This window comes from Coenobita brevimanus, chromosome 30, assembly GCF_032717465.1.
Source record: "Coenobita brevimanus isolate Jiangsu-jjx chromosome 30, ASM3271746v2, whole genome shotgun sequence".
Classification (NCBI taxonomy): domain Eukaryota; kingdom Metazoa; phylum Arthropoda; class Malacostraca; order Decapoda; family Coenobitidae; genus Coenobita; species Coenobita brevimanus.
The window spans coordinates 38,374,826-38,446,914 of record NC_136983.1 but is presented as its reverse complement, the minus strand read 5'-3'; the positions used below and the strand labels follow the sequence as shown (position 1 = coordinate 38,446,914).

The 72,089-nt window shown below is 40.5% G+C and overlaps 1 protein-coding gene across 1 annotated transcript; it reads left to right on the top strand.

Annotated features, from left to right (window-relative positions):
• Positions 1-46,881: 46,881 nt before the first annotated feature.
• LOC145395298 (uncharacterized) lies at positions 46,882-62,978 on the top strand. Its single transcript, XM_080268975.1, has 6 exons — positions 46,882-47,019; positions 47,248-47,457; positions 47,749-47,929; positions 51,911-51,993; positions 52,108-52,132; positions 62,902-62,978. Exons 1-6 carry the CDS (start codon positions 46,882-46,884, stop codon positions 62,976-62,978), a joined length of 714 nt encoding a protein of 237 aa, XP_080125101.1.
• Positions 62,979-72,089: the final 9,111 nt, after the last annotated feature.

Below are 72,089 nucleotides of genomic sequence, written 5' to 3'. Positions count from 1 at the left end.
GCCTGTTCTGTGAGTAAAAGACTCTGAGGTTGTTTGTCCCCTAGTGTCTGGGAAGCCCCACCCCAGTGGACCCGCCCCCCCATCGCCCCAGTGTCTCCACCCCCAGTGTTACCTCCCCATGTGGAATAGTGAACTCCCCACCAATAAGCTCACGTGCGGAGTGCATGGTGCTAGGCCACGGGCTGCCCCCAAGTGTGACTATCCCCCCCAGTGTTACATACGGACAGCTAGCATCAGTGCCACACCCCTTTCCCCCACCCTTTTCCTTTGGACATACGAAGTGAATAGAAAGTGATATATGAGGTGTATTCCCAACTCCCTGTCTCACAAGGAAGTCGATATCACCCCCCTCCCCCTCCCCCCCTTTGCCCCACGCGCGGATAAATCGTGAATGCTATATTCTCTCGTCCTATATAACGCACACGTAGCATAAGGCTAGCTAGGGTATCGTCTGTGTCACGTGGACGCTTATAACTAGCATAGGAGGCCGTGTATGTTACGCGAATATATATGTAAGGACTTGAGTATATCCTGTCGTCTATGTCACACGTTTGGGTATATTGAGATATATTGACTGTCTCTGTTATACATCTGAGACCAAGCGCACCTGGTGTATTGTGTGAACCATATGTACGACTCTGTGTGGAAATGATCATATGTAAGGAAAGGTAGAATACTGTGTAAAGGTCAAACTCGCTGAACTGAGATTATTTGGTTATTATATGTCCCATAGTTTTGATCACAGGTGTGTATGTAGTTGTCTATGGTTAATATAATTATAAGTGTACTTTTGACCAGTTGTGTTTGGACTTTCCTTCCTTGCCTGTGACTGACCCGGTCGAGAAAAAGGAACCCAAGGTTGCACCGTACCTGAGCCAGAGAAGTCGGGACTCAGAATAGTCTGCGTAACAGATAAAATGATTAACTCCTTTGCTTGTACGAATTATTTGTCAGCTGAATATAAATGTCACGTCTCAGTTTCGTTGCGAATCATCAATGTTGCGTAAAGATCTGTTTCATGGATTTAAATGCCACTGCTCAAAATAAACCGAAACGTCATTATTATTTAATGGTGCATCTCGAGACCATTCCGTCGAAGTTCTTCTGGAAAGAGCAACATTTTGAAGGTACTGCATGGTTCTAAATCCAGCCGTTTCTTTTGTGCTGCAGATAGTGCATACCGTTTAGCTCTTAGGCCCCTATTCTCCTCAGTTAAGGAAGTCCCTTAACACCTTTTCCTAAGCGACTTATTTTGCTTAATAGACCTTAGAGTCCTTCTCTGTTACCTAAATCATTCTAATGTCGCTATACTTTGCATATTTACCAGCCGTATCCAAAAATAACTCGCCAAGGAATAGTTGCTAGGGAGCCTACTTATCCGACGAGAATCCAGGCCTTGGTCATTCATGTGGCTGCTGGCAGAGGGAGGGAAGTTTGTGATTCTTTTGGTACATTCAGTATTATCAGTGTCCCTCCCTACATTCAGTATTATCAGTATTATCAGTGTCTCTCCCTACGTTCAGTATTATCAGTGTCTTTCCCTACACACAGTATTATCTGTGTCTCTCCCTACACACAGTATTATGAGTCTCATCCTACATTCAATATTATCAGTGTTTCTCCCTACACACAGTATTATCAGTGTCTCTCCCTACATTCAGTATTATCAGTGTCTCTCCCTACATTCAGTATTATCAGTGTCTCTCCCTACATTCAGTATTATCAGTGTCTCTCCCTACATTCAGTATTATCAGTGTCTTTCCCTACACACAGTATTATCAGTGTCTTTCCCTACATTCAGTATTATCAGTGTCTCTCCCTACATTCAGTATTATCAATGTCTCTCCCCATATTCAGTGTTATCCGTGTCTCTCCTTACAATCAACATCATCAGTATTATCAGCGTCTCTCCCTACACACAGTATTATCTGTGTCTCTCCCTACACACAGTATTATCAATTTCTCTCCCTGAATTCAATAGTATCGGTGTCTCTTCCTACATTCAGTATTATTAGTGTCTCTTCCTACACACAGTATTATCAGTGTCTCTTCCTACATTCAGTATTATCAGTGTCTCTCTCTACACACAGTATTATCAGTGTCTCTTCCTACACACAGTATTATCAGTGTCTCTTCCTACATTCAGTATTATCAGTGTCTCTCTCTACACACAGTATTATCAGTGTCTCTCCCTAAATTCAATAGGATCAGTGTCTCTTCCTACACACACTATTATCAGTGTCTCTTCCTACACACAGTATTATCAGTGTTTCTCCCTACATTCAGTATTATCAGTGTCTCTCCCTACACACAGTATTATCAGTGTCTCTCCCTACACACAGTATTATAAGTGTTTCTTCCTACATTCAAAATTATCAATTTCATCAGCGTTATCAGTATTTTCAGTGTCTCTCCCCACAATCAGTATCGTCAGTGTCTTATCAGTGAGGATGAACTGTTGCTTGAAATAATCATAAGGAGCTTTGTGATATGACTGTTATGAAGTATTGTGCTCATACTGTGCTGATCTTATTAAGGAGAAAATATGGAAAACAATACAATATAACCTAGCAGGTCAGATAGATAATAGAGCTTATGTTTTTTTGTTTTTTTTTCTAGTGCTCTGGGCATAGACTTCACAGCCTTTTCTCAAGGCCCAATAGTCCATCCTTCTACTATGCACCTTCCACATTTTACCACTTCGGCGCTAACATCCACCGTCCATACTGAATAAATTCTAGGGCTGTCTCATACAAGACTGGTGTATTGGTATTAGCGGGGATATTTTTACATGTCGGCGGGTCGTCTGGTAGATCAGTAAAGTCTGCTTCAGTAAAATCCAAATCCTCAAACGGTTCACTCCCCGAGCCGGGATTCGAGCTTGGGTCCATTAGGATTACAGGCCACCTCTCACGCTTTCATATTTTTTTTTCACACTACCTTTATCCCTCAGTTGTGTAGTAAGTAATAACAATATACAGACTGACTGAAATAAAACCAAGGATAGCAACACATACCTCAATTTCAAAGAGGATAATTTACTTAGAAGTTATATAAGTAGGTGGGCTATTGAAGATTTTATTACCCGTCCCCGCCCCGGAGGGGCTCGGGACGGGTTTTGTTTTCATTTGGTTTCACTGTTTGTTTGTTTGCCTGTCTGTTTGTCTGTCTGCTAACAACTTTACCCGAAAACTGCTGATGAGAGTTTGTCAAAAATTAAAGGGATGATGGGCAATGACCTTCTGATCACCTGATTAAATTTTGGGCCAAATTGGGCCAAGACCTAGGCTGTAGGTCCAAGAAATCTATCTGTCTATCTGTTGCCAGACGCCTTAATCACGTAAGGAGTGGCCACAAATAAATTGCCTCCATGTCGCCCTGTCCCTCGCCATTTCATTGTCCTGCTCCCAGCTCACCCCCCCCTCTCTCACAGCCTCCATCTCATCCTTGGTCTCCCCCTCCCTCTCCCCTCCTCCACTTCACTCACATACACTATCCTCGTTAGTCTCACTCTCCATCCTCTCCACATGGCCAAACCACCTCAATGTGTTTCTCAAAACGCATACACTCACATCCACATCCACACCACAACGCTCCTTCACTTCCTCATTTGTCGATCTGTCTGTCCTGACTCCACATGCTCCTTTCAAGTAACTCATTTCCACAGCTCTCACTCTTGACTTCTGTCCCTCCAGCAAGTTCCAAGCTTCACTTCCATACATTAGAGTTGGTATCAAAATACTGTCATGTAGTAAATTTTTCACTTCCATGCTCACTTCGCTGTTTCTTATCACTGCTTTCAAGGAAACAGCAACCTTTCTTCGTTGTTGTACTCTTTCAAGCACTTCACCCTCTAAACCTCCATCCTTACTCATCACACTACCCAAGTACTTAAACGCACTAAAATTTTCCATTTCCTCCTCATCCAACCTCACTGTACATTCACTGACTTCACTTCTCTCGAAGACCATAACTTTACTTTTCCCTACATTCACCTTTAGAGTCCGTTTCTTACACACTCTCTCAAGCTCATCCACCAAGCCTTGCAGCTCTCCTTTGTCTTCACTTAACAGCGCAGTATCATCTGCAAACAACAGTACAGGGAGTTTCCAAACACTGCCCTCCCTCACTCGGGCCGCACCAAAAAAAATGTAAAAAAAAATTTAAAAGATTTCTCACCATAAATTGTCATATCGACGTGAAACAAAATCCTAAATGTGCATCTTTCAATTTTGCATCCTATAACATGCCTCATTACATCAGTGGGGGGTCATTCCCCAGTTACCAGCAGGGGGGTCAGTGTCAGGTGGGTTGGGCCTAATCTTTCAAATGGGCATAAAATCGTCAATTTTCTCCCTATTTAATCGAAATTTGATATGTGACATCTTTGACTAGATATTCTGTTGTGTTTGTACGTCAGCACTAAAATGACTGCCGGGGACGGGTTTGCTGTGCCTTGGCACAGCTTCTTGTTTCAGTATTAAAATTAACATTCAGTTAAAGAAAAGGACAATTATTTAAATAACACTTACCACCCGCAATTACTCAAGGCGGTATATTCGTGCGGTTAGGAATTTACCAACACCTCTTCTTAACCGGTTAATTTCTGATTCTCCTCCGTTACTATAAACCTGTATGTTATTCGTGCAGTCTGTGTCAATATTAAAAGGATATAAGAAACAAAAGGATAACATTAATGGGTACTTTGGAAAATGGATCGTCACGGAAGAGATGCTAGGGAGCCCCCTTAACCGACGAGAAGACCAGCCTCAGAGACGTGGTGGACAGTGTCAAATGACCTTAGGAAGATGAGATGTTTGTAGGCGGATGATTTACTATTTTATGTTTTATGGTATCGTGAGGAGTTTAACTGATGTAGCCATTTTTACCATGAGGAATGTGAAAAAAGAAAAAAAAAAGCTTATATCTTAAAGAATAATAGAAACTCTCGTCTTAAGGACCCAATTAAGGTACCTTGAAAACTTATACAACACGTTGATTTAATGATCGAGTAGGAATCAGTTCGTATCAGTAACTACTTCATTATCATACCAAACTAATTCATACCCAGAAGACAGGACGATTAGAGCTCCAGAAACAGACAAACACAGAATTGGAGAGGTATCAGATTGCATGCACAATGAAATGAGCAATAAAATCATTCACACATTACTTAAGACATCGAAATTCTGGTTATATGTTATTAGGCACCCATCTGCCCATATGCACTGTGGTATACATACACGAATTATATGTCGAATGCAAAGTAACCTGATATGTGGCTGTACACTTACTTTGAGGAAATATTGATCCGTCGGCAGCAGAGAGGATTGTAAACTCCAACACAAGCAGCAAGAAGAACCGACACACCATTTCTGCCTTCATGCAGGACACTGAATTACTCTTGGGTTCAGCTGATGGTCGCTGTATGAGGGACATTGTATAAAGAGCCAATACCCTTTTTCACCCTAACTTGGCCTCCATTTTCGAATTTTTGCAGCTTATTTCACATACCTCAGTGACAAAAGAAACGAATACCACAGATCTTCATCCTTTCCTTATCACTTCTTCATGACTAGCACCATGAGCTTATCAACTGTCACAACTCAACACTGAATATAAAGAGATGGCAGTTTTAGGCCAAGTTAAAGTAAAAGGGGTATATATATATATATATATATATATATATATATATATATATATATATATATATATATATATACTGTATTGTTACATAGCCTATGATTTCATTATCCTTTGTGTAATTCTAACGTACAGTATGCTGCATGTTCGATCACGAGCGTGTTCTACCTCACTCCCCCCTTCTACCCTTATAGTAAAGTAAGTCGTTCTTTCTGTTGTTCAGAGCAGGATTGTCAACTCTTTGTCCCCATGGCTTCATTTGCGCATCCTTCTTACAAGTTGTATCAAGCTCTGCCGGCCCCTATATAATGAGCTCAGTCTCTGCATTATTGCCACTTAAATCTACTCCTCATGTTGCTCACATCTCTGTCCTCCCCTGTACAGTTGTTATTATTGTGAGTGCTCAGGAAGTCTCCAACCATCTAGCAGCTGTGTAATTTGAGTATGAGTGTTATTACATTTTGTTCTTGTGCTGTATAGCATAAGGTGTTGATTTGTGGGCCTAGTGAGGTTTTTGTGATTCATATTGTCAGCCAGTGGTAATAATATTTTGTATCTGTAATAATGTATCTTGCATTCACTGAGTATTATCTGGTTTTCTCATTTTATCAGGGCTGACATAAATAAATTTACTCTTGCTAATTTCGTGTTAATAGAAGCTATTGCAGTTAACCATATATTTAACCTGTTTTTGCCATTACATTATCCTTATGAGTCCTGAATGTTTTGTTGTTAGTTTGAGCATTAAATTTTAACTTGTAATTTTACCTAACTCTTTTGTTTTGAACCTGGAACTTTACGGGACAGTAGTGATTTTTAGTATTCTCACTTAAAGTGTACATTATCTTTCTTTGTTCCGTAACAATATATATATATATATATATATATATATATATATATATATATATATATATATATATATATATATATATATATATAAGCAGATGTCATGCTGTTTAATACGTGCATTATACCTACAGCTAATAGTAACCCTTTCTAATGATGATTGGATGATAAAAGTACATTCTCCTGCCACCAAGACTTGATTGATAATCCACTTGTCAAATATTCAGTAAGGTAATATTCAGTAAGGTGTGTGGAGTGAAGAGAAGACGAAAGAGGGTGCAGGAACAGCTTGGTGGAATAAAGAGGTCAGAGAGGCTGTGCCACAAAAGAAGAAAATATGTAGGGAGTGGACGAGAAACAGGGGCGTGGAAGAAGTTGAGAGAAGGAAGAGAGAGTTATATGTAGAGAGAAAGAGAAAGGTGAACAGATTGGTAAGAGACAGTAAGAAGGGAGTGGATGAGGAATTTAGATTTTTTTTTTTTTTAAATAACAGAACGGAGGAAGGAAAAACAAATGAATAAACAAAAATAATCCATACACCAGATTACTGGTGTCCTCAGTTCATAAAATATCTGTAACAGTTAGACTTGAACAGCTGTGGGTTGAAATGTGGAGGGAAACAACTCTGGGGAAGCGAGTTCCAGAAAGATGCAGTTCGGAGAATTAAAAGAAGTCTGACAGGCAGAAGTTCTGCAATATTGCTGAGTGACATTCCAATCAGGAGCGCTGCCAGATGCCCGAGTAGCACGAGGGAAGGGATGGAGAGGTGGCACCATGGACGCAACTTCATCTGAACATTTGCCAAAAAAATATCTGTAAAATAATCCAAGGGAGGCAACATTCCTTCATACTTGCAGGGGAGGTAGTTTATTTGTGATGGCAGGGTTGTTAATAATTCTAACAGCTTTGTTCTGAATTTTATCTAGTTGTTTTAATGCAATCTCTCCACATCCATTCCACAAGGGTGAGCAATATTCAAGCTGAGAGCGCACATGACTCTTATAAATTATAGCCAACTGCTCATCAGCGAAGAAGTTGTGGATTCTGTACAATAATCCAAGTTTCTTTGAGGCGGTTTTAGCAAGTAATCTAACATGAGAGGTCTAACTCAGGGCATTGTTAAGTGAGATGCCAAGAATCTGAATACTTTTGGAGACGGGAATACTAGTGGCACTGAAGGAAATGTACGAATCTGGGAATATCAGTCTATTAGTAAATTGTATATATATATATTACTAGCATTAAAAGAGACAAGGTTGTTTTGTCCGCATTCACTGATCGTAGACAGGTCTTGATTTATGGAGATGGGTGTACTGAGATGAGAGGTAGAGATATTAGACTTTGTAAATGGGTGTCTGAGTGTGAATGATCTATGTAGTGTTGTGTCATCTGCGTATGAATGGATGGGATTGTGGGTGACAGATAAGAGATCATTAATATGAACCAGGAATACGGTTGGCACCAGAACTGACCCCTGCGGCACGCCGGCGTTAACTGAGTGAAAATTGGAAAGGTATATCAACTACTTTTACTCTTATTTTCCTGTCACTAAGATATGAAGAAATCAAAGGAACAAAAGACGTTAGTCCATAGCAAGGGAGTTTGGACAGCAGGGAATGGTGCCATACTCTGTCGAAAGCTTTAGAAATATCAAGAGCTACTGCATGAGTTTCTCCATGTAGATCAATTGATTGATGGATGGTATGAGTTAAGAGATTGAGTATGTCAATGGTGGATCTTTCGTGGCGAAAACCATATTGTCTATCACGAATTAAGTTGTTGGATTCAGGATGTTTAACAATGTGCTTATTAAAGTTTCAAATACCTTACCATGAGAAGATGTGACAGCTATTGGTCTGTAATCAGAGGGGTCAGAGGAACTTCCTTTCTTCGGAATTGGGTGGATATTGGCTTCTTTCCATGAATTTCGGAATAATGAAGTACGTATGCATAGTCTGAATAATTTAGCTAGAATAGAGGCAAGTTCAGGGGAACACTTTTTCAAAACAATTGGGGGAATTCCATCTGGGCCTGGAGCTTTGTTGGTAGGTAAATTGTCTAGGATGGATTTTACGTATCTTGTCTGTTTTTTATGTGGGGCAATTTCGGGAGAGTCAAGTTCTAGTACTGGGACATTCTGACTGGTATCGTCTATGGTAGAGTTTCTAGCAAATGTACTAGCAAAAATATCTGCATTCCCACGTGGGTCATTTGTAATGTTGCCATCTGAAGATTTTAGTGGGGCAATGGAAGATGAATTGTTAAAGTTATTATTGAAAGAATTAGGAGTTGATCAGAATATTCTATTGTCATTATGGTTGTTAAGTAGTTTTGATGCTTGCTTTTGAAGAAAGTTTGATTTAGCTAGATTTAATACAGCTTTTGGATTATTTTTAGCAATTTTGAATTGAGAGTGATTCAGATGTTTTTTATTTTAAGTAAGAGTTATATGCTAATGACCTATGGGCTGTTCTTCTGGCACAGTTGCCATCAAACCATTTTGGAGAGTTCGATCTTTTAGTGAACTGTTGACCTGGTATGAATAAATCCATACCAGGTAATATTAAGTCGCAAATGTGGGACTGGATGGAAATGGGATCACTAGAGAAGAAAGACTGCCATGGAATGTCAGCAAGATAATATCTAAATACATCCCAGTTTGCCCTATCAAAGTGCCATCGGGTCACCCTGACAAGTTCAGAATGGGGAGATGTGGGGGGGGTTAACTAACGAGGCTTTAATGAGATTGTGGTCAGAGGATCCAAGTGGTGACAGTACTTCTATCCTGTATTGATGTGGATTATTTGTCAAAAATATATACAAGAAATGGGCATTATGGTCAGGATTATCAGGTATTCTGGTTGGTTGTTTTACCAGCTGGGTGAGATTAAACGATTCTGCAAACAGCTCGCACTCTAGACCAGCGCCGTCAGTCCTTGCAGAATGCAATAACCATTCAACATTATGTATGTTAAAATCACCCAAAATGGTTATTTCAGTGCTAAGGGCCAGGTTAAGGTTACTCAACTGTGTGGATATGGAATCAGATACACTGGGTTCCGAAGAAGCATTTGGGGAGCAATAAACTACACAAATATATTTGGTAATATTTTGACAATTTAGTTTATATAATGAGTAATCAAAACTGGATGAAGTGAAGTTTGAAACAGTGTCAACTGCATATTGGGATTTGATATAACAACAGGTGCCGCCCTTGTTATGGAAGTTTGTGAGGAGATGGTAACCGAGAAAACAAAATGGAGATATATCGGTAAAGGATGAGATTTGTGGCTCTGTGAGGAAAAGGGCCAAAGGGGATATGGACTGAAGGAAAAAATGATCTGAGTTTAAATTTGTGGTAAGGTCGCGGATGTTGGTGAAGAATAAGGCCGCACTTTCATCTCTTCACTGACGAGTATTAGCGGAAATAGCAACAGTCGCTGCCGGCACAGTCGCTTGATGGTGACCAGGAGGACCCTGTGTCACCAGCCCTACCCTGCCGGTGGAATTTGGAAGATATTTGAGTGTAAAGTGGAGGGAATGTAAGAATATGTTCTGGAAAGAGGTAAAGAGAATTAGACAGGGTGCCAAAGAAGTTAGTTGCGGAGTGAAAGATAAAAACGGTAGATTACTAGTGGAGAAGGGAGAAAAAGTGAGTAGATGGAGAGAACACTTTAACGAACTGTTGAACATAGAGAATGAAAGTAATGCGAGTATAAGTGGCTGGGAAATGGCTGGGAGACGGAGGGATGTGATAAAAGAGGAAGAAATCAGTAGGATGGAAGTTGTGAAAGCGAAGAAGAAAGTTAAATTGGGGAAAGCCCCAGGAATTGATGGAGTGTGTGGTGAAATACTGTAGCATGGGGGAGAGATAGTAGTAGAATGGATATGGAAGATGTGCAGATTGGCCTGGTAGGAAGATGGAGTCCGGGATGTTAGGAAGTCAGGTATAATTATTCCCTTGTACAAAGGGAAAGTGGAAAAAGAAGTGTGTGGTAATCATAGGGGCATTTGTCTTCTTAGTTAATAGGAAAGGTATACGGTAGGATATTTATTGACAGAGTTTGGGAAATAACAGAGAAATTAGTTGGACAAGAACCGGGAGGTTTTAGAAAGGGAAGAGGTTGTGTTGATCAGATATCCATTTTTAGATCTTAAATGTAAAAGTTTTTAGAGAAGGGAAAGAAGTTGTATGCGGATTTGGAGAAGGCATATGACACGGTGGATAGGCAAGGATTGTGGAAAGTAGTAAGAGTATATGGAGTAGATGAGAAGTTGTTGAATGCCGTGAAGAGCATGTATGAGGGTGCTAAGGCTACAGTGCATCTGGATAGTGAACTGAGTGAATTTTTCTATTTGAAGGTTGGATTAAAACAAGGTTGTGTCATGTCTCCATGGCTGTCCAGTCTGTATATGGATGGGGTTATAAACATGATACAAGGTAGGGCAGTGGATGTTGGAGCGGCCGACTAATGAGAGAGGCCAGTGTTTGGAAACTCCCTGTACTGTTGTTTGCAGATGATACTGGGTTGTTAAGTGAAGACGAAGGGGAGCTGCAAGGCTTGGTGGATGAGAGTGGGAGAGTATGTATGAAACGGAATCTAAAGGTGAATTTTGGGAGGAGTAAAGTTATTGTCTTCGAGAGAGGTGAAGTCAGTGAATGTACAATGAGGTTGGATGAGAAGGAAATGGAAAATGTGAGTGCGTTTAAGTACTTGGGTGGTGTGATGAGTAAGGATGGAGGATTGGAGGGTGAAGTGCTTGAAAGGGTACAACAAGGAAGAAAGGTTGCTTGTTCCTTGAAAGTAGTGATAAGAAGCAGGGAAGTGAGCATGGAAGTGAAAAAGTTAGTACATAACAGTATTGTGATACGAACTCTAACGTATGGAAGTGAAGCTTGGACCTTGTTAGAGGGACAGGAGTCAAGAGTGAGAGCTGTGGAAATGAGTTATTTGAGAGGAGCATGTGGAGTCACATGGAGAGACAGATTGACAAATGAGGAAATGAAGGATCGTTGTGGTGTGGATACGGATGTGATAAGAAGGGTTAGGAAAAACACACTGAGGTGGTTTGGCCATGTGGAGAGGATGGAGAATGAGAGACTGACGAGGAGTGTATGTGAGTGAGGTGGAGGGGGGAGAGGGAGGGGGAGACCAAGGATGAGATGGAGGGATGGAGTGGAGAGGTATATGAGAGAGGGGGGTGTGAGCAGGGAGCAGGGAAGTGAAGTGGCGAGGGACAGGGCGAGATGGAGGCGATCTGTTTGTGGACACCCCTTACGGGATTATGACGTCTGGCAATAGATAAATAGATAGATAGTAACATTAATATCAGTTCTCTGTACCGTATCATTATCATCATCATCATTATCATCATCCCGTCTCTTTTTCCTCTCCAGATGTGAGGGGAGGTAGGGTCCACAGAGCAGGACACAGGAAAACCAAGACAGAAGGAGAACTAACCAACAGTATGCCCAGTGAAATGGACCATACACTCAGGGCGGTATTCGCCTATGGTTAGGAAACTTACTAACACCTCTTCCTTACCCGTTTATTTCTGATTTTGCTCCGTTTCTGTATTCTTGTGTAATATTCCTACAATCTATGTCGACATTAATAATATATAAAAAGCAAGAAAAATGATAATAATGAGTAGGTTGGAAAATAAATCGTTAAGGAACATGTGTTAGGGAGCCACTTTACCCGAGTAGAATACGGGACTCATTCACTTACCAGTTAAGCCTTCGAATCCTGACTCCAAAAAAAGAGTACGTGTGTGTGGGGGGGGTGGGCCTTGCTGTGCAGTCGTCTGTACAATATTCAGTCAACCAGCTTATACCCTTGTCAGTTCCTTTGCCTCCTCATCCACCATACATCGCTTTCTCTCACCTTCTTCGTGATCTGCGTTGCCTCCTACCTCCAAACGTATATATTCTAATATTTTTAAGGGATTGTATTATGGCCGGAATTATGGCTAACCCACCACAATTTACCACTCCGCAGTTCCTACTAAACACTCTCGTTCATTGGCCAGCAAAGACAAAATAAGTTTTCTGTATATTTGGGAATGGTTGCAGGAATCACATGACAATGAGGCCGGACAGACGTTTCGTGCGACACGTGGGAGGCTTCGACCAAAGATCTTAGCTCTTTCAACCCTGTCTCAAAATGTAACCGAGAGACTGGTGGGCTCCCTCCGCCTTTGTTGGGAGTTATCAGTTACTATGTTAATCATATTTGCATTAATAATTGAAAGTACGATTTACTACTTCATGAAATCAACAACATGAAGGTAACTTCAAGACTCTGAATTAGTTTTACAGAAAAAAAAAAATGGCAGTTTCTATTTTCATAAGTGAAAAATCCATAAACTCCATACTGTCTTTATCGGAACATTTCATACTAGCTGTTACTAATGCGTAAATTTCAATCCGTAAAACACTAATTTCCGTTCATTACATTTAACCAATAATAATTCCACTTTATATGAAATTATGTCCAAATAAATTCCAGTACAACTGTGTATGACGACATACGCAGTAGCATTGTACTTGACGGTCTATATGAGGGACCAACAACCAACAAAAGCAGAGTTAGTTCCTTGGATCAGTACCATCAACTTATCATTTTGTGGTTATTTCCTATGCCCCTAACAACGACAATTATAATACGTCCGGGGCACGTATTAATCGCTTGCACAAAGAACACCTCTTAATGGGGGAGAACGTTTACACACACACACACACACACACACACACACTTCACCATTCTTTCATACCAATGTTTGCTGTGGAAGATACTGAAATTTGACAGAAGAAAAAAAAAAACATTGTTTTCATTTACTTGACAGCAGTCGTTTAGTATACTACAATACAGATATAAACTTTGAATACAAAAGCAACATATTTATATTGCACTTTATTTAACAGTACCAACAACGGAGACTAATGATGTACTTTTTACAGACAGGCAGGAAAGTAAAACAACGATATGGGACGCCTGTGTACTGGCGTTTTGTCCCACGACTTCAGATTAAAACAGTGCTGAATTCTGAAGCAGTTGTGACGTAAACTTAATACATACCAGTCCCATATCAATGTTTCATTTTGGTAATTAGGGATGTTAATTGGATTAGTTTTGCTGGCGTCACACATCCTTATTATAGTCATTTTAGGATTGCGTCCTTCTGTTCCTTTCCTTGTTTATTTCACGTAGAATAATAACAGAAAAAGACAATACTAACGCTATACATCCGTTTAACAGCACTCCTTCATAACTGCCATCATATTCTATTGTTGATCTGTTGTCAGAACTCAATATTCAAGATGCTGAGACTGCAGTTTTAAGCCAAGTTAGAGTAAAAGGCGTATCATGTCTCTGATGCCTTTGACAGTACTGAAGCTGTCTAGAAAACTGGGAAGGAGAAAACTGGGAAGGAGGGTGCATGATATAAATAGCATGTAGCAGTGAAGTTTACTGAATTGACGAACAGTTTATTGGAATATTTAATTAGGAGGTAATAAAAATGTACTAAATAGCTCAATAAACTTCTTGTCTTTGGCTAATACCTACAGTAACATAATACTGACACCATAATTTTAAAAAATGATAATTATTTCACACAGTGTTGACACAGCGGCTTTGGACAAACGATTAAGTATCCTCCTTATCCTCCTGTTTCCTTGTACATCTTACATTCTTGTATCCTAGCACTACCATTTACTTAACCACTTCACTACGATGACGCATTTTGTACTTCATCTCCCCATGGTGGTATGTGGTGGCAATCATCAGTCACTCATCTGATATAGTGCTGCCTGTTTCTTCCTCCCTCTTTCTCATTCAGTTCATTTGTCTGCCCTCCTCTCTTTCCTGTTTCTCCCTTTCCCTCCTGTCACATTTTATTACTTCTCTTTCCACTTCAGGTGGTTCTACACTAATGGACAAACCTGATGGCTTCTTGTAACCTAGGAAACCATTAACAATGTTGGGTGGTAACCATATAGCGAAACTGCGGGGTGAACTTGAGCTTGCTATGGTGTCCCTGTTAACTGGGTAGAGAGACGCAAGTGCGGCGCCCATTCAGGAAACACATCTCCACATTATTCCCCGCACCTCGCTGTGGTGAAGTGCTGTCAGCCGCAAGGAAACATCGGTTCACTGAACGGGACAACGCTGCAGGGGCTGTTGCTTACCTGCGGTTGATCGATTATCTTGGCCAGACAGACAGGGGTTGCTCAACAGCAACAACTACTAGGCTACCAGATAATTTTATTTAACAGAGAAGAACGCCTGATGGTAAAGTGGTTAGTGAAAGCTTAATGTAGCCAGTCCACTTCAGGAGTATGCCTTAAGCTAAATTAACTCAGCTTGGGGATCTAAAGATTAACATGATCAATAAGACCACCACTTACAGGAGTTAACCCCTTGAGTCCGAGTACCGTCATTTTCTAATTTGATTTTGCTGATGCCAGATGATATTAAATGAAAGACCTCTCGTACGGAGGGGGTTTATTCAGGCTACATTCAAGCCCTTCAGTTCGAGAAGAAAAATTTCCTAAACTGTATAAAATCATCAGGAGATGGCATGAATATAGAGGAAAAAGCGTCATCCTGAGTCAATGACATAAACTGCCTGATCTTTGTGTGTGTGTGTGTGTGTGTGTGTGTGTGTGTGTGTGTGTGTGTGTGTGTGTGTGTGTGTGTGTGTGTGTGTGTGTGTGTGTGTGTGTGTGTGTGTGTGTGTGTGTTATTCCATCTCACCAGCACACCTCCTTACAGCTACACTACAACCTTGGAAAAATACCCCGGTTTTAACATTCATAAAGGTTTACCAAAACTCAAGTCCTGCGGTGGGATTCACAAAAGTACGAGTATTTATGATGGATTTCTTGTCGTATCTCATATTGACTCTTGCAGGATGGTAGGCAACATCAGATTCTTCCTCTGCCTTACGTTCTTTCATCAAAAACAATTCCTGGCCACGAGAGGAAACCTACCACAGCTGTTATCTGTCTTGGAAGGAAGGGCAAAGACAGAAAACAGTAGAAACTTTCCATGTCTCCAGTTCTTGCTGCAAAAACAGATCATGGTTGTGACAAGACGGGATCGTAAATATGGCTGAGAATCCCATCCCTGGATATGTTTCAGGTGTAGCCTTCCCGGTGGCGAGTGACAAGTGAAGAAAAGATATGAAGTTTTCCTAGCCAGGTTAACAGTGTCAGTATTTTTTATTCTCTCTCTCTCTCTCTCTCTCTCTGGAAAATTTAGAGGGATTAGACATACTTTTTACACAACTCCTTCTCTATAACGGGCGTCTCCAAAGGTAAAGAAATTAATCGGACATTAACGAGGGATAAATTAACTTGACATCATCAGGCCTAATGATTAACAGACAGCCTAGTGGACAAGATAGTTTATGTATTTGCCTGTGGGCATTGACTACACTGTTCGTTCCCGAGGCCCAATAGTCATTCTACTTTCACGAAATAGCATAGATCACCTTTACATGTCATCACTCTGGGTCTTACACCCACCGAGGAGTCTGGTTTGATGCTTGGGCTTTCTGATTAGTGCTGGTGTGTTGGTATTAGCGCTGGTGTTGTTTATATGTCGATGGATCATGTAATAAATAAACTAAGAATGATTGGACGATATTCAAGTTCCACAAACTGTTCCCAGCCTGGGATCGATCTTGCATTCTCTCGGTCAGCAGTCCACCACTCCACCACATGACGCAAACTGCAGGTGGCGGCGTAGCATATAATGATGTTTCCAAAAAGTACACATTTCGATAATGGATATCTTTACGAAAAAGGATCGAAATATATAATTGTCAATTTTTGTAAGTACTGTATTGATTTTCCTCTAACTTCACCCAGATTTTCGTCTTTCTGAAGCTTATGTTATATTCCTCAGTGGCAGAAAAAGACAATATCATTGATTTACATCCTTTATATAGCACTTCTCGTGACAAGCATCTTATTCTAGTATCAGTCTCCTCTTGCAACTCAATATTCACAATGGAGATATAGCAAATTTAGGCCAAGTCAGAGTTAACAGATTATAGTTTATTCCCTTCAGTACCTCATCAGTTCCAGGGTTCTAAGTTCTTTTCATTTCATTGGCGTCTTTTGAGATCTCTAGGCGAATTAGTCAGCCTAAGAGACATTTCGAACTGGGAAAATTCGATAAAAAACAAATGAATATAATATACCGCAGATGGCACTCAGTTGGACCATCCTGTACTCTTTTGACCCCAGAATTTTGTCCAGAATATTGTCCTTTTGAGGCGTATTTCGTGTATAGAAATATTCTTAGTTAATTTGTTTTTCCCTCCTTTGTTAATCTCCTGTAAAAGAAAAATTAAAAAAATAAAGTATGATGACAGAAAGAGACAATGTCACATCTCTACACTCGTTCCACAGCACTTCTTTGTGACTAAGGCCATATTCTAGTGTTAAACTTTTTATTACAACTCAGCATTTAACATGGAGAGATGGCAATTTTAGGGCAAGTTAGAATGAAAAGAGTACAGTCATCCTTTGAAATGGGTATAACCACAGTGGAGTAAGACAAGGATAGCTAAGGAGATACAATTGCAACCTGGTTTTTCTGTTAACCTGAATAAAATGGCATGAAGGAGGTAATAATTGCATTGAAATGGACAGTGTTTTTGCTCATCTTTTCAAAATACATATAGCTTTTGCAAACTGTGCTTTATAAACTCTGCATTGTTGTAACTGGCTTTGTCGATTCTAGGAGGAAAGTTACTCATGCTAGGAGACCGGTAATATCCCAGTTGATGAATCACATATTGTGCTTGTAGATCCAGTTCACTTCGTCTTGTTCGATCAATTCTACGCTCTGCTCTCCTGTTGCATAGGCTGCCTTCCTCCTGCCAACGCATCACCCACCTACGCACAGTTGTCGTGCTGGCTCCCGTCCACTGCCCTACTGCTTTGAATGACAGTCCATTCAACCACAACCACACGATCATCTCACGTTCCGCTAACACTGTCCTCATGAATGGTGGGCGGCGCTGTATGGTCAACATCTGTGCACACTTGTGTTAACCCTTTCGTCTCACGGAATTTCTTAAAGCTGGATAAGACTGTCCGTCACGAACTGAAATAAAATATGAAGTTCTGTATCCTCCGGCAAAACAAATTTAATGGTAGCTTTTGACATTACACCGTACTCTAGAGGACGTGACATGCTTATAAATTATACATCGTCTGACGGCCACCAAATAGAATCTTGTGTTCGCAATAATGAATAAAAAATTGTTAAAACAACTTCTTTTTCCTATCTCTACTTACAAGACCCTTCTAAACCCATCATAGATATTGTGGAGTATGCAAAATGTCAACTCCGGAACTGTTTCCCTGTGTCTGTATTTCCTACTGCCTATGATCTCCAGTCTTTCAAACGCAGAATGTCCAGGCATCTATAAACAAACTGATCTTGAATTAGGTTTATTGTTATCATTTTTTTTTTCTTTCAGGGCACAATCTTGCGGGCCTCTGGCCTTTGGTTCCTTCTTTCTTACATTAAAAAAAAGCATACCTCGCACTACTCGTATGATGTAGTTACAGATTTCAAGGTTATAGAGGGATATAACAAACAAATGGAAGCATCATAAGTGATGGGGATGACAGACCCATTTGTATTCTTCTGTCTTACTGGAAAACTGATGAAACTTGTGCTGGGGTGTGCCGCAGTAGCCTATACCGTTATTTGGACCTGAGTGAATTTCCTATATTTAAACTAATTCCTTACATCACTTCTGTGTTACCTTCCTGGTCAGCCATTGCTTGTACTTCAAGAGCTTTGGTTAATATAACATTTCTGCTTTCTTTACTTTTTCCTAGTTCACGATGAAATTGCTGACTAAGAGGACGCGAGGTCGATTCCAGAGGGAGGAATGAGTTGTTGTTGTTGTGTCTTTAAGTTATCACTGATCTTTCACATTATCCACGGACATCTCATTAAAACCCATCGGCAAATATCATCACACCAGCAATATGATGCGCATAAGACAGCTGGTCATTCGGGAACGGACTGAACAGACCCAAAATCAAGGACATATTGTTGATGTACAGTATAATGAAGATGCTGAATGTTGGAGAGCAAGTATTACAGGAACTGTGCGGTTTTTTTTTTTTTAATACTATTTGTCTACTCTACAGGATCACCTAATAAGATGATTGGAAATTAACTGTATATATATATATATATATATATATATATATATAATGTCTTAACACTAGCTGTTATGGATATATTCATGCCGAGTCAGCAGTTCACTAAAAGATTGAACTCTCCAAAATGGTTTGATAGCAATTATATCAGAGCAACGAAGCAAAAGTCATTATCATATAATTCTTAAGTAAAATAAAGAAAAAAAAACTGAATCAGTATCAATTTAAAATTGCTGGAAACCATGCGAGAGCAGTAATAAATGTTGCTAAATCAAACTTTCTTCAAAACCAAGCGTCAAAACTAGTAAACAGTCCTAATCTATCTATCTATCTATTGCCAGACGCCTCAATCCCGTTCGGGGTGGTCACAAACAAATCGCCTCCACTTCGCCCTGTCCCCCGACATTTCACTGCCTTGCTCCCAACTCACACCTCCCTCTCTCATATACCTCTCCACCCCATCACTCCATCTCATCCTCGGCCTCCCCCTCCCTCTTCCCCTCTCCACCTCACTCACATACACTCTCTTCGTCAGTCTTTCACTCTCCATCCTCTCCAGATGGCCAAACCACCTCAGTGTATTCCTCTTAACGCTTCCTATCACATCCACATCCACACCACAACGCTCCTTTATATTTTCATTTGTCAGCCTGTCTCTCCATGTGACTCCAAAACTCCTCTTAAATAACTCATTTCCACTGCTCTCACTCTTGACTTGTGTCCTTCCAGGAACGTCCAAGCTTCACTTCCATATGTTAGAGTTGGTATCACAATACTGTCATGTAGTAACTTTATCACTTCCATGCTCACTTCCATACTTCTTATCACTACTTTCAAGGAGCCAGCAACCTTTCTTCCCTACTGTATCCTTTCAAGCACTTTACCCTCCAAACCTCCATCCTTACTCATCACACTACCCAAGTGCTTAAACGTAGTCACATTTTCCAATTCCTCACCATCCAACCTCGCTGTACATTCACTCACTTCACCTTTCTCAAAGACCATCACTTTACTCTTCCCCACATTCACCTTTAGATTCTGTTTCTTACACACTCTCCCAAACTCATCCATCAAGCCTTGCAGCTCTCCTTCGTCTTCACTCAACAACACAGTATCATCTGCAAACAACAGTACAGTGAGTTTCCAAACACTACCCTCTCTCACCAGGGCCACTCCAACATCCACTGCCCTACCTTGTACCTCTTTTATTACCCGATCCATGTACAGATTGAACAACCATGGAGACATGACACATCCCTGTTTCAACCCAACCTTCAAAGAGAAAAATTCACTCAGTTCACCATCCACACGCATTGCAGCCTTAGCACTATCATACATACTCTTCACAGCATTCAACAACTTCCCATCTGCTCCATATTTTCTTAATACTTTCCACAATCCTTGTCTATCCACTCTGTCATATGCTTTCTCCAAATCTATGAAAGCAGCATACAACTTCTTTCCCTTCTCTAGAAACTTTTCCACTAAAGATCTAAGAATGAACATCTGATCTACACAACCTCCCTTCCTAAAGCCTCCCTGTTCTTCTCCAACTAATTCCTCTGTTCTTTCTCTAATTCTGTCAATAAGTATCCTACCATACACTTTTCCTATTATACTAAGAAGACAAATGCCCCTATGATTACCAAACACTTCTTCTTCACCTTTTCCTTTGTACAAGGGAATAATTATACCTGACTTCCAATCCTCCGGGACTCTACCTTCCTCCCAGGCCAATCTCCAGATCTTCCACATTCATTCTACTACTATCTCTTCCCCATGCTTCAGCATTTCACCACACACTCCATCAATTCCTGGGGCTTTCCCCAATTTAACTTTCTTTATTGCTTACACAAGGAAAATAAGAGTAAAAGTAGATGATGTATATTCGAATTTCCACTCAATTAACGCCGGCGTGCCGCAGGGATCAGTTCTGGCGCCAACCCTATTTCTGGTTCATATTAATGATCTCTTATCTGTCACTCACAATCCCGTTCACTCATATGCAGATGACTCAACACTACATAGTTCATTCACACTCAGACATCCATTTACAAAGTCTAATATCTCTGCCTCTCAACTCAGTACAGCCATCTCCTTTAATCAAGATCTAGCTACAATCAGTGAATGGGGACAAAACAACCTTGTCTCTTTTAATGCTAGTAAAACTAAATATATACAGTTTACTAATAGACAGATATTGCCAGATTCGTACATTACCTTCGGTGCTACTAATATTCCCATCACCAAAAGTATTGAAATTCTAGGTGTCTCACTTAACAGTACCCTCAGCTGGACCTCTCATGTCGGATCACTTGCTAAAACCGCCTCAAAGAAACTTGGATTATTGTATAGAGTCCGTAACTTCTTCGCCGATGAGCAGTTAGCTATAATTTATAAGAGTCTTGTGCGCTCTCAGCTTGAATATTGCTCACCCTTGTGGAATGATTGTGGAGAGGTTGCATTAAGACAACTAGACAAAATTCAGAATAAAGCTGTTAGAATCGTTAACAACCCTGCCATTACATATAACCTACCTCCCCTGCAAGTAAGAAGGAATGTTGCCTCCCTTGCATTATTTTACAGATATTTTTTTGGCAAATGCTCAGACGAAGTTGCGTCCATGGTGCCACCTCTCCAAGCCTTCCCTCGTGCTACACGGGCATCTGGTAGCGCTCATGACTGGAATGTCACTCAACCATATTGCAGAACTTCTGCCTATCAGAATTCTTTCATTCCCCGAACTGCATCTCTCTGGAACTCGCTTCCCCAGAGTTGTTTTCCTCCAAATTTCAACCCACAACTGTTCAAGTCTAACTGTTACAGATATTTTATGAATAGGGGACACCAGTAATCTGGTGTATGGATTTTTTTTTTTTCCCCATTTGTTTTTCCTTCCTCTGTTCTGTTATTAAAAAAAAAAAAAAAAACTTCTATCCTACTGATTTCTTCCTGTCTTCTCACCTCCCTTCTTCTCCCAGCCATTCCCCAGTCACTTATACTTGCATTACTTCCATCCTCTATGTTCAACAATTCCTTAAAGTGTTCTCTCTATCTGCTCACTTTTTCTCCCTTCTCCACTAGTAATCTACCATTTTTATCTTTCACTCCCCTGCTAACTTCACCTCCACCCTGTCTTACTCTTTTCACCCCTTTCCAGAACATTTTCTTAGTCCCTCCACTTTACACTCAAATTCCTTCCAAATTCCTAATCTGCTCTCTTCTTACTCTCTCTCACTAATCTTTTCACCTCTCTCTTCCTTTCTACATATAACTCTCTCTTTCACCTCTCAACTTCCACGCCCCTATTTCTCATCCATTCATTGTATGTTTTCTTCTTTTGTGCCACAGCCTGTCTCACCTCTTCATCCCACCACGGTGTTCCTTGCACCCCCCTCCGTCTTCTCTTCATCCCACACACCACATCACATGCTGCACATATTTCTTCTGTGAATATCCTGCACACACCTTCCACGTCCCCTATCTGCTCCAATTCATATATGCCCAAACGTTCCTGCACTTCTCTCTTATACTCAGCCTTTTTCTCATCCTTTTGTAACCTTTCCACTCTCCTTACAAATACTCCTTCTTCCCGTCCTTCCCTTCTACTATTTCTCCATCATATTTGGATCTTGATTCTGGCCACCACCAAGTAGTGATCAGAAAGTCCACTCCCCCAACCTCTGTAAGCTCTTGCACCCATTACACATCTTCGCACCCTTTCATCCACACACACATAATCAATCATTGCCTTCCTTTCATTCAGTTCACCACCTACTCTTCTCATCACTCGCCATGTATACCTGTGTATTATTTTATGCCTGAATAGGGTATTGGCTATCACCAACCCCCTCCCAGCACAAATGTCCTCCAACGCACTGCCATTCTCATCTATCTCAGCAGGCACACCCCACTCACCAACTATTCCATCCACCTTCACATCCCCTACTTTACCATTCATATCACCGATCAAAAACACTCTCTCATTCCTTCCAAACTTTTCCATGCACACTTCCACATTTGTCCAGAACTCTTCTCTCACTCTGCTTGCACGATCTTGCATTGGCGCATACACACACGCAATCGCCCACATTTGTATTCCAACTTTTAATCTTACCCAAACAATCCTTGACCCAACTGATCCATACTCCATTATGGTCTTCTTGCATCTTTTACTCACAACTATAAACACTCCTTCGTTTGCCCTCTCATTCTCACCTACTCCTGCACATATACCCCATCCATACTCCCATTGTCTCACACTCTCACCTCTCCATTTAGTTTCAGTTACTCCGCATACATCAACTTTCGCACCCTCAAGAACCTGGACAATCTCTCTCTCTTTCATCTCATCATTCGCTCCCCTTACATTCCACGTTCCGATTACCATATCCTTTGTCCGGTCCCTGGTCGTCATCTTTTGGTCAGTCCCTGTCCGAGGCTTATTGTTTGTCTTTTTAGTTAGTTGTTTTCCAGGGAGGGGCACTAAGCCTCCGTCAACCCTTTTAGTCACCTTTTACGACAAACGGGGATACTGGGGGAGTATTCTTGAAATACCCCCCTACTCCCAGGAGTAGGTCAACTCTCAATTCTTTCAGTAATAACTTTAACAAGTCATCACCCACTCCCCCACTAAAATCTTTAGACTGTAACATTACAAACGACCCGTGTGGGAATATGAATATCCTTGCCAGTACATTTGCCAGAACTTCTACCTTAGACCATGTCAGCCATAACGTCCCTGTACTACTGTAGAACTTGATTCTCTCGAAACTGTTCCACTTAAAATACGGAGTAGATACGTAAAATCCATCCCAGACAATTTACTAACAAATAAATCTCCAGGCCCAGATGGAATTCCAACAATTGTTTTGAAAAAATGTTCCCCAGAACTTGGTTCTGTTCTAGCTAGATTATTCAGACTATGCATACGTACTTCTTCATTCCCTAAATGATGGACAGAAGCCAATATCCACCCAATTCCAAAGAAAGGAAGTTCCCCTGACCCCTCTGATTACAGACCAATATCTATCATGTCTTCTCTTTGTAAAGTAATTGAAATTGTAATTAATAAGTACATAATTAAACACCTTGAATCCAATAACTTAATTCGTGATAGACAATATATTTTTCGCCACCAAAGATCCATCATTGATATATTCAATCTTCTGACTCATACCCTCCATCAATCAACTGACCAACTTAGAGAAACTCATGCAGAAGCCCTTGATATTTCTAAAGCTTTCAACTGAGTGTGGCACCGTTCCCTGCCATCCAAATTCCCTTGCTATGGACTAACTTTTTTTTTTTCTCTCTCTCTGCTTTCCTCATATCTCAGCGACAGAAAAATAAGAGGAAAAGCTCAACGCCGGCGTGTCACAAGGATCAGTTTTAGTGCCAACCGTATTCCAGTTCATATTAATGATCTCTTATCTGTCACCCACAGTCCCATCCATTCATATGCAGAGACTCAACACTTCACAGTTCATTCCTAGTCAAACACCCATTCAGAAAGTTTAATATCTCTAACTCTGAACTCAGTGCAGCCATCTCCATAAATCAAGACTTATCTAAGATCATTGAATGAGGACAAAATAATCTTGTCTCATTTAATGCTAGTGGTAGGTGGGGGCGCTTACCCTCCACTCACTCGATGTAATGCTGCTTTGGATGTCTGCCCTTTCCTCTCTTCTATCCTTCCTCTTCTGTCTTTCTTTTCTCCATTCTTTCCACTTTCTTCTGCCTACGGGTAGCTTTACATTCTCTCTACTGTCTTTCTTTCCTTCATTCTTTCCTATTTCTTCTGCCTACGGGTGACTTTACACCCCCTCTTTTGTCTTTCTTTCCATCATTCTTTCCTCTTCCTTCTTCCTATGGGTGACTCTACACTGTGTGACAAACCAACTGGTTTCCTATACACCAGGAAACCATTTACTACACTGGGCGGTAACCATATAACCAAACCATGGCGCCGGGTGGTTTAGTTGTGTAATTAAGGTGCTCTGATCGGACTGAGCCTGTGTAGCTTTACATCCAAGGGGTGGATGGGGTTTATTGCTCAAGTAATGCTACACAGAGATGAGTGAGGCTGGACATTCTCATCTTAAATGTCACGACCAACTTGCATAGCCCCGGGTTCCTACGCACCTCATGGGGCGACATAGAACTCGATGATGGATGGATGGAAAACCAAATATATACAATTTACTAATATATATTGCCAGATTCGTATATTAACTTCAGTGCTACTATTATTCCCATCTCCAAAAGTATTGAGATTCTCAGTGTCTCACTTAACAATGCCCTCAGCTGGACCTCTCATGTTAGATCACTTGCTAAAATCGCCTCAAAGAAACTTGGATTATTGTGCAGTGTCTGCAACTTCTTCACTGACAACAGTTAGCTATAATTTACAAGTCATTTGCGCTGCCTACCAGATTATTGCTAACCCTTGTGGAATGGATGTGGAGGGATTGCATTAACAACTAAATTCGGAACAAAGCTGTTGGAATGATTAATAACCATGCTATTGCAAATAAAATACCTCCCCTACAAGTAAGAAGGAATGTTGCCTCCCTTGCATTATTTTACAGATACTTTTATGACAAATGGTTAAACGAAGTTGCGTCCATTGTGCCACCTCTGCATGCCACCATCGTGCACACGGGCATCTGGTAGCGCTCATGACTGGAATGTTCGACAACCATATTGCAGAACTTCCGCCTAGCAGAATTCTTTTATTCCCCAAACTGCACCTCTCTGGAACTCGCTTACTCAGAGTTATTTCCCCCCAGACTTCAACTTACAGCTGTTCAAGCCCAGCTGTTATAGATTTCTTATGAATGGAGGAGGCCAGTAATCTGATGTATAGATTATTATTTTTTTCTTTTTATTTGTTTTTCCTTCCTCTGTTCTTCTATTTTTTTCTATTGCCAGACGCCTCAATCCCGTTTGGGGTGGCCGCAGACAAAACGCCTCCAAGTCACTCTGTCACCCACCATTTGACTCCCCTCCCCCCAACTCACCCCCCCCCTCCCTCATATACCTCTCAACTCCATCCCTCCACCTCATCCTCGGTCTACCCCTCCCTCTCCCCCTCCACCTCACCTACATACACCCTCTTAGTCAGTGTTTCATTCTCCATCCTCTCCACATGTCCAAACCACCTCAGTGTATTTCTCCTAATCTTTTCAACCACATCCACATCTACCCCACAACGTTCCTTCACTTCTTCATTCGTCAACCTGTCCCTCCACGTCACTCCACATGCTCCTCTCAAGTAACTCATTTCCACTGCTCTCACTCTTGACTTGTGTCCTTCCAACAACGTCCAAGCTTCACTTCCATACGTTAGAGTTGGTATCACAATACTGTCATGTAATAACTTTTTCACTTCCCTGCTCACTTCCCTGTTTCTTATCACTGCCTTCAAAGAACCAGCAACCTTTCTTCCCTGCTGTTCAAGCCCAGCTGTTATAGATTTCTTATGAATGGAGGAGGCCAGTACTTAAACGTACTCACATTTTCCAATTCCTCACCATCCAACCTCGCTGTACATTCACTAACTTCACCTCTCTCAAAGACCATAAATATACATACAGTACATATATATATATATATATATATATATATATATATATATATATATATATATATATATATATATATATATACACTGTATATATACACACACACACACTAACACCGTCAGTCACACCAGCACCACACTAACACCGACAGCCACACTCCCACCACACTAACACCGACAGCCACACTCCCACCACACTAACACCGACAGCCACACCAGCACCACACGAACACCGTCAGCCACACCAGCACCACACTAACACCCTCAGCCACACCAGCACCACACTAACACCCTCAGCCACACCAGCACGGCGCCACACTCTCAAGACTCACCAGTGAAGAGGCGATGGTCAGGCAGCACCGGGTGAGGCAGTCGGCCACTCAGGGTCAGGCTGCCAGTGACGCGGACACACCGACACGCCCCTATTTATTGCACCGCACACTCCCCCTCCACCCTCACACCCCAACACCCTCATCCACCCCAAAACCCTCACCCTCACTATACGCTGACAGCCTGACACTCCCCTCACGGATCACACCGCCCTTCCAACCTAGGACACTGTATTCTTGGATTATGATTATCATTATAGTAGTAGTAGTAGTAGTAGTAGTATTTGGGATGGTTTCTACCATCCACTAGTTGAACACACACACACACACACACACACACACACACACACACACACACACACACACACACACACACACACACATATCACATTGTCTAGAATCATTCTTTCGTTCCCACAGATTGTAGCATATGTTCCCGAGCGATTTAATCATCACATAATTCCTTAATTATTTCTTGTTTACTATTATCACTGCCTTTCCGAGGAGAGGGATTGGTTCTGTAGTTGACCTAATATAGACTAATCCAGGTACATGTGCCCGTATTCTCCTCGGTTAAGGAAGCTCCCTAGCACCTTTTCCTAATCGACTTTTTTTCTTTAACTACACCTTACTCTCTTCTTCCACATTACATAAACCCATCTAATATCACCATACTCTGCAGAAATAGTGTACAAGTGGATATCAACCATCCATATTCAGAAATAAATAGCTAAGGAAGAATTGTTATTGAGCTTCCTTTACCGAACAGAGTACGAGTCACTTTCGTCATATTTACATCAGTAATACACAAGACGATACAGGAATAACGCTGGTTTGCATTACCTCGTTACTTCAGTGCACAGCGCCGTCCTGCCACCGGTTCAGGAATCTTGTTTTTAGTGTTGTCAAGAGTTCTACGTGTTAAAATTAATTACTCGTTTGTACGTAATTTTTATACCGACCTAGACTGATTATATAACATACTTTATATGAATATATTAATTTTTATAATAGGAAAATTGAGGTTGTGGCACAGATATGTTAACGGTGTCACTGTTAACATCTAATTATCAGAACCATTTTTTTACACCCACCTGCGCATTCGCGGGAGTGAGCCATTTTTTTTTTTTACTCGGTGTGAGTGTGTGTGTGTGTGTGTGTGTGTGTGTGTGTGTGTGTGTGTGTGTGTGTGTGTGTGTGTGTGTGTGTGTCCCATTCTATCTACATTTTTGTAAAGTGTAGGTCTCAGGTCAGGGTAACATGGCAAGGTTAACTTACATACTCTTTTGATCCGATTTAAGCCAAACTAAGTGGAGTGGCTGCGAGGGCAAGGATGAAGGGAATCGATTATGAGATCCAGGTCATAGGATAAGGCCAAAGGTTGCACCCCATAACTAAGTTTGATTGGATTTGGACCAAACTTATTGGAAGAGTTGAAGTTCAGGCAAGGAAGAAGAAATTCGATTATTATTATTATTATTATTATTATTATTATTCACATGAGTATAAGAGGTTGAATCGGATGAGTGCAAGTAGCCTACTATAAGGTACTGTGACTTTGCGCCATACCAAGCAGACGAACGTCTGGCGTGAACAGCAAATTTATTTATGGTATGAAATACAGGAACGTCAGACGTTCGCATTTGGCAATACTGGTGTTTAGTTTTTATAGTACGGCCACAGTCACCTTACTGGCATTGACACGTGACCCTGAAGCACCTAGAGCACCGAATGAAAATGGAAAAAAAATAATGACAAGAAGATAGGCTAACAAAAGTCTCAGAGGAAAAAAGGAATCGAGAAGATTAACGTGGAACGATGAACGCTGAATCAGAAAACTCTTCAGCCATGGACACTGGTTCTTAGACTCGGAGCCATGGCCCTCTCCCCAGTGGACCACGACAGGATTTTACGGGGATCATGGCGGCCTAGTCTAGGTAGTACACCAAAGTGTGTCTGTGTAATCGTATTTAGAGTCCTCTTGCCATATTCCATAAGATGCTTATATGAATTTGGTATCTCCACCCTTCTACACATAAAAAGTAAATGCCGAAACTGATTGGATGTAGAACCAGATATGAGATATGTGTTATCAGTGAATTGCCAGACTGAAAGAAAACAATGTCATCCATCTTACTGATATGTAACAATATATGGATTCTGATTGATAATTGTTAGCATTAAAATAAATGGAGAGGACCAAAACATTTCTTTCATCATTATTTGTGAGGGGCTTCAGAGAAAACTGAAGGGTGGGGGGGCACGAGGATGTTAAGATCCCCAAAAGTGGGGAATGAAGTGAAAAGGTTTGAGAAACGCTGGCCTGGGATAGGAATGGCCGGGAGGGAAAAACGGGAAAGACCTTAAGTTCTGTATTGCTCTAAAGTTTCGGACTACACAGAGTCCATCCTCAGAGAGACTACAAAAGTGAGGAAATCAGAGATATTTATACACAAGACGTCCGTAGGAACTTTGTTGTGTCTATTCCTGATTGGCTGCCCTTCTCAGTTGTGTTGACCTGACTTGGTGGTCTCACCTTGACCTGACCCCGCTTGTCCCCATACCTAATTGGTCCTTCTTCCCCTTCCATATGGTGAGGTCAAAGCTACACCTGCAGCCGTGATCGTCCAACACACACACACACACACACACACACACACACACACACACACACACACACACACACACAAGAACCTCTCTCTTATTAGTGACTTGATTTGTACATCTATGTGCTGCCTCTAAAGCTTTTCCCTCCCACTCATTCCTATTCATTTGTCGAAATGAACCAATCACATGTTCAGTCTAGCTTTGAAGATGCTGACATTAGGGACAGTGTGTACGTCATCAGACAGAATGTCCACATATCAACATTCGAAGAAGAAAACATCATTGAAACTGGCAACACGGCATCTCATTGGCAGTAATTTTCAGAACAATAGATTTAAGGGCATGGTTGTAGGGCAAGGTAAACTTACACAGTTTTATCAACATTTAAGCCTGACAGTGGAAGGAATACATGTCAGGTAAGAATGAAATATTTCGATTTTCAGAACAATCAGTGGAACGTCAAGGTCACAGGGCAAAGTCAAATATTCGGGTAGCTTGATTTTACTAAGCTGAGAGTTAGTAACAAAAGCCTGACATGGTTAACCTATCAGATATTGATACAAGTATACTCTTCTAAAGAAGAGGTAATAGGAAGGCACTTTAGAAACTAGAAGGCTCACAGAGAGCGCATACCCCCGCCAACGCCAGTATTATTATGTCTAAACCAACTTCCATCTCTCCTTGTTGGCGTAGGTAATTAAAGGACTTATTATGACTGCACCTGACCCTTCCAGTTCTCAAAGTTTACCCTAAAATGAATTAACTCATCAGCAAGTGGCAAGGATATAGTTAAAAGACATCCCAGGTCTCAAAGGATTAAGGACACACTCTTGATACACCTACAGCAGTGCACACATAACGTCTGATTTACCAACAGTATTACCAATATTTAAGACTTGGCTAACGAAAAACTATTCTTTTTATTATGATGCAACACACACACACACACACATGAGGCGCCGAGCAGAACGGACTCACGTTACATCACTCTGTACCCGGTCAAACCTGACCAAGTGGCCATACCTAAATTAGTATCTTCGTATGAGTCAAGCTCTGTACCAGGTTAAACTAAATGGTGTCCTAATATAAAAAGAGAAAGTTTTAAGTAAGACTTGTTCAAATAGTAAAATAAACAAAGTAGCGCAGCAATGCGCACAGTCAGCTGATCAGTTGTTTTGTCTGTGACTCTGTACCAGGGAATGTAAGTAGAATCTGTGCTCTTAGTATCACATGATGTCCACTTACCGATTGAAATGGAGACGTACAATAAGCTGGTAGAACGGGTAAACAGATTGGAGATGGTATTTCAGAATGAAATGGATGAAATTAAGAAACAGTTGCGCATGCAGAAGGAAGAAATAGAAAAATTAGGAGAGCAAGTCAACAATAAAGACAACAATAGATGAGCTGACAGTAGAAGTGGGTTCACTTAGAAGGAAAATTAGTGAAATGGCAAGTACAGTAGTCAACCATGAAAGTATCATGGAAGAGTTCAAAAATGATACAAAGACAATTAGGCAAGTAAGCAGTCTGATATATCAGAACAGTGACACTGAGGAGAAGATAACACAGGTAAATGAAGCGATGCAAAGCTACAGAAATGATGTGGAAACAACTTATGCTGAAATGGTGAAAGTAAAGAAAGACACAGAAACAAAGGTTGAAGAAACCAGCATTAAAAAGGAAGGGAAAAGAATAATCCAAAACAATCCTAAATTGGTCAGAGATTCGGCAAATATCAACAAATCTATAGTAATCACTGGTATAGAGGAAGAAGAAATAAAAAACAAGATCTCGAGACAAAAAGGAGATTGCAAATGTAATGAGTATTTTGACAAAAAAATATCAGAGGAAATCTGTTATAAAGACAATAGAGGAACACAAAAGGTTAGGGAAATATGAGATAAATATATCACGGCCCCTAAAGGTAACCTTCCAGAATGTAAACACTGTGGAGGAGATACTAAAAAATGCTAAGAAACTCATGGAAAAAGAGAAATTAAAAAATGTATGGATAAAAGATGCCTAACTCAGGAAGAACTGGAATTACTAAGTGAGAAGAGGGGGAAGCAAAAACAAAGAATGAGGGAAAATCAGAGGAGGAGAATACATTTTTTTACAAAGTAATTGGAATGCAGGTTCGAAAGTGGTACATATCCAGGAGGGAATAAAAAGGAGGAAGGTAGTACCCACGTCATGACAAGTAGGCTATGAAAACAAGATGATTAAGTTGATGTACTCAAATGGAAATGGAAAGGTATCTAAATTATTAGAGATGAATGATTATATCAGAGAAAATGAACCACATATAATATGCCTAACCGAAACAGTATCAACACCAAGGAGGCAAGGATATCAAATGACATGCTAAACTTAGAGGAATACAATATATAGATTAGAGATAGGAACTTAAAAAAAAAGGAGGAGGAATTATATTAACAAAGATAAATCTAAAAGTCAAAGAAATAGAACTAGATATACCCTTACAAGTAGAACTGATTGCAGCAGAGATCGATACATCTGATGGGAAAGTAACTGTAGCAAATTTATACATGCCACCCAGATCAAACACATGGGAAAGAGGCGAATATGAGGATCTGGCAGAGTACAATTCAGAGTTTAAGAGCATTACTACCTAGAATGGAAGGGAAACCAGAAAGAATTATACTAATTGGAGATCTTAATACAAGTATAAATTGGAATACTCTAGATATAATGAGCCAAGAAAGCTGTTGGGACCAAAAGCTCCTGGATCTCGTGCAGTTTTCCCTAACGCAACATGTAAGGGAAAACACCAGAAAAAGAGGACACGATGTACCCTCAGTGCTAGATCTTATATTTACTAGGCAAGAAAACGATATTGACGATTTAATATATCACCCTCCATTCAGCAAAAGCGACCATGCAGTACTAAATTGCAACTTCAGGATTGCATATGATACAGTTAGCAACAATGAAACTTACAAAAAGAGCCTAAATCATAAAAAGGGAAACTGCTATGACCTAAAGAAGTACTTCTTAGAAATAGATTGTGAAAAGGAGCATAGAGGAAAAGATTTAAATGCTACCGGTATATGTAAAAAATTCTGTGAACTTTATGAAACAGGAGTCCAGAAGTACATCCCACAGCACAAAGAAGCAGAAAAGAAAATAAAGAAATGGTTTAATACACAATGTATAAAAATCAAAAGAAAAAACAGCCATGTTGTGGAATAGATACAAAAGACACAATAGTGAAAGGGCATATAATAACTATAAACAGGCAAGAAACAATTATACAAGAATAAGGAGGGAAGCCCAAAAACAGTATGTGCAGGACATCATAATAAAAGTAGTGGCCAACCGAAGCTATTTTACAGTTACATCAGAAGCAAAATTAAAGTAAAAGATAACTTGCAATCCATTACAGATCAGGGGATCACCCTTACACAAGAGAAGGATATTTGTGAAGCAGTAAATAAGAATTTCCTATCAGTTTTTACAGAAGAAAATAATTTTGAGAGGGATGATATGGAATATGCATGTCCACACATATTACCAGATATACAAAATATCAGAAAAAGAAATACAGGAGGAGTTACGTGAATTAGACAATGGAAAAGCAAATGGTCCTGATGAAATTTCATGTTTGATGGTGCATGAATATGCAATGTAATTAGGTAAACCATTATCTTTAATTTCTAAGAAATCCTTGAGACAATTTAATCTATCTATCTATTGCCAGACGCCTCAGTCCCGTTTGGGGTGGCCACAAACAAATCGCCTCCAAGTCGCCCTGTCCCCCGCCATTTCACTCCCCTGCTCCCAACTCACACCCCCCTCTCTCATATACCTCTCCACCCCATCCCTCCATCTCATCCTCGGCCTCCCCCTCCCTCTTTCCCCCTCCACCTCACTCACATACACTCTCTTCGTCAGTCTTTCACCCTCCATCCTCTCCACATGGCCAAACCACCTCAGTATGTTCCTCATAACGCTTCCTATCACATCCACATCAACACCACAACGCTCCTTTATATCCTCATTCGTCAGCCTGTCTCTCCATGTGACTCCACAGGCTCCTCTTAAATAACTCATTTCCACTGCTCTCACTCTTGACTTGTGTCCTTCCAACAACGTCCAAGCTTCACTTCCGTACGTTAGAGTTGGTATCACAATACTGTCATGTAGTAACTTTTTCACTTCAATGCTCACTTCCCTGTTTCTTATCACTGCTTTCAAGGAACCAGCAACCTTTCTTCCCTGCTGTACCCTTTCAAGCACTTCACCCTCCAAACCTCCATCCTTACTCATCACACTACCCAAGTACTTAAACGTACTCACATTTTCCAATTCCTCACCATCCAACCTCGCTGTACATTCACTGACTTCACCTCTCTCAAAGACCATCACTTTACTCTTCCCTACATTCACCTTTAGATTCCGTTTCTTACACACTCTCCCAAACTCATCCACCAAGCCTTGCAGCTCCCCTTCGTCTTCACTCAACAACACAGTATCATCTGCAGACAACAGCACAGGGAGTTTCCAAACACTATCCTCTCTCACCAGGGCCACTCCAACATCCACTACCCTACCTTGTACCTCTTTTATTACCCCATCCATGTACAGATTGAACAACCATGGAGACATAACACATCCCTGTTTCAACCCAACTTTCAAAGAGAAAAATTCACTTAGTTCACCATCCACACGCACTGCAGCCTTCGCACCATCGTACATACTCTTCACAGCATTCAACAACTTCCCATCTACTCCATATATTCTTAACACTTTCCACAATCCTAGTCTATCCACCCTGTCATATGCTTTCTCCAAATCCATGAAAGCCGCATACAACTTCTTTCCCTTCTCTAGAAACTTTTCCACTAAAGATCTGAGAATGAATATCTGATCTACACAACCTTTTCCCTTCCTAAAGCCTCCCTGTTCTTCTCCAACTAATTCCTCTGTTCTTTCTCTAACTCTGTCAATAAGTATCCTACCATACACTTTTCCTATTATACTAAGAAGACAAATGCCCCTATGATTACCACACACTTCTTTTTCCCCTTTTCCTTTGTACAAGGGAATAATTATACCTGACTTCCAATCCTCCGGGACTCTACCTTCCTTCCAGGCCAATCTGCACATCTTCCACATCCATTCTACTACTATCTCTCCCCCATGCTTCAGCATTTCACCACACACTCCATCAATTCCTGGGGCTTTCCCTGATTTAACTTTCTTCATTGCTTCCACAACTTCTATCCTACTGATTTCTTCCTGTCTTCTCACCTCCCTCCTTCTCCCAGCCATTCCCCAGCCACTTATACTCGCATTACTTCCATCCTCCACGTTCAACAATTCCTTAAAGTGTTCTCTCCATCTGCTCACTTTTTCTCTCTTCTCCACTAGTAATCTACCATTTTTATCTTTCACTCCCCTGCTAACTTCACTTCCACCCTGTCTTACTCTTTTCACCTCTCTCCAGAACATTTTCTTACAGTCCCTCCACTTTACACTCAAATTCCTTCCAAATTCCTCATCCACTCTCTTCTTACTCTCTCTTACTAATCTTTTCACCTCTCTCTTTCTTTCTACATATAACTCTCTCTTCCGCCTCTCAACCTCTTCCACGCCCCTATTCCTCATCCATTCATTGTATGCTTTCTTCTTTTGTGCCACAGCCTGTTTCACCTCTTCAGTCCACCACGCTGTTCCTTGCACCACTCCGTCTTCTCTTCCTTCCACACACCACATCACATGCTGCACATATTTCTTCTGTAAATATTCTACACACACCTTCCACGTCCCCCATCTGCTCCAATTCATATTTGCCCAATCGTTCCTCCACTTCTCTCTTATACTCTGCCTTTTTCTCATCCTCTTGTAACCTTTCCACTCTCCTTGCAACTACTCCTTCCTCTCGTCTTTCCCTTCTTCTGTTCCTCCATCTTACTTGGACTTTAATTCTGGCCACCACCAAGTAGTGGTCAGAAAGTCCACTCCCCCAACCTCTATAAACTCTTGCATCCAATATACATCTTCGCATCCTTTCATCCACACACACATAATCAATCATTGCCTTCCTTTCATTCAGTTCGCCACCCGCCCTTCTCATCACTCGCCATGTATACCTGTGGATCATTTTATGCCTGAAGAGGGTATTGGCTATCACCAACCCCCTCCCAGCACAAATGTCCACTAACGCACTGCCATTCTTATCTATCTCAGCAGGCACACCCCACTCACCAACTATTCCATCCACCTTCACATTCCCAACTTTACCATTCATATCACCAATCAAAAACACTCTCTCATTCCTTCCAAACTTTTCCATGCACACTTCTACATTTGTCCAGAACTCTTCTCTCACTCTTCTAGAACGATCTTGCGTTGGTGCATACACACACACAATCGCCCACATTTGTATTCCAACTTTCAACTTTACCCACACAATCCTTGATCCAACTGATCCATACTGTCTTATGCTCCTCTCCCATCTTTTACTCACAACTATACAAACTCCTTCCTTTGCCCTCTCATTCTCACCTACTCCTGCACATATACCCCATCCATACTCCCATTCTCTCACACTTTCTCCTCTCCATTTTGTTTCAGTTATTCCACATACATCCACTTTCGCATCCTCAAGCACCTGGACAATCTCTCTCTCTTTCACCTCATCATTCGCTCCCCTTACATTCCACGTTCCAATTGCAATGTCCTTTGTCCGGTCCTTGGTCGTCAACGTTTGGTCAGTCCTTGTCCGAGGCTTATTGTTTGTTTTTTTTAGTTAGTTGTTTTCCGGGGAGGGGCACTAACCCTCCGCCAACCCATTTAGTCGCCTTTTACGACAATTTAAACTACCCGATATTAGGAAGAAAGCAAACATTGTTCCCATATTCAAGAAAGGGAATGGACAAAATCCACTCAACTACCGACCAGTATCACTAACCAGTGTTGAAAGCAAGGTAGTAGAAGAGCTGATAAGAAAAGTTTGGGTAATCATCTAGAAGAACACAATATGATAACAGAAAGAGAGCTTGGTTTTAGAAAGGGAAAATCATGTGTTACTAATCTGTTGAGCTACTATGATAGAGTAACAGAAACATTACAGAAAAGAGGATAGGTGGACAGTATCTATTTAGATTTCAAGAAAGCATTTGACAGTGTACCACACCAAAGACTTTTATGGAAACCGTACCATCAAGGAGGAATCCGAGGCAAACTGTATTGCTGGATGCAAGATTTTCTCAAAAAAAGAGACATGAGAACAGTACTAAGGGGAAATTACTCACCATGGAGGGAAGTGACTAGCGGAGTTCCACAGGGCTCAGTGCTGGCACCAATCATGTTTTTAGTGTATATAAATGATATAGATAGCAACATTGGAAATTAAATCTATCTTAATATGTTTGCTGATGATGCAAAGATACAAAGAAAAATTACTTATGCAGACTCTTGTGATGAGCTACAAGAAGAATTAAACTTCATGAATGGAGTAATACATGGCAAATGGAATTCAGTGTGGACAAGTGTCATGTAATCAAGTTTGGTAAAAGTGTAAAAAGACCTGATTGGGATTATAAGTTAGTAATAAAAACCTACACACATCAAAAAGATAGAAGTGCCTAGGTGTGATTATCAGTAACAGACTATCTCCGGCTGACCACATCAATGAGTTGGTACGGAACATGTATACACTACTTGCAAATATGAGAACAGCGTTCACATACATAAATGAAGACGTGCTAAGAAAGATAATAACATTCATCTGACCAACCCGGGAGTATGCGTCAGTAGTCTGGAGTCCTCATCTCAAAAAACAAATAGATAAGATTGAAAAAGTTCAAAGGGCCGCTACAAGATGGGTACCAAACTTAAGGGATCTAAGCTACGAAGAAAGACTAGGAAAACTGAATCTGCCTACACTTCAGGAGAGAAGGAAAAGAGGAGACATGATTATGCTATATAAATGCATATCAGGGAAGGAGAAAATAGAATAAATGATTACATAACCTATGGGGAAGGATCAGGAAGAGGACACAGCAAAAAACTGCATATAAAGAGAGGCGATAGAGACATAAGGAAGTTTAGTTTCCCAAATAGGGCAATTGATCAGTGGAATGCACTATCAAATGAAACAGTGTGTGCCAAAACACTTCACGTACAATAAAAAAGGTTTAAGACACAGGACAGTACGAGCTTGACTCATTGCTGTAAAGATACAGTTAGGGAAGAACAATTAGGTAAGACCACACACACACATATCTTCCTGTTCCTCGCCATATTCCCACAACAATCCTCATGTCTTCAACTAGGCTCGTCATCATTTCTTGTTGTATTGGCGTCTCAGTTTCTCGTGCTTATGGATTTATTGCGTTGGGCCCGTGTTCTCTTTAACCCCTTCACCAGACATCTTTTTTTTTTCTTTTTATTCTTGCTAACGTCAAGGTACTCTTACTGAGCTTGAAAGACCTTGTTGGCGTACACTGGGCAGAAACTGGCTAACATATCAGCAGTTTCTGCTAGCCAGATGATCAATAGTCAGCAGGATTCAGCTTGCTAGGAGGGTTGTTGCTGTGTTGAGTACTCAGATGAACTAAATATTCGATGTTTAATTCTTTTTAACCGTCAATTAAATAATCTGTTAGTGCACCTTTTGTCGATAAATCCAGGATCCCACTGACTGGGGGTGAAAAGCAAGAGAGTTCATCATCATCATCATCATCATCATCATCATCATCATCTGAACACTACTCAAACATATGACGACAAAATCTTAATCAGTGAAGAAACAGTGTAAGAAAGACCTAAAGTAAAGGCTGGCCATCCTGTAGTATTGTGCAGTCGTGGTGTTGCTCTGACAGACCATAATGACGCGTACTGTCAGTCCCAAATTCAGACATGCCAACTGGTTTTCCTTCCCTCGAGTTTGGAAACAACAAAGTGATATTATGCTGGTTTTCTTGAAGACTGTGGATGAACTACTTAAAACTGATGCCAATTTAGTCCCGCCAAACTCCTGAGAAGTTACCATAGCCAATGAAGTTGGCAACGCACCAATTTCTGCCTCCTGACGCTGCAAGCAACAGCTACGTCACATAATTATAGGCTTATCCCTAAAGTGCCTGTTAAACCGAAATCTACTCAGTGAAGCTGTGCAGACATCATGAAATAAATATCAGTAAGGAGAACATTATAGCAAGAACTGAGAAGGGCAAAGTTGCCCACCCTGTTGTACTGCGCATTACAGGTGGTGGTGTTAGTGTGCGGTCACACTTGCTCCAAACATATGATCGACCAGAGGAAGCAAGGCTCAGGGTTCGTCCAACGTTCAGACATGGTATAAAGAAGAGGTGGTGTACTCACTTGCAGGCAAAATGGGTACAGCCGCTCGCATGACATCAGCAGGACCGTACTCCCGGTACCAACCTTAGTTCAGTGTTGGTTTTCAATCATTCAAGGTCAACCCAATTTTCTATCATTAATTGTCTGATTTGCTTGAAATATGCCTGACAAATGTGCCCACTGAGTGCTCATTGCATGCACGAAAAGATGAAATTTCCCTTTATCGCATTAGAGGTATGAAAACTCCACCAGAAATGGATTCGTCTGTGTGGCAAAAAGGAGATCAATGCTGATAGTGCACGAATTTGTAATCAGCATTACTTGGCTCCCATGGAAAGTTGATGAGCCCAAGTGAGAAATTATATGAAAAGCTTCAGAACATGGTAAAACTATTCAACTTTTTTCATAGACAGCGATTATGGTCTGAGGAAAAACATAGTCAAAGTACTATTCAGCAGATACAGCCAGGCATGTTGATATGCCACTCCTAATAATTTTCTTTGTTCACTGCCTCATGTATTTTAGAATGTGTATCTTAAACAGTAAGGTGAAATCATCAAGAAAATCCAGTTGGAAGATGTCAAAGTTTTGGAAGAGCTAGATAGCAGAGATTGAATGAAAGAGATATATTGTGAAGATGGTTATGGAGTGAGAGAGCAACAGAGGGAGGAAGTGACAGAGGGAAGGAAAGACGGAGAAAGGAGGATGAGAGAAAGACAGAGGAGACAGGAGGGAGATACGGAGACAAAAGAGTGAGGGTGAGACAGGTACAAAGGAAAGGTGAAGGAGGTATGGGGAAAGGAGATAGTGAGAGGGAGACAGAGGAGGGAGATAGAGGGAGTTCGAAAGGACAGAAATGAGATTAAATACAGCAAACCAGGAAGATGGAACACAGAGAAGGGACAAAGAGAGGAAAAAATGAGGAAGGAAGAGACAGAGAGAAAAAGTGAGACTGGGGGAGACAAAGGAAAGGGTATGCATGAGGAAAGGATATTCACGCTACCAATGATGATGTCTATAAATCCTTTTTTAATTTCAGTAGGAGAATATGCATATCCTACTCGAGTTATTCAGTTCTCTTAATGTTCTTATGTATATACTTAATTGTGCAGACACAGTGTCTATGTAATAGAAAAGACTGTCCCCAAAACTTCTTTGGTTTTATACTCCTGTGTTTCATATAAAAGTTTTCGGTAGGCTAATCAGCGGTGTATGTATATATATATATATATATATATATATATATATATATATATATATATATATATGTATATCCATTTCTAAAGAAAAAAAAGTTAGTGTATGAGCCCTAGTTTATGCCTCTATACATGAAATTGACATACTTAGTGCATATATGTATATTCTTTACCACATGGTGGGGCTATGTCTTTTCTAAAGGCTTATTAACCCTTTCGCGTGCGGATAAGTTGATAAGTTTTCTGTGCCATGACGCATCAGCTTTTCTCCCCTCCCCTGCCGGGTTCCAAAAATGTGTATTCTCGGCTTATTATCAACACCCAAACATATTTATTTTGCCAGAAAACCCACATATTCCTATTCGTCGATGTTTGTTCTACACGATAAACAAAAAACACACAAAAAAAAAAACACACTATACGTACGTTAGGGCTCTGGGAATAAACATTCGGGAACATAGATCTCACTTCACATCATAAGTCGAATGTTTACTAGTCAATCTCTACATGCTATACCATCATTGGAAAGAGAATTTTATTAGCTTTTGAATGCCGAAGGATCCAGTTTGATATGAGGTATGGTGTTCGAGTAATAAGCGAAAAAGTAAAACCCATTTCCGACAGACAACAGATTTTTTATTCGAGGAGCTCTAGCGAAAAACTTTTCTCGCCAGTGCTATGTTTTTATTCTATCATCCTATGCAGAATTTCATTGGCTTTCATTTGAGTCAACAACGATGATCCTGCACCTCATAGTTTTTGAGAAAAATGCAAAAAACTATGGTGTATTTTCCCACATGCTGAGCCGCCGTCTGCTGCGCTCACTTACATTATTTTCCCATAGCTTGCTAGCTTTGCTTTCTTTGGTTTTATACCAAGAACTATTTTATATAATTACTTGTTTTGTTTTTAGTCCTCTCAGAAACCACACATGAACATTAAACCTGTTACTAGCCACTGAAACTGAAGCTGTACTTATTTCCATCATTTGTGTTAAGGTAAATAACAATATATATGTATGTGTACATATACTGACATAAAGATAGGTAAACAGATAAATAAAAAAAGAATATCATGTACTTTTCCAGTGGCGATGATCTTGCAGGACCAGGTGGGTTGGGAGGTGAGGAGTTTTGTGCTGTGTGTGTGTGTGTGTGTTCTCACCTAATTGTTCTCACCTAATTGTATCTTTACAGGAATGAGTCAAGGTCGTACTGTCCCGTGTCTTAAACCATATTCATCGTACATATCCTTAAATATGTGAATTGTTTTGGCACACACTATTTCATTCAGTAGTGCATTCCATTGATCAATAGCTCTGTTTGGGAAACTGAATTTCCTTATGTCTTTATCACCTCTCTTCTTATGCAGTTTTTTGCAGTGTCCTCTTGCTGATGCTTCTCCATATGTTAAGTAATCATTTATGTCTATTTTCTCCTTCCCTGATATGCACTTACATAGCATTATCATTTCACCTCTTTTCCTTCTCTCCTGTAGTGTTGGTAGATTCAGTTTATTTAGTCTTTCTTCGTAGCTTAGGTCCCTTACGCTTGGTATCCATCTTGTAGTGGCCCTTTGAACTTTTTCAATATTGTCTATATGTTTTTTGAGATGAGGACTCCATACTACTGATGCATATTCCAGGGTTGGTCTAATGAATGATGTTATTATCCTTCTTAGCATGTCTTCATTTATGTATGTGAATGCTATTCTCATATTTGCAAGCAGTGTATACATGTTCCGTACCTTCTCGTTGATGTGGTCAGCTGGAGATAGTCTGTTATTGATAATCACACCTAGGTCTTTCTCTCTTTCTGATGTGTATAGGGTTATTTTTCCTAACTTATAATCCCAATCAGATCGTTTTCCACTTTTACCAAACTTGATTACATGACACTTGTCCACAGTGAATTCCATTTGCCATGTACTACTCCATTCATGAAGTTTATTTAATTCTTCTTGTAGCTCCCTACAAGAGTCTGTGCTAGTAATTCTCCTTTGTATTTTTGCATCATCTGCAAACATATTCAAATAGCTCTCATTTCCAGTGTTACTGTTTATATCATTTATATACACTAAAAACATGATTGGTGCCAGCACTGAACCCTGTGGTACTCCACTAGTCACTTCTTTCCATGATGAGTAGTTTCCTCTTAGTACTGTCCTCATTTCTTTTTTTATGAGAAAGTCTTGCATCCAACAAAACAGTTTGCTCCGAATTCCTCCTTGATGATACAGTTTCCATAAAAGTCTTTGGTGTGGTACTGTGTCAAAAGCTTTCTTGAAATCTAAATAGATACTGTCCATCCATCCTTCCCTTTCCTGTACTGTGTTTGTTACTCTGTCATAGTAGCTCAACAGATTAGTAACACATGATTTTCCTTTTCTGAAACCAAACTGTCTTTCTGTTATCATACTGTGTTCTTCTAGATGATTTACCCAAGCTTTTCTTATAAGCTTTTCTAATACCTTGCTTACAACACTGGTCAGTGATACTGGTCGGTAGTTGAGTGGATTTTGTCTATTTCCTTTCTTGAATAAGGGGACAATATTTCCTTTTTTCCAAATATCAGGTAGTTTACCTTGACTCAAGGATTTCTTGAAAATTAAAAATAATGGTTTACTTAACTCCTTTGCACATTCTCGTAATACCCAACATGAAATTTCATCAGGACCACTTGCTTTTCCTCTGTCTAATCTACTTAACTCCTCCTGTATTACTTTTTCTGTTATTTGTATATCTGGTAGTATGTGTGGACATGCTTGTTCCACATAGTCCCTCTCAAAATTTTTTTCTTTCTGTAAAAACTAATTGGAAATTCTTATTTAGTGCTTCACAAATATCTTTCTCTTGTGTATAAGTGATTCCCTCGTCCGTATTGGATTATATTATATCTTTTACTTTGGTTTTGCTTCTGATATTGCTGTAAAACAGCTTTGGTTGATCACTACTTTGATTTATTATATCCTCCTCAAACTGTTTTTGGGCTTCCCTCCTTATTCTTGTATAGTCGTTTCTTGCCTGTTTGTAATTATTATACGCCCTTTCACTATTGTGTCTTCTGTACAGTATCTATTCCACAACAAATCTCTTCTTTCTTTTGATTTTTTACATTCTGTATTGAACCATTTCTGTATTTTCTTATCTGCTTCTTTGTGCTGTGGGATGTACTTCTGGACTCCTATTTCATAAAATTCACAGAATTTTTTAAATACTGCATTTAAATCTTGTCCTCTAAACTCATTTTCCCAATCAACTTCTAAGAAATACTTCTTTAGGTCTTGATAATTTCCCTTTTTATAGTTTAGGCTCTTTTTGTAACTGTCTTTGCTGTTTACTATGTCATATGCTATCCTGAAGTTATAAATTAGTACTGCATGATCGCTTTTGCCGAGTGGAGGGTGATATATTAAACTGTCAATATCATTTTCTTGCCTAGTAAATATTAGATCTAGCACTGAAGGTACATCAAGTCCTCTTTTTCTGGTGGTTTCCCTCACATGTTGCGTTAGGAATAACTCTTGTACTAGATCCAGGAGCTTTTGGTCCCAACAGCTTTCTTGGCTAATTATATCTAGAGTATTCCAATTTATATTTGTATTGAAATCCCCAGTTAATATAATTCTTTCCGATTTCTCGTCTATTTTATGTAGTAATGATCTTATACTTTGAATTGTACTCTCTGCCAGGTCCTCATATTCGTCTCTTTCCCATGTGTTTGATCTGGATGGCATGTACAAATAGGCTACAATTACTTTACCTTCAGATGTGTTGATCTCTACTGCAATCAGTTCTACTTGTGATGGTATATCTAGGTTTATTTCCTTGACTTTTAGATTTTTCTTAGTTAATATTATAATTCCTCCTCCTTTTTTTAAATTTCTGTCTCTTCTCCATATATTGTATTCCTCTAAGTTTAGTATGTCATTGGATATCCTTGGTGTTAATTTTGTTTCAGTTAGGCATATTATTTGTGGTTCATTTTCTCTGACATAATCATTCATCTCTAGTAATTTAGATACCATTCCATCTACATTTGAGTACATCAACTTTATCATTTTGTTTATATACTTGTCATGACATGGTTCTACTACATTCCTCCTTTTTTTTCCATCCTGTTTGTGTACCACTTTCGTACCTGCAATCCTATTACTTTGTAAAAAAAATTTCTTCTTCTCCTCTTCTGATCTTCCCTCATTTTTTGTTTTTGCTTCCTCCCTTTTCTCTTTCAGTAATTCCAGTTCCTCTTGTGTTAGGCATCTTTTTATCCATACATTTTTGAACTCCTCTTTTTCCATAAGATTCTTTGCATTTTTTAGTATCTCTTCCACAGTGTTTACACTCTGGAAAGTCACCTTTAAAGGTCTTGTCTTGCTTTTCTCATATTTCCCTAACCTTTTGTGTTCCTCTATGTCTTTACTACAGATTTCCTCTGATACTTCTTTCAGTAAGCTCATTACATTTGCCATCTCCTTTTTGTCTCTTCTGATCTTGTTTTTTACTTCTTCCTCTTCTATACCAGTGATTACTATAGATTTGTTTATCTCTACTGAATCTCTGACTAACTTTGGATTGTTTTGGATTATTCTTTTCACTTCCTTTTTAATGCTTTTTTCCTCCACCCTTGTTTCTAAGTCTTTCTTTTCTTTCACCATTTCAGCATGCGTGGTTTCTACATCATTTTTGTAGCTTTGCACAGCTTCATTCACCTGTGCTATCTTCTCCTCAATATCACTGCTCTGGTCCATGAGACTGCTTGCTTGCCTAATTGTCTCTGTGTCATTTTTGAACTCTTCCATAACACTCTCGTGATTGACTACTGTACTTGCCATTTCACTCACTTTCTTCCTAAACGTACTCAATTCCGCTGTTAGTTCACTGATGGTTGTGTCTTTCTTATTGGCCTCCCTTCCTAGTTTTTCTATCTCTTCCTTTTGCAAGTGCATTTGCTTCTTTATTTCATCAATTTCATTTTTGAAAGCCATTTATAGTTTGTGTACACGTTCAGCCAGTCTATGTGAGTCTCCACTTCAACCAGTTCTTTGTAGAAATCTTCATTTTGCTTTTTACTTTTATCCCTTTTCTTTTCCAAATTTGTTTTACTAAAGTATATATCCATTTTGCAATACTAAAAGAACAAAGTATGTACTTACAGAGTATGTACACTTTCTCTGTGTTGCTGTAGTCTAAACAAACCCAGCTGACTCAGCGCATTTTTTCCTCGTGGTTCTTTTTTCTGTTTGAACAAGTCTTGTCTAAACTTTTTTTTTTTTTTCCTTTTAATAATGAAAAATCATTTAGTCTAACCTGGTACAGAGCTTGACTTATACAAAGATACTAATTTAGGTAATTCCACTGGCCATGTTGGTTCGGTACGGAGCGCCAATGTCGAACGTCTGCCTTGGATGACTCCCTGTGTGTGTGTGTGTGTGTGTGTGTGTGTGTGCTCCACAAGTGAGGGTATAGCTCGGTATGGTAACGGTCGAAACAATCACCCATGCAAAGTGGCACATTACATACAGGACACATGTTCCTTGTGTCCTTCCTCACCTCCAACTTGAAGCACAAGGTACACCTGAGCCCCTTCTTGTTGGGGATCCTTGCCCGGTGGTGGCCCAGAGTGGGATCCACCCTCACGTCATCGTCAATCACCCGGCGACACTTGCTTGGATACCCTCGTGCTCTGTGGTCTTTTCATGGGGGAGCTGCAGGCCCAGACATGGGTTCTCCCGATGGACCAGCAACTGAAGGTGGTGGCAGTGCTGGCACCCCTGATGGGCCTCCTGCAGGCGGTGCTGGTGGCGATGGTGAAACCTGTGATGGGCCTGCTGCAAGTGGTGCTGGTGTTGGTGATGGGGCCTGTGGTGGTTGTCCTGCAGGCAGGCTGGACCAAGTTCATCTATCTCCACTAGTGTAGTGTGGCATGATCTACAAGACTACAAGTAAGACAGTAAACATCATAAATTATCTGCTTTGTTCTTCCTATTTCTTTGTTTTGTAACTGATTTAAAAGAATGTGCTGATTTTTCCAGTATCACTTTTGTTCATATTGGAGAAAATTTCTGGTAGCAGTAAAACTATAATACAGTTTAATTTTTTTTTTTTTGAAAACTTTTTTACATTTAACACAAATAAGGACAGTCAAAAGGCATTCAACACTGACATTAATTTATCTTTCAGGCTCCCTGTGTTTCCTCCACATGTAAAAGTTCTCCTTGAAACAAAAAGGAATTCAATGGAGTACATGCCTGGCACAGCAAATAGGAGAGCTGTGCTTGATGTAGTCACCGGAGATCTTCAGAAGCAAGGCCTAATGCAAGTTCAATGGACTTGTTATGCTTTAATCATTTTAGTTTTAGCCACATATGCTTTCAATTTCATATCCATGAAACCAGCTGTAATATTTGAAATATTGTAACAGTTGATTCATTTTGAAATTTATTCTCATGGAGTATTTCTTTCAATTCGCAGGACTGTATCAAGGAGAGGTTACTCAAATATTTTGAGTGCCCTTTTCAAGGAGTTTTCATTTCTAGGAGATCCTGTAAGTCAATGTGTAAATGTGTACAAGTACATTTTATAAGCACACACACACACACACACACACACATGATAAGATTGGTGGCATGCCACTCCTGCAGGACATACAGGACGGTGTTGCTAGCCTTCCGCTCCTGCCGGTTTTACTAGGTCACAACTCTTCGGCTTACATCCCATACCTCTTCTCTGTTGTGTTAACAAGTGCTAGAGCATGAAAAGCAACAAGAAAAATATTTTTTCCACCTCTCCAGGAATTTGAGTCCAGGATATCTCGTGAGCCGAGTGTCCTAGTCACAACAGCACCATATATATATATATATATATATATATATATATATATATATATATATATATGTGTGTGTGTGTGTGTGTGTGTGTGTGTGTGTGTGCATTTTATTGGCAATAATACTGTTGTTAAGAAAGCTTATTTTAAATTTGTAATGTATGTTAAGCTTTTTGAGGGGGAAAACATCTTACAAGTTGTGGAATGCTTTTTTTTTTTTTTTTTTTTTTAAGAGAAGCATCTAACCATTTATTTCCAATTTCAGAGATGCTGGAGACAGTCTCTAAGGAATTAAATGAAGCTACTGAGGATGCATCTAACTTCAAACTCATTTCCTGAGCTTAAGAAAAAATTTAGAGGGACAGATAAATCACGAGGCCAAAAACGGAAATCTGAGGATGAGAGCGTGAGGGACAAAGATGGAATAGTGAAGCGCCTAAAACATCAAGTAAGAGTTTTATGTTAGAAATTGTTGTCCACACATTTCACAAGTCAGTCGTTCCATCTTTGTATGTGTCTTGTATTCTTATATAGAATGAAGATTTACAGTGATGATGAGGCATATCTGAAAATACCTCATACTTTTTATTCAGCAAGGTAAAAAGCCAACACATACTGTCATATATGGTGCCATCAAATGATGATGATAATGAGTTTCCTGGTTTTTATATTTCAGAATCATGTGGCACAAGAAGAGGATGAAGATTCTGTTAAAACACACCTCAATCTTCTCCAAGAAGAAATGAGGAAAACAGCACCAAATTTACAGCTTTGCCAAAGGAAGATGGAACGCACGTTTGCATACAGACAGTGTCGGGAGTATAACCCAGAGGTATCCGTTGCTGACATCCTTACAGAATTTCCAACATTGAGGCACAGGAACTTTGTGAGTATAATTTATAGCTATGTGTACTTGAGTTTTTTTTTTTTTCAACTAAAGTGAGTTCAACAGAAGTTTGTTATAGCAAGAACTGCATTAAACTTCATATTTAAAATATGTATTAATGATAACAAGAGTAATGATTGTAAATCAGTGAAGGCATAAACCATCGTCACTTTATTTACTCAGTCTTAGATCATTGGCCAACTTAGCCCTCTTAAAACAGTAATGTGATTTTGCTTTACCATTACCCAAGAGATTCAGGTAATGGTTTAACTGTTATTCTAATTCTTTCAGCTTGCAAACGAGGCTAGGTGTGACAATATTGGGCGTGCAGAAGAGGATGCCTGGGAAAAACTGTACACTTCACTAGTGCATCTGATGAAGTTCTCCAAACAAAGGTGTAGGAGTTTCAAACTGCACTACAGCAAGTACATGGAGGACTTGGACAGCACTGTAGATGCAGAGCAGAGGAAAGGTAACACATTATATATATATATATATATATATATATATATATATATATATATATATATATAGATGTGGAGTGTGAAGTGCTTGAAAGGGTACAGCAGGGAAGAAAGGTTGCTGGTTCCTTGAAAGCAGTGATAAGAAACAGGGAAGTGAGCATGGAAGTGAAAAAGTTACTACATGACAGTATTGTGATACCAACTCTAACGTACGGAAGTGAAGCTTGGACATTGTTGGAAGGACACAAGTCAAGAGTGAGAGCAGTGGAAATGAGTTATTTAAGAGGAGCCTGTGGAGTCACGTGGAGAGACAGGCTGACGAATGAGGATATAAAGGAGCGTTGTGGTGTGGATGTGGATGTGATAGGAAGCGTTATGAGGAACACACTGAGGTGGTTTGGCCATGTGGAGAGGATGGAGGGCGAAAGACTGACGAAGAGAGTGTATGTGAGTGAGTTGGAGGGGGGAAGAGGGAGGGGGAGGCCGAGGATGACATGGAGGGATGGGGTGGAGAGGTATATGAGAGAGGGGGTGTGAGTTGGGAGCAGGGCAGCGAACTGGCGGGGGACAGGGCGACTTGGAGGCGATTTGTTTGTGGCCACCCCAAACGGGATTGAGGCGTCTGGCAATAGATATATATATATATATATATATATATATATATATATATATATATATGTATATTATATATATATATATATATATATATATATATATATATATATATATATATATATATATATATATATATATATATATATATATATATATATATATATATATATATATATATATATATACACATATATTTATACTATATATATATATATATATATATATATATATATATATATATATATACAGTATATATATATATATATATATATATATATATATATATATATATATATATATATATCTTTTTTTTTTTAAATAACAGAACGGAGGAAGGAAAAACAAATGGGGAAAAAAAAATAATCCATACACCAGATTACTGGTGTCCTCTATTCATAAAATATCTGTAACAGTTAGACTTGAACAGTTGTGGGTTTAAATTTGGAGGAAAACAAATCTGGGGAAGTGAGTTCCAGAGAGATGCAGTTCGAGGGAATGAAAGAATTCTGATAGGCAGAAGTTCTGCAATATGGTTGAGTGACATTCCAGTCATGAGCGCTACCAGATGCCCGTGTAGCACGAGGGAAGGCATGGAGAGGTGGCACCATGGACGCAACTTCGTCTGAGCATTTGCCAAAAAAATATCTGTAAAATAATGCAAGGGAGGCAACATTCCTTCTTACTTGCAGGGGAGGTAGTTTATATGTAATGGCAAGGTTGTTAATGATTCTAATAGCTGTATTCTGAATTTTGTCTAATTGTCTTAATTCAACTTCTCCACAACCATTCCACAAGGGTGAGCAATATTCAAGCTGAGAGCGCACATGACTTATAAATTATAGCTAACTGCTCATCGGCGAAGAAGTTACGGACTCTGTACAATAATCCAAGTTTCTTTGAGGCGGATTTGGCAAGTGATCTGACATGAGAGGTCCAGCTGAGGGCACTTAAGTGAGACACCAAGAATTTCAATACTTTTGGAGATGGGAATATTAGTAGCACTGAAGGTAATGTACGAATCTGGCAATATCTGTCTATTAGTAAACTGTATATATTTAGTTTTACTAGCATTAAAAGAGACAAGGTTGTTTTGTCCCCATTCACTGACTGTAGCTAGATCTTGATTTATGGAGATGGCTGTACTGAGTTGAGAGGTAGAGATATTAGACTTTGTAAATGGATGTCTGAGTGTGAATGAACTATGTAGTGTTGAGTCATCTGCATATGAGTGAACGGGATTGTGAGTGACAGATAAGAGATCATTAATATGAACCAGAAATAGGGTTGGCGCCAGAACTGATCCCTGCGGCACGCCGGCGTTAATTGAGTGGAAATTCGAATAAACATCATCTACTTTTACTCTTATTTTCCTGTCACTAAGATAAGAAGAAATCAAAGGAACCAAAGACGTTAGTCCATAGCAAGGAAGTTTGGACAGCAGGGAACGGTGCCTTACTCTGTCGAAAGCTTTAGAGATATCAAAAGCTACTGCATGAGTTTCTCCAAAAAGATCAATTGATTGATGGATGGTATGAGTTACGAGATTGAGTATGTCAATGGTGGATCTTTCGTGGCGAAAACCGTATTGTCTATCACTAATTAAGTTGTTGGATTCAAGATGTTTAACAATATGCTTATTAATTAAAGTTTCAAATACCTTACCAAGAGAAGATGTGACAGCTATTGGTCTATAATTGGAGGGGTCAGACGAACTTCCTTTCCTCGGAACTGGGTGGATATTGGCTTCTTTCCATGAATTTGGGAATAAAGAAGTACGTATGCATAGTCTGAATAATTTGGCTAGGACAGAGGCAAGTTCAGGGGAACACTTTTTCAAAACAATTGGCGGAATTCCATCTGGGCCTGGAGCTTTGTTGGTAGGTAAATTGTCTAGGATGGATTTTATGAATCTTGTCTGTATTTTAAGTGGGGCAATTTCGGGAGAATCAAGTTCCAGTACTGAGACATTCTGGCTGGTATCATCTATGGTAGAGTTTCTTGCAAAGGTACTAGCAAAGATATCTGCTTTCCCACGTGGGTCATTTGTAATATTGACATCTGAAAATTTTAGTGGGGGAATGGAAGATGAGTTGTTAAAGTTATTATTGAAAGAATTAAGAGATGACCAGAATATTCTATTGTCATTAGGGTTGTTAAGTAGTTCTGATGCTTGCTTTTGAAGAAAGTTTGATTTGGATAGATTTAATACAGCTTTTGCACGATTTCTAGCAATTTTAAATTGGGAGAGTGATTCAGATGTTTTTGATTTTAAGTAAGAGTTATATGCTAATGACTTTTGGGTTGTTGCTCTGGCACAATTGCCATCAAACCATTTTGGAGAGTTTGATCTTTTAGTGAATTGTTGAATTGGTATGAATAAATCCATAGCAGCTAGTATTAAGCGGCAAATGTGGGACTGGGTAGAATTGGGATCACTAGAGAAGAAAGACTGCCATGGAACATCAGCAAGATAATTTCTAAATCCATCCCAGTCCGCCCTGTCAAAGTGCCATCGGGTCACCCTGACAGGTTCGGAATGGGGAGGTGTAGGAGGGTTAACTAATGAGGCTTTGATGAGATTGTGGTCAGAGGATCCAAGTGGTGACAGTACCTCTATCCTGTATTGTCTGGATTATTTGTCAAGAATAAATCCAAGAGATGGGCATTATGGTCAGGATTATCAGGTATTCTGGTTGGTTGCTTTACCAACTGGGTGAGATTAAACGATTCTGCAAACAGCTCGCATTCTAGACCAGCGTCGTCAGTCCGGGCAGAATGCAATAACCATTCAACATTGTGTATGTTAAAATCACCCTAAATGGTAATTTCATTGCCAAGGGCAACGTCAAGGTTACTCAACTGAGTGGATATGGAATCAAATACACTGGGTTCCGAAGAAGCATTGGGGGAACGATAAACTACACAGATATATTTGGTAATGTTTTGGCAATTTAATTTATATAATGAGTAATCAAAACTGGATGAAGTGAAGTTTAAAATAGTATCAACTGCATATTGGGATTTGATATAACAACAGGTGCCGCCCTTTTTTTCAAAGTTTGTAAGGAGATGGTAACCGGGAAAACAAAATATACACACACACACACACATATATATATATATATATATATATATATATATATATATATATATATATATATATATACACTCCACAGTGGTGTACAGATCTACAAGTATTCTGGTCTTGTAACATGGATCACAAATGCAGTGCAATATTCTACTAATATATTAATTTTTTATCTTGTAACCAGTTGTGCATCATGTTTAAGTGAGGAAATCAAATATTTTATTAGGTTATTTTTGCACTTTCTTTTTCTGATGTATACTTTTTTTTTTTTTTTTTAAAATTCCAGAGCATGGATTGCTTCTTGCATTAAAGTTAATCCTATCACTATTCAGAGAAGATGAAAATATGGTTTTAGTTGATAACATTGAGGTAATTTTTTTTTTCTTTTATTTAGTTTTTACTTTATATTATGTAGTTCCCATTTGTGCTTGGAAGGGGTTGGTAATTGCCAATACCTTCTTCAGGCACAAAAATGATCCGCAGGTATACCTGGCAAGTGAAGAGGAATGTGAGTGGGATAGTGGATGAAAGGAAGGCAATGATTGATTATGTATGTATTGATGGGCATATAAGGAAACAAGTGATGGATGCAAGAGTGTTTAGGGGGTGGGGGAGTGGATTATCTGACCACTACATAGTAGTGGCCTGATTAAATGTACAAAAGAAGTGGGTAAGAAGGGGGAAGAAGCAGGCAGGAGGGAACAAAGATAAAGAGGAAAGAAAAGTATGTGGTAACCATAGGGGTATATGTCTCCTTAATATAACAGGAAAGATATATGGTAGGATACTTATAAACAAAGTAAGGGAAATAACCGAAGATCTGGTTGGAGAAGAACAGGGTGGGTTTAGGAAGGGGAGAGGATGTGTAGATCAGATATTTGTTTTGAGGTGTATAGAAGAAAAGTATCTGGAAAAGGGAAAGAAAGTATATGTTGCATTCATTGATTTAGAGAAAGCATATGGCAGAGTGGACAGAGAAGGAATGTGGAGAGTATTAAGGATATATGGAGTCAATGGGGAGTTACTATGTGCTGTGAGGAGTATGTATGAGAGAGCAAGGGCTGCAGTGCGAGTGGATAATGAATTAGTGAGTTCTTTGGGTTGAAACAAGGGTAACTGGGGATATGGTGACATGGAGGCAAAATGTTTGGGGCCACCCCGTGCGGGATTAAGGTATCAGGCAATATATAGATAGGTAGATATAGTTTCCTGCTAAAGACATTTCAAAATTATTACCAGACTGGGATGAATTTTTAGTTTTCATGGTAGTCTTCTTCAGATTCTCTTCATCACTGCTACTTCACAGCAGATTTCCCCTAGGTCTTTGTTTCTCTGCCAGTTTTAAAATTCTTTATTAAATACATGAGGTAACTTGATGGACTTTTTCCAATAGTAAGTTTCCAGGCCTTAGTTTGGCTTCTTAGTATTCTTGCACTGTAGAAATATTTATTTAATGTCAATTTTCTACTTTTCCCAGATGATCAAGACACCTTCTCCCATCCTTGTAATGGAGGAGGATGGGTTTCAGTTATTCATTAATGGGGAGCCAATTCTCATCAGAAAAAACAGGAAATTCACCTCTGCCTTTGAAGCCTTTTTTTTATTCTTATTGGGTGTTTGCGATAGAATACCCCAAAGAGCTAAAGAGGACAATGATGTTTATAGAAAGATATATCTTCAAGGCTGGGTCCACATTTCCAGGTATAGTCTCATCATGGGGGAAAAAACTAGGGATTACTTAATAGTAGAGCGCACAATATTGACAAGGATTGAGGGTTCAAATCCAAAAATGGGTCATTGGTTGACGTCAGGAAGGGCATCCGGTCGCAAATTGCTACACGCTCTACCCTTTCTACGAAGGGAGTGCGCGGCCTGAAACTACATCAGTTAAGGATTTATTTACTCTTGAAGTATTACTTTACCATCCATCCATCCATCATCCAATCCTATTGCTTTACATTTGTTTGTATTATCCTCTAGATCAGTGATATTCATTGCATGGCTCGTGAGCTGTATGCGGCTCATGACAGCTTGGTTGGCAGCTCTCCATCCAGGAAATACTGTAAATAAATCAGTTAACAATATTCTAATCTCAAAAGTTTTTACATAAAAGTTTTAAACAAAAATATTAATAAGTAACTACCAAGCCTTTTGTGCTGAAAGATATTATAAAAGATAATTACCCTACTGCATTTATTTGACTATGTAAAAAAAAAAAAAAAATAGTTTTTCCTTAAGGTGTGGCTCTCAAAGTGAATGTAGTCTACTAAAGTGTCTCTCTTGCAAAATAAGTGACTACCGCTGTTCTAGATCATAAGTAAAGTATTTGTATTCTGAATTGTGTTAAAGGATTTTTTTTTTGGGGGGGTTGTATTTAATTTTAAGAATAACCAAAAGAGCTTAAGAGGACAATTTTGTTTGTAGTAAAATGTATCTTCAGGATAGGTTCCAATATTCCAGGTATACAGTATACAGTACGTAAGGTTAATGTTACTGTCATTATTAGATGAACGACGCGAATCAGCTATCGGCTCTGACGAACCGCAAACTCTCTGTTTTAACGAAAATATTCCTACCTCTAGTCACAACAGTAACACAATGTCATTATGTATATGACTGAATGTGGGTCAATCGTATACATAATGACACTGTGTCACTGTTGTGTCAAGAGGTCGGCATATTGTAGTTAAAGCAGAGAGCTTGTGGTTCGTCGGCTGATCCCTGATTCGTTTCCTTCATCCAGTAATGACAGGAACATAAACCTTACGTGATTATAATGTAAGGCTTAAATTGCCACGTTCATATGAATTAATGGACTTCCAAAACCGCACAACCTGTGTTAACGATAAACAAACATATGTCCTTGTAACACAAAGTCCAACCTGCAGTGCGTTTGTCACGTAACAACAGGATGAAATCTCACCGTCACTAACTCAAGAGTTGCCACTGATCGTCAGCTAGTTCAATATGGAAGTCGGGCTACTCATGCAGAGACCACAGAAATCGCATATCTTTAAAAATCTCTCCCGTGATTTTTAATGATATACCGTACGTAAGTTCTTCATGATATTATGCTTTAATAGTTATACTAATTTCCTAGATATGCTTTAAAGAGGTAAATGTAGGAAAACGTTACTATAGCCGCCGTGAAAGCACACCGGGTGTGACAGCATTCATCACATATTTACAAGTCTCTAGGTGCACACTTTGTTTGAAACCCATATAATTTAGCTTTCTAAAAGAACAATGCTTCATCTCCAAAATGCTGAAGAATATCTACAAAGTTTTTCTTATGAAAATTGTACAATGTTTAAAGCCGAAATCGTGCAGAGACGAGACCGCCGGCCGAAATCCGATGATGCCGAGCGCTTCAAAATACCGTACAAAAACTCAACACGCCAGTGTTGTACCCTGAACAGGGTATTCCTCTAGACTTCAGGAAATACTTCAGTCTAGGCACTGTCCATTTTTTTCTGCAATGGTTTTCAATGGTCTTTGTACAGCAGGTCCAGCGGGGCAGTAGACACACGTGAGTTTGTTATTGTTTATAATCCTAACGTATGATCTTCAGCCGTGTCGTGCTAATATTTCTTAATGAAGAATCGTTACATGTTTCTCATAACACTGTTTATTTTGTTTTGATTGACACATACATGAAATTAATGTAAAATAAAGCTTATCGATATTTATGGAGGGAAAGAATAATAACCGTCCCCAAACCGAGATGGTAGACTTAGCCCACCATTTCTTTATTTTCCTTGACTATAATACAGCCTCTCTTCCTTGTAGCAGTGACTGAAATAATGTTATAATTTCTCCCTTCCTTTTAGTGACACAGAGGACACATAAAATGAACGGAGTTTAGTAGACCGACTTTGATGTCGAAAATTAAATAATCTGGTGAAGAGCGGCAGTTTTTCCTTGGTTAGTGACATCGGGAAATGGGTGGCAGGTATATCGAAGTATTATGTGTTATTGATTTGTTGGTGCTTCATGCAGAGGTGTATGATAATATGATCAATACCTAACGGATCATTATCTTTGTTTATGTTGGTTAACAATGGGTGGGACTGGGGGAGGAGAGGGTATGTGAGGCGTGTGGTGGAGACAGCAACCCAGAGAGAAGGGTGGTGGGGGGGGAGCGCAAATGTATGAGAAATGACATCATATCTTTCATCAGATGCTGTTTACTATACTATACTTATTTGTAACATTATAATATAGTATGTAGGTATATAGATAATAAGACATAATACATCGTAGGTCTTCTTTAATTTTCGTGCCTTTCTTATATGCTGTCAGTACAGTATTACACATTAAATGCCTTTATATACTTACCCCTACTGATTCTGATTGCCTATAAAAACAATCATGACATCACCGGCTTTAGCCGTTCCACATCTATCCAACAAAGCTTACACTGGGGTTGGGGTAGGGGCGGTGGATGTGGGGTGTTCGATCGCCTGGTCGCTCACTGACTGCGACTCCGACTACCGACTACCGGGGGGGAGAGATTAGTGCTTTCGGGTGTACCGTAGTCACTTTACACCTTTGACGCTCCATACTGACAGAACGACATTACAACCTGGCCAGATCAGTAACGTTTCATCTGTTCTGACAATTTCAGTTTAAAAGAGGTATTGCTGTCGCCTATCTGAGCGTGAGCACAATGGATTGCAGACCGAAGACGCCCCTATCATTCATCTCATCAGCCTCCTTGAGAGAGAGAGAGAGAGAGAGAGAGAGAGAGAGAGTTTAGGCAGCAGAGCCATCCAGTAATATCGGTACCACCACGCGAAGGCGTCCCCCTCCAATACAGATCAGTGTAAAGATGAATAAATTCAATGAATAAATTAATAAGAATATAAATAAATAAATAACTATAGCTGTACATAACTTATTCATCCCATCACAGTGTCATCTTTCCTTTTTTCATTCTTTCAGGTTATCAGCATTCACTTTTAGGCAAGGCAGCTCACAAATATTCACAGTTCTCTGAATCAGTCTATTACAGTTTTTCGTAACGGAAAAGCATAGGACCATTGTTCTTACTGTAAAATAAACAATGGAGGGAGTATTATTTTATGATTATTCAAAAAGCGATTGTAAACTAAACATTACAATAATGCCGAAAAAAGTACAATAATATTTAGAATTAATCGAAATGTAATCCCGTATTACAGGACAGCTGATCATGCGTTATGTTTTATGGTATGTAGTTTGGCCGGTATTCTTGTCGGTTAAGAAAGCTCCGTAACACCTTTTCCTAGGCAATTTATCTCGTTTATTACACCTTAATGTTTTCTTTTGCATTATATAAATCCTTAAAACTGCCAAACCCTGCATAAATAATGTAAAGACGGATATTAACTAGCCACATAAAAAAAAAAAAAAAAAAAACTAAGGAAGAGGTGTAAGAGAGCCTCCATGAACGATGGGAATGCAAACCTTTTATCTCCACTTTCAATTATCATGTCAGGAAGTGTTTGGCTGTGATATGATAATCTCCGACACTCACACACACACACACACACACACACACAAAACAGCCTAGCTATGACAGGCCCAGGAGAAGGAGAGATAATGATGCGCTGAGTAAGGTAATCTATAAGTAACAAGCACGAAATAAAGACGTCCGTAACCTGAAACAATCCATCATGTGAGGAAATTGACGACGGTATTGTTATCTTCTCCATTGCAAGGGCCAACATACTTATGATGAGGCCCAGCAGACGGAGAGATAAGGGAAACTGAAGGTGCTTTGAGTGAGTGTCTAAAAACAAGTTTCGTTTCGTGTCAAGTGCTCCAGAATGCTTGCATGCGTCGGCCTTGGCCACCTAATGGAGACTCCCCAGTCTGCTTGATCTCTTGCAGCTCCCCTAAGTGTTCCCTTATGCCTGAGATCACACTCTATGACCTCATTCCAGGTCTTTTTCGGTCTGCCTTTCACAACCCCATCTCAAATGTTTACATTTTACACTTTGCGCACTCCGTTATCATCCCCCATCCTCTCCACATGCCCAAACTATCTCAATGTACTCCCTCTCCTCATCAAAAAAAACCCTATACACTTAGGCCCATCCATCCTCTCAACTCTTCCATCGCAAATCTAGCCCCCCCCCCCCACGCCTCGCATTCAAGGACGCACTGCACATGCACCTAATCATTGTTATTTCTATACGCTTGAGCCTACGAATATACTCTCCCTTTACTTACCAGGTCTCCATACCACACAGCATTACACTCCTAACACTTGTTGCATACAAACATCCCATTGCACGACGAGAGAGCTCTCTCAATTTCAGGAGAGGCAGCAGTTCGCTGAACTTCTTCCAATTACTTCTCACTCTAGCCACTGAGCTAGATCCAGCCTCACCTCCAGCATATGACAGGTTTCCCCCCCCAAAAAAAAAAAAAAAAAAAAAAATCCACACTCAAAACACTGACCAGCAAGATCAATCCTTTCGCACCTGACAATCTCCACATACTCTCCCTGACACACCATACACATGAATACTGCATTACATCAGCATTATCTCGCAGTCTACCTCTAATACCACTACATCTCTTATGCACCCACTTATCACAAACACTGCACAAGATAGAATTACTTCCCAAGCCCTTGTAGCAAACCGCACGTGGCTACTATTCCTCTTCTTTGATAGTACCGCCACCAACCCTAGATACCATCACCTTTGTTTTCTCTGCATTTACTCTCGAGTCCTTGTGCCCAATACTATCGCTCCAGTTTCTAAATCTTTCCTCCACTTCCATTTCTTTCTCTGCAAGAAACACGAGATCATTGACACAGAACATCTATCACGGGAGTCCATTTCTGAAGTCACCTGAGAGGGCATCGAGCACAATGACTGACCCTTGACGAACACCAATATTCACAGAAAACTCATCAGTCAAATTTCCGTTCACTCTCATATTGGTTTGAGCACCCACATACATAGCCATAACCACTCTAACCAGCCACTCCTCGATCCCAAGCTTTCTGATTGCCCACTTCACCACCTCCGTAGGGACTCTGTCAAAAGCCTTCTTCAGATCAATAAAAACAAACTACAGCTCCCTCTTCTTTCCTATGTTTTCCCTGAAGCTTTTGATAGTGTTGAACAATGAATGTGGCATCAATGATCCTTTTGCCTGGCATAAACCCAAACTGCATCTCCTCAATATTCAATTTTTCAACTAATCATACCTTCTAGAACTCTTTCCATTACCTTTATTATCTGATCCAAAAGTTTTGTCTCCATAATTTCCTCTTTCCAGGGCATCATCCTTTTTCTTGTACAAAATTTCAATCTTACAGCTCATAAAGCCTTCAGCATTTTAGCAGTTAACCCAGACACACCTGCCGCTTTCCCAACTACAAACTGTCAATTGCCCTGCCAACAACAGCAGCGTCAACCAAAGGCCAGTGGCCAAACACTGGATCTGCTGACTCCTAAGCTTCCCATTTTCAAACTCCTCCTTCAGCAGCTGGCTACAGTGCTTTCTCCAGGCACCTTCAATATCCTCACAGTTCACCACTATCTTCCCTTCATCATTCTTCACACACTGCTCACTTATGGTACTCTTGTTTTCCCTCTTCATATGATTTGTCACCTTAATTATCATATTCCTCCTGCCAGTGATATTTAGGTTATCCAGTAAAAGTCTTTGAGACTCAGATATTACCCTGTAAACCTCTTTTCTAGCTACCCTTGGCAGCCAAGTATTCTCTTTGTTACCACCTCTTTGCCATTCCCGAAAAAGCCTTATTTTCTCCTTATCTCAGCCTCTATCCCCTTCTTCCACTACAATGACACTTCATGTCTAGGGAGTCTCCTTGTCCATCGACACACTGAATCAGTAATTCTCAGGAGATTGTTTTCTAGAACTCTGCACAGTTCATTAACACTACTGTCAACAGCATCCTGTTCAGCTACCACTCTACTCATCTCGCTTTAGAAGGTATCCCATACTGTTTGCGTTTTTAACTTCCAAATTTTTCTCCTAGGTCTATAGGTCCCCTGCTTCACCACCCTTTCCGCAAGCATCATGCCATATATCAGTAATCTGTGTTGCAGCACAAACTCTTAGCTCCCAGTAACTATAATATCCCTAACCAACCTCCTGTTAGCTCTACTGACCAGGGAATACCCAGTCTGGCTATTGTTTCCTCCAGACTCTTATGTATTCAGCCTACGCTCTCTCTTTTCCTAAAATATGTGTTGCACATTGCAATGCTAGGTGGAATTAGGCTCGACTTCTCATTCCTATTTCACCTAACGTGGAGCGGGGTCCTCTTTCGAGACCGGAGCTAGTGCAATAAAGAGAGGCAGGACACAAAAACTCTAGGCAACAACCTTTACACGTATATTACCACAGTCAGACACAGGACAAATCAGCAGATATTACAGCACAGTATATAGCAATATAAAACCTTATCTAGGATATGTGTATCTCGCAGGATACTTGCTTCTCTGATAGTAATGACAACACAAACAATCCTAGTGTATCAGGAGTGCAGTAAATATAGGCGCGCGCGGGGGCGCGGGAGGGGGGTTGAGTCTCACTAGGAGGAGATAGGGGAGGTGCGGGGAGTGACTTGTGGCGGCTAGGGGAAAGTTATGGTAATACTGGAGGGCGGCAGATATTAGCCGTGAAGTTTATATGGTTTCCACTAGCCAAAAGACTTTGGTAATTGATTTTATTCTTGATTTACACTTACTCGAGATATTGGAGTGAGAGAGGGTGGTAAACAAGATTTATGGGTAGCGTGGGGGAGGGAGAGAATACCATTAATACTTCCTTTCATAATATTCCTTCAAAATAATGGGGGTATGTCTTTATAGGGGAATCTCCCGGTGGCACAGGCTTATTAATTGTATAACAGGGATGTCACTCACAGTCAATCAGATCTTGTTCCCCACTCTCGTCCTTTAACTTCTCACTGTGATCTGATTTACCTCGATATTCACTATATGAAATCACTGTACAATACTTACATTAGGGGAAATCACACTTAACCTAAATCACTCATGCTACAATATGACACGTATTCATCAGGGGGATAGGCAGGAACATGTCATCAGCAATCCTGCTGGGCTAGGGGCACCGCCAATGCGAGGCGTGCCGAGAGGGCACGGGATGACTCGTAAGGGCGTCCTCTTGCGTCCTGGGCTTCCCGTGGCTTCCGGGCTTGGCTCAGGCGTGTGGCCCTCGGGACTGGGGCCGAATAGCTCCAGGAACCTCTGTGATAAGTCCCAGCGTCGTGGGGGCGTAGAGAGATCACGCCCGGGTGCCCTGGGGAGAACCGAGAGAGACTGTGGGCTGCGGTCTCCAGCATCTAGGGGCGCCGACAGGGGAGGGCTGCGGCAGCGACTTCCACTGGGGTCCGTCAGGTGCGTCTGCTCTAGAGCCTGGCATAGGTAACAGAGACCAGGGGAGGCTGGGAGGCCTGTCTGGGTCACTCTGGGACCGGAAACCTGGGCTCCAGTCTCTTGCCATGGGGACGTCTCTCTACTCACCTCTTTCTGCACACCCTCGGAGCGACCGTAGATCGTCTCATGAGGGAGGGAGCGACAATAGGTCATCTCTACCAAGACACTCTTGGAGTGACCATAGATCGTCTCACGAGGATGGGAGCGACCATGGATTGTCTCTACAGGAGCACTTTTGGAGCGACCAAGGATCATCTCACGAGGATGGAAGCGACCATAGATCGTCTCTACCAGAGCACTTTCGGAGCGACCATAGTTTGTCTCACGAGGATGGGAGCGACCATAGATCGCCTCTACCGGAGCACTTTCGGAGCGACCATAGATCGTCTCACGAAGATGGGAGCGACCATAGATCGTCTCACGAAGATGGGATCGACCATAGATCGTCTCTACCAGAGCACTTTCGGAGCGACCATAGATCGTCTCACGAGGATAGGAGCGACCATAGATCGTCTCACGAGGATAGGAGCGACCATAGATCGTCTCTACCGGAGCACTTTCGGAGTGACCATAGATCGTCTCACAAGGATGGGAGCGACCATAGATCGTCTCTACAGGAGCACTTTCAGAGCGACCATAGATCGTCTCACGAGGATGGGAGCGACCATACCTGTAGATTGTCTCTACCGGAGCACTTTCGGAGCGACCATAGATCGTCTCACGAGGATGGGAGCGACCATAGATCGTCTCTACTGGAACACTTTGGGAGCGACCATAGATCGTCTCTACCGGAACACTTTGGGAGCGATTATAGATCATTTCTACCAGAGGGGCGCCGTCTGGAGTACATTTTCTAACTCCACCCCTAGCTGGCTCAGCAATTCCACTCCGCAAATGTAGTGTCCTTCTCCTACAGTGGCGGCGGCGTGGTGGCTGCATGTCACAGGGGCGCACGGACCAGGCTGACATGTGTCGCTGTTGCCGGGAGTGGTGGTGGCTGGTGGCGGCTACCCCGTGGGGTCCGTGTGGGGGTGTCGGCGCATCTGCGGTCATACTAAGCTGTTTTTGGCTTGCCATGTCGTCGGGGGTACTATGGTATTCTTCGGGGGCACTGTTTTTCGAGCCACGCATTTTACACATAATCATGTTTTATTGTCTCCTTAAGCTCGATTATCCTTTCCCTTTCCATATTCCTTGTATCATATATGCATCCCTCACATACCCTTCATATCCTTGAGTTGCTTGACGCACATAACCAATTAAATCCCCTCCCGGAACTACAAACTCATCATCCCCCAAACCACTTACTGTACTTGATGTATCAATTCGTCCCAGAATCTGCCTTTTTCTACAGCATCCAATCCAGCCTGTGGAGCATGCACAGAATAAAAAAAAAAAATCAGCTTATCAAATAAAATAACTAATATAATCCTTTCATTCACCCTGATTACATTCATGACATTGTCCAACCATTTTTTCCTAACCAGCACATTCACACCACTGTATCTATCTGCACTGCCTTGCTAATATAGCTTACATCTACAATCCCTCCTGGCAGTCATTCTGGCTGATCCACCCCTTTACCAAGTATCATGTACACAAATAACATCCACCTACCTCCTACTCATGGCCTCAGCTACTTCCTCCCACTCTTCTTTAAAAACTACCCACATTCAGTGATGCCACTCTGATCCCCTTGGGTAATTGTGCTTTTTCTCAGTGTTTCTTTGCCATGTCGATAAAATTAATCAAATGTCAAAGACAGACCACAGGACCCACGCATCTGCACAGTCCCAAGTCCAGGCATGAAACCTGGGACCCATAGCCCACCAACCGTGACCAGTGGCTGTGGCAGTGGAATCGGGGCACCTTGCCAGGACAACTACAGAGACACCCTCAAAGCGTGCCTTGGCACTGTAACTTCCCCACCATTATGCATCCACTGATGGGGCAGCTTCTTCAGGCGGTATTCCTTGGTTCTGGCCCCTCTCTATTGGGTGGAAGCTGCAGCCTGTGAACCACAATGCCTTGTACCCTTTAGCACAGATCTGAACCTAATCCCACAATTGTCCCAAAAACTACACTGGCAGAGCACACGTCATGCTTCCTCTCAATAGGCCAGCCACTAGGTACCGGGTGCAAAGTTTCCTGGCCGAATGAGTCAACCCCTGTGAAGTAGTGGGGTACGTTTTGTGATACGTAAAACTTGTGTAGAGCAGTGCATGAGATAGAGAAAAGTGCTTGGGAGAGCATGCTGGCCTACTGTCCATGTTAGTGTCACAGTGAAAAGGTCAAGATACTCTGAGGGCCGGTGAAACACGAGCTCCAGCCCTCAATATCACCAGCAATCCCATCCCCAAGAGATAAAACTTCCTTAGTCTTAGACAATTAATCATGTGAGGAAACTGTTGACGGTACCATTATCTTCATCACAAAGGCCAGCACACCAAAATTATGGCCCAACAGTAGGCGAGACAAGGGAGATGAGAGATGTGCCCCCTCAAAAAAAAAATCTATCTATCTATCTATTGCCAGACTCCTCAATCCCGTTTGGGGTAGCCACAAACAAATCGCCTCCAAGTCGCCCTGTCCCCCGCCATTTCACTGCCCTGCTCCCAACTCACACCCCCCTCTCTCATATACCTCTCCACCCCATCCCTCCATCTCATCCTTGGCCTCCCCCTCCCTCTTCCCCCCTCCACCTCACTCACATACACTCTCTTCGTCAGTCTTTCGCCCTCCATCCTCTCCACATGGCCAAACCACCTCAGTGTGTTCCTCATAACGCTTCCTATCACATCCACATCCACACCACAACGCTCCTTTATATCCTCATTCGTCAGCCTGTCTCTCCACGTGACTCCACAGGCTCCTCTTAAATAACTCATCACGTTTCAAAGGTTAATATAAAAAGGCTAGGAGAAAATCGGCCCACGAGTATCATCAGGCTACAGAGGTTAATAAAAATCAGTCCATCATCAGGAAACAAGGTTAATAAAAATGTATGTATCATCAGGCCACAAATGCTAATAAAAAAGCTAGGAAGAAACCTATCTATCATCAGGCAACAAAGGTTAATAATAAAAAAGCTAGGAGAAAATCAGCCTATCATCAGGCTATGACGGTTAATAAAAATGAATCTATCATCAAGCTACAGAGGTTAATAAAATTCAATATATCATCTGGCCACAAATGTTAATGATTAAGTCTAGGAAAAAGTCAGTCTATCATTAGGTCACAAAGGTTAATGAAAAAAGGCTAGGAGAAAATCAAACTATCATCAGGCGTCAAGGGTTAACAATAAAAAAAAAAAAAGCTAGGAGAAAATCAGTGTATCATCAGGCCACAGGGGTCAATAATAAAAAGCCTAGAGGGAAATCAATCTATCAACAGGTTACAAAGGTTAATAAGAAAGGCTTGGAGAAAATCAGTCTATCATCAGGCTACAAGGGTTAATCACGTGAGAACTTAGTCAAGGGCACTATGAACTTCTCCATCGCAAAGGCCAGACCACCAACGATAAATCCCAGGGGAAGGAGAGACAGTGGACCCTGAAGATGAGTGATGGTGAGACTAACCCTACGACCACTGCCAGCATCCTTGTCTGGCCCTTCACTGTCTTGGTTCTGTTCCTGTATCTGTAGTTGGTTCTGCTGTGTTGTCCTGCTGGTGTGGGCTACCTCCGCCAGCGTCTCCTTCTCCCACTGCACATACAGCCCAGCCTAGGATAGTAATGTGAGATTTAGTGTCGTATTCTAAGAGTTTTTTGAGATTTCATAGGCTGTCATCTATAGCGATGTTCAGTCCTTTTAAAAAAAACGAACACATACAAAAAGTATATATAGATAATTAATGGATGATGGTGATGATGATGATGATGGTGATAATGATGATGATTATGAATTAATTAGTGTTTTACAGTGTGAAGTTGAAAATAAATGCCAATAATATTTTTGCACAGCACTGTAATATCCCATGTTTTTTATACATTTTTACGATAATGTGTATTCTCTACATCGATTCAGTATTTCTTTTCAGTTGAACGATGACACTTGAGGCTATTACATTACCAGTGAGTTCCTCTCTCTCTCTCTCTCTCTCTCTGTATATATCTATATTTATCTGTCTATCTATCTATCCATCAATATACATTTTTTTTTTTTACGTGTCCGACTCTGGGCAAAGGCTTCAGGGCTTGTTTCTCGGGGGCAGTGAGCTATCCCAAGGCACAGTAGTCCTCCTACATCTGCACATGTCACCATGTCAGGACTACATATTATAATTACAAATCATAATAGATAGATAGATAAATAGATAGACAGACAGCCCTCTGCGAGCCTGAGAAAAGGAAATGAGTTTGCAAGTTACACTGAGGAAAGCTGACGACAGCGGCCAGTAAGGAGGTGATGCAGTTAGCTGTCAGCAGTCCTCTCGTGAACAAAGACCTAGTAACCATACACACCCATATACACACATACTCACACACAGGCTTCTTAAACTTTCCATCCACGAGGAACACACGTGACACACCCCTGCTACACCAGAATTTAGGAAAGAGAGTTCAGAGGGAGGTTAGCCACCGAACAGGCAGGTCGAGAAGGAGACAGGCCTTAGAAGAGACAGGTCACAGTGAGAAGGGCTCGGCAATTTGAGAGAGAGACAGAGACAGAGAGATAGATAGCGGGACGGGACTCTATACTTACGCTCTGTGTGAGAGACTTGTTAATATTTCCAAGACAAATAAAAATAGTCCCATACTATTCTTTACCTCTCCTGTCACTACATGACAAATGGGAAGCTACTCCAAGATATAAAAACCGCTCGTCCACAAATCTAAAATATATATATAACTCAACCACAAAGGAACCTACACAGTCTTTTATGACACAAAGTCATTTATGACATTTGGTAGCAGCGAACGTATACGAACCTCGTCTACGAATCAACATTGAATTCCTACAAAATATCAAGATTGAAAACAAAAAGAATACCTCTCACAACCAACAACTTACAACCAGCTCCTGACACTTCTCTCCAACCAGCCCCCTCCGTCTCCCTGATCATCATGCTGATGCAGAGGTGAGTAGATCACACGACACCTTGCAAGTAGTTTAAGAAAATATTGATACGATCTTGCAACTTCTACGACGAACCAGCGAATCTACGGACATCGTCTCCGAATTAAAAGCAAATTTCTACAAAAGCAGGTGAGACTCTACAAGATTAGCTTCAGTCTACAGTGAATCCCTACAAAATACAGCCTACAGTGCAAATAGTCTACAAGTCTACAAAACAACTCTATAATCTTCACGTAACTTCAAGCAGCAACAAGAAGAATATAAAACAAAGCAAGTAAAGAAGAGGAAACACCGAAGCAACAAGCACACAAGCCCCCACCACTCTCTCCCGCCTATGCTGACCCAGAGGTCAAGACACGCAGCAAAACACCAAGTCCATATTCACAACTCGTCTTACTCACCCGTCTTCACTCAAGTTACTCATTGCTACTCATTCACTCACCACAGCTACCAGTGTGGGAAGCCGACGTCACCATGTGCTGAGATGACATCAAAACGTGAGTCTGCCATGCCAAGCAACGTGTGACTGACACCAGGCACTTCTCACCCACTACTCATTACTCATTATTCACATAGCTCCTACTCATACTCATTTATTTTCACAGTTAAGTTGGAAATTCGACGTTCTATGCTGAGGTTTGCCTGGGACAGCCGTTAACCACCATGGAATTTCCTGAGTAATCGTCCATCAACACACCACTAGAATTATCAAGAGATCTTCAATCAAACCTGTATTTTTCTTCCGAGATCGACTTTTGTATCGACACACCTCTACGATCTGTATCAAGTGGGTAAAATTATACTTGCTCATTTCTTCTCAGTGCTAAAATTAGCTATATTCAACTTATTTACTCATCTATTTTGCTAGGACATAAATAAACAAGAGGCGTATTTCATAACACCATATCTTAATGACAGGAATATTTTTGCCACCACCCACGTTAATACCAGATGACACACAAATTGCCACAACATCAGACTCACAATTAAGAGGCAGCCCACCCCTTGTACAAACCTCACCACACACTAAAGATAAAGAAACAAATACGGGAGTTTCAGATGATGAATGGGAAACCCCCTCAGACATAGAGAGTGTGGACTTTGCCTTGCATAGTATGCCAATATACTTAACAGGGTTCACCGGTCCGGTCATACATATTCCACCATTCCCTCACACAACAATAAACACGTACAAGTTGAATTAACAGGGCAATCATTAAAAATGTATCAAGAAACAAATACCGCTGATCTAACAACCACACCTCACGTGTTTGTGTATCACGAGGATAAAACTGCCCCAAAATTCTCTGGCACAGACAAAGATCGCATTGATGTCATTTCATTAGTCAGTCAGTGCGAACAAATGTTCATCAAGCGCCACATACTAGATGAACAAGAGAAAATTGCTATTTTTTCATCTTGCATAAGCCAGGAAAGATGTCCAGCAAGCAATTTATTGCGCTCCGATAAGCTCAATCGTGCTAGGACATATGATGAATTTAAAACTGAATTTCTGAAGAAATTTTCTGGAGGTATGAACTTCTTGCCAGGTATAATTCCAGAATTACATAAAATTGTAGATCTTGTAAGGGAGCACACTACAAACCATGTGCTCAGTGAAATAACTGCTGATGTCAAGAGAACTTTGTTAGCTACTCTGGAGAATTCTAATTGGATAACAGATGATGGAAAGATGTCCCCAGACCTCGTCATGGACATCATTGGTTATGTAGCTGCCTTGTGTAAATTACCTGATAGGACCCTTAAGATCGCCAAGACGATCGCGTACACCCCAGGAATGTGCTTGCTAGACTTAATGAACGAGGTAGAGATGCAGTGCAGTAAAGCAGGTGTGGTCGACACACATGCACATTCTGGTAGAATCAGGGTACCTGAGACAGTATCAGCTGTGAAAACATCTACACCGACCCCAAACAGAGAACAAAATCGATCGCGACCAGAAATGAGGCAGCCCAAACAAACAAAGACGCCTAGAAATCGTTCCCAGACGCCTTGCTACAGGCAGTTTCATAAGTTTTCTCGCAGCCTGAGCAGGTCTCGCGCCATAAACAACACTTCTTATGGGAAATCACCTCGTAGGTCACAGTCAAGGGATAGGTCCATTCTATGTCATTATTGTGCAAAACCAGGACACACGAGGTATGAATGCTTTATCAAGGCAAAAGAGGACAAACAAAAGACACAAGGATTTGGTCATTACTGTAGGCATCATAGATACCAAGGGCACTGGACTAGTGATTGCAAAACAGTAGAAAAAATTGTGTCTATGTTCAAATCGGGGGAAGACCAAGTCATGACAAAAAACGAACAAACGTAAAGAAGAACAAGGCTAAACTTCACATAGGAGGCATGTTGGGAAATGAGTGTATCTTGATACCAGCTGTATGTGAGAATCAAAACGTTTCCTTATTTTTAGATACAGGCTCTCCAGTGAACTTAATAACACATGAAGAACTAAACAGAATTCTTAAAAATAAAAAGAAAGTAACTTTTCTGGATGAAGCTGATTTTGATTTATACACAGTAGATGGACAAGAGATTACAGTGAAAGGTATGATAAGATTAAATCTCAGTTTCACAGAAACTACAAGACCATTCTCTGCATTTTTCTATATCGTTGAAAACTTAGCAATTAAAGCTCATATGTTACTGGGCTTAAGATCCATGAGAGCTGAGAACATAACTATACTCCCACAAATGAATGGAATAGACTTTGATAATGAATTCATAGAGGAAATAACTTCAGAGCCCTCACCGATTGGTAGAAGAGAGCCAAAAAGAATTGGTAATATTAAAGGCTTAAACAAATATACACAAACAGATGAGTGTATAGATCCACTCGCACCACCAACCCCATCCTCCAGGATTAGTGACCCAGATGACAGTACTGATTTATCAATTTTTCCAGCCCATCTCACTAATGATTTAGTTATACCACCTAATTCATACATGAAGGTTACCATAAAGAGCAAATTACGGAATAGTACTGTTCTTGTCTTAGAAGAATTATGTAAAGTAAAGGGATTGTCAGTAGAAAACGCATTATGTCCTACGAACGACGAAGGGCAAACTCAGATATTCATAATTAATCACATGAATGGGGAAGTTCAGTTGAAAAAGGGAACTTGCATAGTTAATATTGAAAAATGTCCTGCCCCTGTGAAGGAAATAGTTATAGCTGGAGTAACAAGTGAGATAAAATCTACGGATAGAGAAAGAATAAAAGAGAATTTAATTCACTCAGGTGAATTTGATGAAGAAAATGATTTGTTAACCCTGCTGGAAACACACAGGGACACGGTAGCATTGCCCGGAGAACAATTAGGGTGTACTAACTTGATTAATCACATGATTAATGTGCACCCAGAAACACCACCAATTTTCGTACCAGCTTACCGCATACCACACTCCCAACGTACACTTGCAAATCAGTATGTCGATGAAATGTCAAAGCTTGGAATTATTGAGCCTTCAGTTTCCACGTGGAACGCCCCCCTATTCTTCGTGCCCAAGCGAAATGGAGAAATGCGTGCGGTAGTAGATTACCGTAAACTAAATAATCACACAATCCCAGACAGATTTCCCATGCCATTGCTAAGCTATGTTCTACAGAATATTGGTCCTGAGAATAATATATTCTCGACCATCGATCTCCTAAACGGCTACCATCAGATTCCGGTATCTCAGGAGTCACGTAAATACACTGCCTTTTCAACAAACAGGGGCCATTATCAATATACAAGAATGCCAATGGGACTGAGGACAGCCCCAGGCACATTCCAGCGTCTTATGAATTACGTATTGTCCGGAATTTTAGGACAAGGAATATTTGTTTATCTTGATGATATTATTATTGCAACGAAGAATATTAAGGATCATCTCAGGAAATTAGACTTACTCTTACAAAAGCTTAGTGATGCTGGATTAAAAATTAAACTTTCTAAATGCAAATTTTGCTTTAAGGAAATAAATTTCTTAGGCCACAAATTAAGTTTGGATGGTATTCACACCACTGATGACAAAATACAGGCAGTGAGAGATTTTCCTGAACCCACTACGACTGACGAAGTTAGACAATTTTTAGGTCTGGCTGGGTATAATAGGTCATTCGTACCACAGTTCTCTCATATAGCCTTCCCTCTATTCCAACTACTCAAAAAAGATGCTGTATTCCAATGGGAAGAAGAACAAAAAAGGGCATTTAACAATATAAAAATTAAACTAACAAATGCATCTTGTTTAGCATATCCGGATTACACAAAATCATTTCTTATTTGTACAGACGCATCAGTTAAAGGATTAGGGGCTGTACTGATGCAGGAAGATAAAAGAGGAAAGAATCAACCGATTGCATTTGCCAGCAGACAAACAAGAGGTGCGGAGAAAAATTATTGCACTACAGACTTAGAGGCACTTGCAGTGGTTTTTGCATTACAAAAGTTTCGAGATTTGGTATATGGTTACGAAATCAACTTATTCACCGACCATAAACCACTGGTGGGTATGTTTAAAGAAAAACTCCTTTCTGGGAGGAGAGCAAGATGGAAATGTACAGTTGAAAACTACAATGTACAAATTCATTATATACAAGGTAAAATGAACATAGTAGCTGACGCATTATCTAGGATCCCAAACACAATTCAGGTCACGGCGTTAGATCTCAAAGGAAATATCCCAAACCACGAGGATATCGCAAAGGCATAAAGACTTGACCCAATATGGTCTAAAGTAATATACAAGTTAGAAAGTGGAGATGACATACAATTACCCAAACTTCATGTCCCACTTGAACAATTCACAATGGTCAATAATACATTATACAAAATTAACTCTAAACAACCAAAACGCCAAAGAAATACTAACCAGTTGGTAGTACCTAATGGCCAAGAGAAAAACAAAATACAATAGAGAGCCAAATTCAAGATCCGATCATTTTGAGATGCCTGGACACACTGCGTTTGAAAGACTGGAGATCATAGGCAGCAGGAAATACAGATAGAGGGAGACAGTTCCAGAGCTGACCTGTTGCATAAATGAATGACTGGGAGTAACGGTTAACTCTTGCATTAGAGAGTTGGACAGAAAAGGGATGAGAGTTTGCTGCCAGACGGGTGCTACCCGCACGTCGTAGAGGTGGAGGAATGCAAGCAGACAGTTCAGAGGAGCAGTGACCATTAAAGTAACGATAGAAAAGAGATAAAGATGCAACAGTGCGGCGAAGAGACAGAGGTTGAAGGGAGTCAGTAAGAGGAGGACAGTTAATGAGACGAAAAGCCTTTGACTCCACCCTATTGAGAAGAGCTGTGTGTGGGGAGCCTCCCCACACATGAGAGTTGTACTCCACACAGGGGCGGATAAAACCCCTGTATAGAGACAACAATTGTGCAGGGGTAAAGAAAGAGCGGAGTCGGCTTAGCACACCCAACCTTTTGGAAGCAGATTTTACAAGAGATGTAAAATGATCTTTCCAAGATAAGTCCCGAGTAAATGAAACCCCAAGCATGTTCAAGGATGACGCAGGATTAAGCTGAGTATTATTAAACATTAATGGGTATACCTGTGGAAGATTTTGTCGGGTTGATAGGTGTAAGAACTGAGTCTTAGATGCATTAAAGACAACCATATTATTTTTACCCCAGTCAGAGATACGAGCCAAGTCAGACATTAGGTGTGCCATAGCCTCATCCCTTGTTTCTTGAAGTAACTGTTGAGATGGGCGTTGCGGGAACCGAATGGAAAGGTGAAGGGTGGAGTCATCAGCGTATGAGTGGATAGGGTTAGATGTACAGCTTAGAAGATCATTGATGAATAAAAGGAAGAGAGTTGGTGACAGGACAGAGCCCTGAGGAACACCACTGTTGATAGATCTAGGAGAAGAACGATGGCCGTCTACAACAGTGGCTATAGAACGACCAGAAAGGAAGCTAGCGAT

What these genes read in the sequence shown, in the direction of transcription:
- LOC145395298 (XM_080268975.1), top strand. Translation starts at nt 46,882, where the DNA reads ATGCATCTAACTTCAAACTCATTTCCTGAGCTTAAGAAAAAATTTAGA. An exon ending in TGAAGCGCCTAAAACATCAA is followed by an intron (nt 47,020 to 47,247) that starts GTAAGAGTTTTA and finishes TTTATATTTCAG; the next exon opens with AATCATGTGGCACAAGAAGA. An exon ending in CCTGGCAAGTGAAGAGGAAT is followed by an intron (nt 52,133 to 62,901) that starts GTGAGTGGGATA and finishes AACCGTGACCAG; the next exon opens with TGGCTGTGGCAGTGGAATCG.